The sequence below is a fragment of the Bombina bombina genome, chromosome 6, assembly GCF_027579735.1.
Source record: "Bombina bombina isolate aBomBom1 chromosome 6, aBomBom1.pri, whole genome shotgun sequence".
NCBI classification, from domain to species: Eukaryota; Metazoa; Chordata; class Amphibia; order Anura; family Bombinatoridae; genus Bombina; species Bombina bombina.
The window spans coordinates 742,870,484-742,942,572 of NC_069504.1; positions in this window are offsets into that span (position 1 = coordinate 742,870,484).

A 72,089-nucleotide genomic window follows, 5' to 3' on the forward strand; every position below is an offset into this window, starting at 1 on the left:
GTATATGGTGTGCTTTGATGCATTTGAAGTAACTGTTTTAGCTAAAAAAATTGGAGAAAGTGTATGGTGGCATTTTTTTCAATTTTCATTTTTACACACACATTGCTTTTTGACTATGATTTAGGAGAGACTGTTGTAAGTTAGTGCAAAAAAATACTTCAGGTTGTTTTCTGCTAGGCACCCTGAGTACACCTATGCCCCCCATGCATAGGTTTGCCAGGATTTTGGGAAGGTTATGTTACAATTTTATGACTTGTGATTTTAGTTATTAAGTGAGAGTATTTCTTCTGATAGGCCTATCTTTAGTTTGGGGCCTATTGTAAACCCCACTTTTATTTATTGCCATGAATGTGCATATTTTTGAAATGTTGACACCCCAAGGTATTGTATATGGTGTGCTTTGATGCATTTGAAGTAACTGTTTTAGCTAAAAAAATTGGAGAAAGTGTATGGTGGCATTTTTTCAATTTTCATTTTTACACACACATTGCTTTTTGACTATGATTTAGGAGAGACTGTTGTAAGTTAGTGCAAAAAAAATACTACAGGTTGTTTTCTGCTAGGCACCCTGAGTACACCTATGTCCCCATGCATAGGTTTGACAGGGGTTTTTGTAAAAAAAAAAAAAAAAAAAGAACAGCCCCATTTTAGAAAAAAATATATATTAGTGAAATGTAAAAATCTGGCACATTAAAGTAAAAAAATAACAAAAAATTTAACAGTAAACATAACAAAAAAAAAATAACAGCAAATTTATTTATTTTTTAAAAATTGACCATTGTATGGTACCGCTTGAAGCAGTCCCCAATGCAGAGTCCAGGCTGTCCAGGGCAATCAGGACAGTGATATACAGTGTCCCTTCTCTGCCCCCTCTTGGTACAGACTCTGCATTTTTTTTGTGGTCTCTGCTTTGCGGCAGTAGGGGGGATTTTAAAAATAAAATGAGTAGCCCCAACTCTGCTCTCTCCCATCACCGCCCGGGGAGCAGGTGCATCATGGTACAAAATCCCCGAAATGATCTGGAGCTGAAATTGTAAAAAAGTCAGTTTCATTCCGGGGTTTGCTTTTTTTGAACAACAAAAAAGCGTTGTGGGTTGCAATCTGCATTAGGTAAATTGCAACCTTTTTGTACCAGGCCCTTGTCTTCGCATAATTAGGTAGGGCTGCAGCAGCTGATCTGCCAGATCAACCCCACCCATATGTCTGTTATAAGACTTGATGCACACTGGCTTCCTTATGATCTCAGCTCTGCCACGTACAGAGACCGCCACCGTCCTCTCTGTGTGGATGGTGGTAAGAAGGTATACATCCTTCTTGTCTCTGTACTTCAGTGCCAACAGCTCCTCTTGGCGCAGAGCAGAGGTCTCCCCCCCTTCGTAGCCGGGTGCGTACAAGTTGTCCTGGGAAACCTTTGCGGTTCTTTTTAATAGTACCGCAAGCTACTGTATCAAAGCAATACAGTAGCTTGAACAAAAGGACACTTGTATAAAAATTGTCTAAGTACAAGTGATACCCTTTGTTCATTAGGGGTAATATCAGGTCCCAGACAATCTTGCCAGTGGTTCCCATATGTTCTGGGCAACCTGGAGGGTCAAGGTGGCTATCCTTTCCCTCATACACCCGGAAGGCCTGAGTATACCCAGTCTCGCTCTCACAGAGCTTATACACCTTTACCCCATACCTGGAGCGCTTGGAAGGAATATACTGCTTGAATCCCAGCCTTCCCTTATACTTCATCAGGGATTCATCAACGCATATATATTCCTTCCAGGTGTATAAGCCTCTGCAAACCTGGCAGAAAAGTGGGTAATCAGGGGGCGGATTTTATACAGCCTGTGAAATTGGGGATGCTCCCTAGGGGGGCACAGGCTGTTGTCGCTGAAGTGCATGAAATGAAGAATCATTTCATATCTCTGCCTCGACATACTCTGGGAGAAAATGGGGGTAGAGCAGATGGGGCTACTGCTCCAGTAGGAGCGAACGGAGGGTTTCTTTATGATGCCCATCAGCATAGTCAATGCCCAGAATTTTTTAAATTCTGGCACATTGATGGGGGCCCATTGCTGCTTTGCCAAATATGTTTCAGGCTTTGCAGCACGGTACTGATGGGCATATAAATTAGTTTGGGCGACAATGTTCCCCAATACATCATCACCCAGAAACACCTCCAGAAACTGTTGGGGGCTAAAACCTGCCACATCTATATTTATGCCAGCATTTGCTGTGAAGGGTGGGATATCTGGCCTCTGGAGATGAGGCGTTACCCACTCTTCAGCGGCAATGGCAGCAACACGCCTCCTTCTAGCAGGGGGGCTGGCAGGGGGGCTAGCAGGGGGGCTGGCAGGGGGGCTAGCAGCCACAGATACATCACTATCAGTTGAGACTGCATCTAATGATGTATCTGAGCATATGGCAGGGTCAAAATTGGGGGTCTGAGTCAGACATAGAGGCATCTGACTCTGACGCAAGGATGACATACGCCTCCTCAACACTATATCTTTTCTGTGACATTTTTGTATCTGTCACAGAAAACCAAAATTAATTAATTAACTAAATGGCCTTTGGTTTTTTTTTTTTAAAAAGTACAGCTATGCTAATGCCAGTGATTTATAGCGATCACTGGCAAGCTAGGGGTTAAATACTCTTTAAATTAAATTAACTAAATGGCCTTTGGGTTTTTTTTTAAAAAAAGTACAGCTATGCTAATGCCAGTGATTTATAGCGATCACTGGCAAGCTAGGGGGTTAAATACTCTTTAAATTAAATTAACTAAATGGCCTTTGGGTTTTTTAAAAAAAAAGTACAGCTATGCTAATGCCAGTGATTTATAGCGATCACTGGCAAGCTAGGGGTTAAATACTCTTTAAATTAAATTAACTAAATGGCCTTTGGGTTTTTTTAAAAAAAAGTACAGCTATGCTAATGCCAGTGATTTATAGCGATCACTGGCAAGCTAGGGGTTAAATACTCTTTAAATCAAATTAAATTAGCTAAATGGCTCTGAAAGGAGCCTTTGGGTTTTTAAAAAATGACAACAAAAATTAACCCCTAAAAAAATGCACAGACAGCAAAAATGTAGAGCTATGCTAATGCCAGTGATTTATAGCGATCACTGGCAAGCTAGGGGTTAAATACTCTTTAAATTAAATTAGCTAAATGGCTCTGAAAGGAGCCTTTGGTTTTTTAAAAATTACAACACCACAAATTAACCCCTAAAAAAATTCACAGACAGCAAAAAAGTACAGCTATGCTAATGCCAGTGATGTATAGCGATCACTGGCAAGCTAGGGGTTAAATAGTCTTTAAATTAAATTAAATTAGCTAAATGGCTCTGAAAGGAGCCTTTGAGTTTTTAAAAAAAAATACAACAACAAAAATTAACCCCTAAAAAAATGCACAGACAGCAAAAAAAAGTGCAGCTGTGCTACTGCCAGTGATTTATAGTGATCACTGGCAAGCTAGGGGTTAATGGCTCTGAAAAGAGCCTTTGGATTTTAAATTTTTTAACAAATAAAAGAAATAAATCTCTCTCTGCTAAAATACAGGTCTCTCTCTTTCTCCAACAAAATGGCAAGTGAGGAGAGGGAGGGAGATCCACACTGATCAGAGTCAATATTTACAAATATTGACATGATCAGACAAATGGGGTATTTTATTATTATTATTTTTTTTTTCTAAGAAGGCTCAGATTGGGTGACCCTAGCTTGCCCCTATGGTGAGACAGGCTAGGGACACCCCCAGATGCCCCATGATGCACCGGGCATCGCCATTTTGGAAGCCTCATGGGGGCGGGGGGGGGGCGCTATATGTGGGGCTTTTTTATTTTATATTTTATTTTTTTTTTGACATTTTTTATTTTATTAATACACTAACTAAGTGCCTCGACCCACCGAGGCACTTAGCACACTAGCAGAGCATCGGAAGCGTGTCCGATCGCTTCCGATGCTCTGCTGCACTGCCGGGCTCCACGTGGAGCAAAACCGGAAGTGATCACTCAAGGGGGAGTGATCGCTCCGGTCCCGGCACTCCGTAACAGCACTGCAGGGATGCCCAGACATCGAGGCATCCCTGCAGTACTGTAATAGTGCCTGGAAGCGATCTTGATCGCTTCCAGCACTCACTTTAGCCGAGGACGTGCAGGGTACGTCGTCAGGCGTTAACTGCCTTTTTTTTTCAGACGTACCCTGCACGTCCTCGGTCACTAAGGGGTTAAGTCCTATCTATTAGCTGCTACATTTTTAATTATGTGGTCTCCTACCCACCCAATATCTATCTTGATTATATTAATAGAGCCAGTCAATAAGTAGGGATATTCCTCTAAATTAGGATGATACATTATTATTACTTACAAGTCTAACATTAAAGGAACATTAAATACAGTACAATCGTACAATCAACCAATGCATTTTAAATGAGCCATAGATTTTTTTTTTCTAAAAAAAATTCAAAATTGACTTTAAATTTTCCAGCCCACTGTATCATGTGACACACATCGGCCAATTACAGAACTCTTCTATACACTGAACTCTTGCACATGCACAAGTAGGAACTGGAGCCTCAGAAAGTGCTCATATAAAAAGAATGTGCACAATTGGGTAATGGAAGTAAATTGGAAAGTTTAAAAGGACATGAAACACAACATTTTTCTTTCATGATTCAGATAGAGCATGTAATTTTAAACAACCTTCTAGTTTACTTCTATTATCAATCTTTCTTCGATCTCTTGGTGTCTTTTGTTGAATAGCAGGGAAATAATCTTAGGAGCTGGCCCATTTCTGGAGCACTTTATGGCAAGAGTTTTGAAGAATCTTATCCATTTGCAAAAGCACTAGATGGCAGCACTATTTCCTGCCATGTAGTGCTCCAGATGCCTACCTAGGCATTTTTATAAACACAGAATATCATGAGAATGAAGCAAATTTGATAATAGAAGTAAATTGGAAACTTTTTTTAAATGGTATATTCTGTCTAAATCACAAAACAACATTTTTAGGTTTCATATCCCTTTAATTTTGACTTTAGTGTCCCTTTAAATCCTCGGATCTCTTATAAAGACAGATACCCAAACATTTCATGTGATTAGAGACTGCTTTACAGGTTATGGTATAGGGGAAGTCTGCGTAAAAAGTCTTACAATAACACTAGGTTAGGATTAGCCCATTTCAATGCACAGGGCTGACAAATTTACAACAGGTCAATAGTTTATGGATAGCAAGAAATTAAGCTTCCGGCTGGTAAACGTACAGAAGTATTACATTTGAAAACATACAAACTTTAATTCCTTACATTGCATAATACTATGGAAAAGGGTACCATAAAAAGGCACAGGGTCTATATGAAAGCAATATATTTATTAACCTAATGAGCAGATAGGTCTACCAAACTTTTGTCTCACATGGATTTCATTACCCTAATGTTATTCACTTTAATGATCATTAAATAATAATAATAAATAACTGCATAATCAACAATTGCATGGTGAAAGGGTACTGCAATAGTAGGGGCGGAAGCTATAATTGGTGCAGCAGGTGCGGTTGCACTAGAGCCCTAGGGTCTGGGGGCCATAGCAGCCAATGTCTATACAATAAACTGTGTACAATCATAATACAGGGGAAGCCTATATTAGTGCAGGTTGCAGGTCCATCTTAACTGGTCTATCCTCAAAACCAATATACAGAGCACCAGGTATATTATTACTATTTTTGGGGAACACAAAATCATTTTGCACCAGGGCCCCTCTGTCGAGTAAGTTGTCTACTGTACAAAAGCACTTACTTAGAATTTCAAAGTAGATTTTTTTCTCTAATAAAATTAGAAATTTCTTCTATTTACTGGCTCCTTATCATGTGACATTTAATACAGAGGGTTGACAGACCTTTATTACAGTTTTGCATTTTTAGGAGACAGATATTTGTTTTTGCACAGAGATAAATATTAAATACGTAGGTGTCTATATTGATGTTTTTCCACCTCTGTATAAATAGAAACCAGAATTAAAATTCTAGGAACCATGTCCCTTTGGCTTTAGGAATTTTACATGCCCTGATTTACTACACTAAAGTTTGTAGGACTTAAATTTTGCTGAGGACTCAAACCGGCGCATACGCATGTAGACACACACACACACAAGCATGCACGCATACACAGACACACACATACAAGAATTCACAAGCTCGCACACACACAAGCATGCAGACATGCACAGACACACATACAAACATGCACGCACATGCACACACACAAGAATGCACAAGCTCACATACACACACAAGCATGCACGCATGAACAGACACACACACAAGCTCAAACACACAAGCATGCCTGCATGCACAGACACACACAAGCATGCATGCACAGAAACACACAAGCATGCACGCACAGAAACACACAAGCATGCATGTGTGTGCACACACAATCATACACGCATGCACAGCCACACACATACAAGAATTCACAAGCTCGCACAGACAAGCATGCAAACACACACACACCTGCACACACACAAGCATGCATATGTGTGCACACACACATGCATATATGTGCACACACACACACACATGTATGTGTGTGCCCACACACATGTATATGTGTGCACACACACAAGCACACACATACAAGAATGCACAAGCTAACATACACACACAAGCATGCACACATGGGCTCAAACAAACATGCACCTGCAGACACACAAGCATGCAGGCATGCACAGACACACACAGGCACGCACTTGCACACACACACAAGCATGCACAGACACATACAAGCATCGCAGGCACATGCACACACACAAGCATGCACCGACACACACAAGCACGCACCTGCCCACACACACACAATAATGCACAAGCTCACATACACACATGCAGACACACACAAAGAATGCACAAGCTCACACACAAGCATGCACACATGCAGACAAACAGACACAAGCATGCACGCACTTGCACACACACAAGCATGCATATGTGTGCGCACACACACATGCACAGAGAGACACAAGAATGCACAAACTCACATAAACAAACAAGCATGCAAAGATACACACAAACAAGAAATACACAAACTCACACACACAAGCATGCACAGACACAGAAGAACGCACACACTTGCACACACACAAGCAGACACACTCCCATGCAAAATAATCTATTAGCCCTCAAATTAATTATAATATAATCCAGAGGTAAAAAATAAATAAATTATGCTTCTCTAATGAATTTCTTTCTTTCCGGGCATAGAAAGTCCACGATTCATTCCAATTACTAGTGGGATATTTACTCCTGGCCACTTCCCTTACCCATAACCCACAGTCATTTGGCCGAAAGGAATGGAAAAATAAGTAACAGAAGGATATAGAGGTGCCTGAGGATTGTACAGAAAAAAACTGTCGTTTAAACTATAAACAAGGGTGGGTCGTGGGTCTCTATGCCCGGAAATAAATTTATCAGGTAAGCATAAATTTTGTTTTCTTTCCTATGGCATAGAAAGTCCACAATTCATTCCAATTACTAGTGGGAACCAATACCCAAGCCAGAGGACACAGAATGAAAGGGAGGGAGAAACAAGACAGTTGGACCTAGTCTGAAGGCACCACCGCTTGAAGAACCTTTCTCACATAAGAGCATCAGCCGAGGCAAAAGTATCAAATTTGGAAAAAGTATGAATAGAGGACCATGTGGCTGCCTTGCAAATCTGTTCCACAGATGCTTCATTCTTAAAAGCCCATGAAGATGAGACTGCTCTAGTTGAATGAGCCGTAATTTTCTCAGGAGGCCGCTGTCCAGCTGTCTCATAAGTTAAACGAATAACACTTCTCAACCAAAGAGAAGGAGTGGTAGAAGTGGCCTTCTGACCCTTACATTTACCAGAAAAAAACAATAAACAAAGCAGATTTCCAAAAATCTTTAGTTGCTTGAAGGTCAAATTTAAGAGCACGAACAACATCCAAATTATGCAAGAGACATTCCTTCTGGGAAGGAGGATTAGGACAAAAAGAGGGAACAACAATTTCCTAATTAATATTGCGATCCGACACACCTTAGGGAGAAACCCTAGCTTAGTACGAAGGACCGCCTTATCAGCATGAAAAATGAGGTAAGGGGAATCAATTTGCAGAGCCGAAAGATCAGAAACTCTGCGAGCAGAAGCAATAAGAAACAAAACCTTCCAAGATAACAACTTAATCCCAATAGAATGCATCGGCTCAAACGGAGCCTGCTGCAAAACCTTAAGAACAAGATTAAGGCTCCAAGGGGGAGCAACCAACATAAACACAGGATTAATTCTGACCAAAGCCTGAACAAAAGACTGAACATCTGGCAGAACAGCCAAACGTTTGTGCAAAAGAATGGACAATGCCAAATCTGACCCTTTAGAGTACTGACTGACAAACTTTTCTCCAGACCTTCCTGAAGAAAAGCCAAAATTCGAGGAACTTTAACTTTGTTCCAAGAAAACCCCTTTGAATCACACCAATAAAGGTATTTACGCCATACCCCTATGGTAAATCTTACGAGTAACAGGCTTACAAACCTGAAGTATAGTATCTATGACTTTCTCAGAAAAACCATGTGTAGCCAAAACTAGGCGTTCAATCTCCAAGCAGTCAGCTTTAGAGAGTCTAGATTTGGATGAAGACAGGGACTCTGAATAAGAAGGTCCTTCCTGAGAGGCAACTTCCATGGTGGAAGAGATGACATCCTTATCAGATCTGCGAACCAGATCCTGCGAGGCTATGCAGGAGCTATTATGATCACAGACGCTCTTTCCTGTTTGACATGAGCAATGACTCGTGGAAGAAGAGCAAATGGAGGAAATAGGTATGCTAGATTGAAGATCCAAGGAACCGCCAGAGCGTCTATCAAAACGGCTTCAGGATCCCTTGACCTTGAACCGTACCTTGGTAGTTTGGAATTTTGACAAGATGCCATCAGATACAACTCCGGAACTCCCCACCTGAGGGTTATCATTGTGAAAACCTCTGGATGGAGAGCCCACTCTCCGGGATGAAAAGTCTGCCTGCTTAGAAAATCTGCTTCCCAGTTGTCCACCCCAGGGATGTGGATGGCAGAGAGATGACAATCTAGAGATACTGCTCACTGAAGAATGCGAGTCACCTCCTTAATTGCTAAGGAACTCCGAGTTCCTCCCTGGTGATTGATGTAGGCCACTGAGGTGATATTGTCAGATTGAAATCTGATAAACTGGAGCAAAGCTAGTTAAAGTCAAACTGTCAAAGCATTGTAGATTGCTCTCAACTCCAAAATGTTTATAGGAAGAGAAGACTCTTCCTAAGTCCACAGACCCTGTGCCTTTAAAGGGACAGTCTACACCAGAAATTTTATTTGTTTTAAAAGATAGATAATCCCTTTATTACCCATTTCCCAGTTTTGCATAACAAACACAGTTATATTAATATACTTTTAACCTCTGTGATTATCTTGTATCTAAGCCTCTGCAAACTGCCCCTTTTTTCAGTTCTTTTGACAGACTTGCAGTCTAGCCAATCAGTGCCTGCTCCCAGATTACTTCTCGTGCACGAGCACAGTGTTATCTATATGAAATACGTGAACTAACACCCTCTAGTGGTGAAAAACTGTTAAAATGCAATCTGAAAGACGTGGGCTTCAAGGTCTAAGAAATTAGCATATGAACCTCCTAGGTTAAGCTTTCAACTAAGAATACCAAGAGAACAAAGCAAAATTGGTTATAAAAGTAAATTGGAAAATTGTTTAAAATTACATGCTCTATCTGAATCATGAAAGTTTATTTTGGCCTAGACTGTCCCTTTAAGGAACCCCAAACTGCTCCCCAGCCTAAAAAACTGGTGTCCGTGGTCACAATCACTCAGGTTGGTCTCTGGAAACACATGCCCCAAGACAGATGATCCTGAGACATCCACCACAAGAGAGAGACCCTTTTTAGAGGATCCAGAGCTATCCTCAGCATAAGATTTGAATGGCCTCCGTTCAATTGCCTGAGCATGCAAAGTTGCAGAGGTCTCAGATGTAACCAAGCATAAGGAATGTCGATAGAAGCGACCATCAGACCACCAATCACCTCCATGCATTGAGCTACTGATGGATGTAGCACAGACTGGAGAGAAAGGAATGAAGCAAGAAGTTTCGATTTTCTGACATCCGTCAGAAAAATCTTCATTGACAAAGAATCTATAATTGTCCCCAAAAACATACCCTTGTATCTGGAACAAGGGAACTCTTCCAAAGATTCACTTTCCACCTGTGGGAACGTAGAATAGATAGCAAAATCTCTTTATGAAATTTTGCTAGATGAAAAGATGGCGCTTGAACCAAGATGTCATCCAAATAAGGCTCTACAGCAATACCTTGAGACCTGACCACTGCCAAAAAGAGCCCCCAGAAGCTTTGGGAAAATTCTGGGAGCTGTAGCAAGGCCAAATGGAAGGGCAACAAACTGGAAATGTTTGTTTAGGAAAGCAAATATCAGATACTGGAAATTATCCCTGTGAATTGGAACATGAAGATACGCATCCTTCAGATCTATAGTTGTCATAAATTGACCCTCTCAAACCAAAGGAAGAATGGACCAGATGGTTTCCATTTTGAAGGACGGAACCTTGAGAAATTGGTTTAGACACTTTAGATCCAAAATGGGACGAAAAGTGCCATCTTTTTTGGGAACAACAAAAAGATTTGAATAGAATCCCAGACCCTGTTCCTATAGGGGAACTGGGACAATCACTCCCAGGGATGATAGGTCCTTTACAAAATTTAAGAAAGCTTCTCTCTTTATCTGATTTGCAGATAACCTTGACATGTGGAATCTGCCCCTGGGAGGACATGATTTGGAATCCTATTCTGTAACCGTAGCATACTATGTTTATGGCCCAAGGATCCAGGACATCTCATATCCAAGCCTGGCGAAAAAAAGAAAGTCTGCCCCTATTAGATCCATTACAGGATAGGGGGCGGCCCCTTCATGTTGATTCGGAATCAGTGGAAGGCTTCTTGGTTTGTTTACCCCTATTCCAGGGCTGACCGGACCTCCAAGAGGACTTGGATTGATCCGATTTGGAAGAGGAAGACTTTTGCCCCTTAAATTTACGAAAGGAACGAAAATTAGAACTCTGATGACCCTTAGGACTATTCTTCTTATCCTGAGGTAAGAAAGAACCCTTCCCACCTGTAAAGTCAAAAAAAATCTCAGCCAGACCTGGACCAAACAAAGTTTTGCACTTGTAAGGCAAAGATAACAACTTACACTTGGATGTAACATCTGCAGACCAAGATTTTAACCACAGAGCTCTGCGAGCTAGAACAGTAAAACCAGAAATCTTAGCACCTAATTCTAAGAACTTGCATATTGGCATCACAAATAAAGGTATTAGCTAACTTGAGAGCTTTGGTCCTATCTTGGATCTCCTATATAGTAGTCTCCTCTAGGATAAGATTTGATAAATCATCACATCAATAAGATGCAGCGCCTGTAACTGTAGCAATACTAGCAACAGGTTACCACTGCATACATACATAAAAAAGTCTCCAGCTTCTTATCCATAAGATCTTTAAAAGAACAACTATCTTCAATAGGAATAGTAGTTCTCTCAAAGTAGAGATAGCCCCCTCTACCTTGGGTACTGTGCGCCATAAGTCCCTAATAGCATCAGTAACAGGAAACATTTTCTTAAAAGCAAGAGAAGGAAAAAAACAGAATTTATGCTTACCTGATAAATTACTTTCTCTTGTGGTGTATCCAGTCCACAGATTCATCCTTTACTTGTGGGATATTCTCCTTCCCTACAGGAAGTGGCAAAGAGAGCACACAGCAGAGCTGTCCATATAGCTCCCCCTCTAGCTCCACCCCCCAGTCATTCGACCAAAGGTTAGGAAGAAAAAGGAGAAACTATAGGGTGCAGTAGTGACTGTAGTTTAAACAAAAAAATTTATACCTGACTCAATTGCCAGGGCAGGCCGTGGACTGGATACACCACAAGAGAAAGTAATTTATCAGGTAAGCATAAATTCTGTTTTCTCTTGTAAGGTGTATCCAGTCCACAGATTCATCCTTTACTTGTGGTATACCAATAGCAAAGCTTTAGGACACGGATGAAGGGAGGGAACAAGACAGATACCTTCAATGGAAGGCACCACAGCTTGCAAAACCTTTCTCCCAAAAATAGCCTCCGAAGAAGCAAAAAGTATCGAATTTGGAAAAATTTGGAAAAAGTATGCAGTGAAGACCAAGTCGCTGCCTTACAAATCTGTTCAACAGAAGACTCATTTTTAAAAGCCCATGTGGAAGCCACTGCTCTGGTAGAATGAGCAGTAACAGTTTCAGGAGGCTGCTGGCCAGCAGTCTCATAGGCCCAAATGGATTATGCTTTTCAGCCAAAAGGAAAGAGAGGTAGCAGTCGCTTTCTGACCTCTCTCTTACCAGAATAGATAACAAACAAGGAAGATGTTTGTCTGAAATCCTTAGTTGCTTGTAAATAGAACTACATCAAGATTGTGTAACAGACATTCCTTCTTCGAAGAAGGATTAGGACACAGAGAAGGAACAACTATTTCCTGGTTAATATTCTTGTTAGAAACAACTTTAGGAAGAAAACCAGGTTTGGTACGCAAAACTACCTTATCTGCGTGGAACACCAGGTAAGGTGAATCACACTGCAAGGCAGATAATTCTGAGACTCTTCGAGCAGAAGAAATAGCTACCAAAAACAAAACTTTCCAAGATAACAACTTAATATTTATGGAATGTAAAGGTTCAAACGGAACCCCTTGAAGAACTGAAAGAACTAGATTTAGACTCCATGGCGGAGCCACGGGTTTATAAACAGGCTTGATTCCTGACTAAAGCCTGAGTAAACGCTTGTACGTCTGGTACCTCTGCCAGACGCTTGTGTAAAAGGATAGACAGAGCAGATATCTGTCCTTTTAAGGAACTAGCTGACAATCCTTTCTCCAATCAGTCTTGGAGGAAAGACAATATCCTGGGAATCCTAATCTTACTCCATGAGTAACCCTTGGATTCACACCAACAAAGATATTTCCGCCATATCTTATGGTAGATTTTCCTGGTGACAGGGCTTTCTAGCCTGAATCAGAGTATCTATAACTGACCTCAGAGAAACCACGCTTTGATAGAATTAAAGCGTTCAATCTCCAAGCAGTCAGAAGCAGAGAAATTAGATTTGGATGCTTGAACGGACACTGTATTAGAAGATCCTGCCTCAATGGCAATGTCCATGGTGGGACAGATGACATGTCCACTAGGTCTGCATACCAAGTCCTGCGTGGCCACGCAGGCGCTTTTAAAAAACACCGAAGCCTTCTTCTGTTTGATTCTGGCGACCAGACGAGGGAGAAGAGGAAACGGTGGAAAAACATAAGCCAGATTGAAATACCAAGGGCGCTGCTAGAGCATCTATCAATACCGCCTTGGGATCCCGGGACCTGGACCCGTAGAGAGGAAGTTTGGTGTTCTGACGGGACGCCATCAGATCCAACTCTGGGGTGCCCCATAGCTGAGTCAGCTGGGCAAATACCTCCGGGTGGAGTTCCCACTCCCCCGGGTGAAAAGTCCAACGACTTAGAAAATCCGCCCTCCCAGCGGATTTCCTGCCATCTCTCAGCAACTCCTGGGATGTGAATTGCTGAGAGATGGCAGGAGTGATCCTCCGCCCCACCTGATTATTTTGGTTGCTTCCGTCATCGCTAGGGAAACTCTTTGTTCCCCCCCTGATGATTGACGTAAACTACAGTCGTGATGTTGTCCGACTGAAATCTGATGAAATTGGCCGCAGCTAGTTGAGGCCATGCCTGAAGAGCGTTGAATATTGCCCTCAGTTCCAGAATGTTTACTCGGGAGAAGAGTTTCTTCCTGAGGACCCATAAGCCCGAGCTTTCAGGGAGTCCCAGACCGCACCCCAGCCTAACAGACTGGCGTCGGTCGTTACAATGATCCACTCCGGCCAGTGGAAACATATTCCCTGAGACAGGTGATCCTGAGACAACCACCAGAGAAGAGACTCTCTGGTCTCCTGGTCCAACTGAATTTGAGGAGACAAATCTGTATAATCCCCATTCCACTGTTTGAGCATGCATAGTTGCAGTGGTCTGAGGTGTATCCGAGCAAAAGGAACTATGTCCATTGCTGCTACCATTAATCCGATTGTCTCCATGCACTGAGCTATGGATGGCCGGGGAATGGAATGAAGAGCTCGGCAAGTAGTTAAGAGTTTTAACTTTCTGAACTCCGTCAGAAATATTTTCATTGCTACCGAGTCTAGGAAGGGAACCCTTGTGAGAGGGGAAAGAGAACTCTTTTTGATGTTCACCTTCCACCCATGAGACCTCAGAAAGGCCAATACAATCTCCGTGTGAGACTTGGCTGTTTGGAAATACGGCGCCTGAATTAAGATGTCGTCTAGGTAAGGCGCCACTGCTATGCCCCGCGGCCTTAGGACCGCCAGGAGGGACCCTAGCACCTTAGTGAAAATTCTGGGAACAGTGGCTAAGCCGAAGGGAAGAGCCACAAACTGGTAATGCTTGTCCAGAAAAGCAAACCTGAGAAACTGGTGAAGATCTTTGTGGATAGGAATGTGTAGGTATGCATCCTTTAGAACCACGGTAGTCATATATTGACCTTCCTGGATCATTGGTAAGATTGTCCGAATGGTCTCCATCTTGAATGATGGGACTCTGAGGAATCTGTTTAGAATTTTTAGATCCAGGATGGGTCTGAAAGTTCCCTCTTTTTTGGGAACCACAAACAGGTTTGAGTAAAAACCCAACCCTTGTTCCGCAATTGGAACTGGGTGGATCACTCCCATTGTATGTAGCTCTTCTACACAGCGTAAAAACGCCTCTTTCTTTGTCTGATCTGTAGACAGACGAGAAATGTGGAACCTTCCCCTTGGAGGAGAGTCCTTGAATTCCAGAAGATATCCTTGGGATACAATCTCTAATGCCCAAGGATAGTGTACATCTCTTGCCCAGGCCTGAGCGAAGAAAGAGAGTCTGCCCCCTACTAGATCCGTTCCCGGATCGGGGGCTACCCCTTCATGCTGTCTTGGTGGCAGCTGCAGGCTTTTTGGCCTGTTTACCCTTATTCCAGCCCTGGTAAGGTTTCCAGGTTGCCTTGGGCTGTGAAGCGTTACCCTCTTGCTTTGCAGCCGGAGAGGATAAAGCGGGGCCGTTCCTGAAATTACGAAAGGAACAAAAATTAGCTTTGTTCTTTGTCTTAAAGGGCTTGTCCTGAGGGAGAGCATGGCCTTTTCCCCCGGTGATTTCTGAAATAATCTCTTTCAATTCAGGCCCGAAGAGGATCTTTCCTTTGAAAGGAATGTTCAAAAGCTTGGATTTAGACGACACATCGGCCGTCCAGGACTTTAGCCATAGCGCCCTGCGCGCCAAAATGGCGAAACCTGATTTTTTCGCCGCTAACTTAGCTATTTGGAAAGCGGCGTCAGTGATAAAAGAATTAGCTAGCTTTAGAGCCTTAATTCTATCCATAATTTCCTCATATGAGGTCTCCGTCTGGAGCGAGTCTTCCAGCGCCTCAAACCAGAAAGCAGCTGCAGTAGTTACAGGAATAATGCAGGCAATAGGTTGGAGAAGAAAACCTTGTTGAACAAAAATTTTCTTAAGTAAACCCTCTAATTTTTTATCCATAGGGTCTTTAAAAGCACAACTGTCTTCAATTGGTATGGTTGTGCGTTTAGCAAGTGAAGAAACAGCCCCCTCCACCTTAAGGACCGTCTGCCACGAGTCCCGCACGGGGTCAGATATGGGGAACATTTTCTTAAAAACAGGAGGGGGAACAAAGGGGACACCTGGTCTATCCCACTCCCTAGTAACGATATCCGCAATCCTATTAGGGACCGGAAACGCATCAGTGTAAACAGGGACCTCTAAGTACTTGTCCATTTTACACAATTTCTCTGGGACCACCAAAGGGTCGCAGTCATCCAGAGTAGCTAATACCTCCCTGAGCAAAACGCGGAGGTGCTCTAGTTTAAATTTAAAAGCCAATGTATCTGCATCTGTCTGAGGAGGAACCCTTCCTGAATCAGAGACTTCTCCCTCAGACATCAAATCCCTCGCTCCCACTTCAGAGTGTTGTGAGGGTATATCAGATACAGCTACCAAAGCGTCAGAATAACAATAAAAGAGAACGAAAATCTTTATACTTCTGCACAACTTCGAAATGTTTGAATCTATGCTGTAAAGGTGGTAGATATAGTCTTAAACCATATGTATTTCAGATAGATGAATATATGGTATATGCTCTTAGTTCTTGTGCAACACATCCAAATCAGAAAAGAATCAAGAAGAGAGTAAATCCAGACTTCTGGGACTTCTGGGAAAGACCCCGGGACGAAACCATATTGCCATGAGTTTTCCAAGCACAAGATTAAGGAAGTTCCAGACACAGGACTACCATACACAAGGCTGCACAGAAAGAACAGGCACCCACAGCGGCAGACTATAGATCCACATCTCTAACTACATGACTATACATTACCTCATATGATTGGGGTAATTTCCGGTAAGAGGACACCTATACTCTTTTCTGATTTGGATGTGTTGCACAAGAACTAAGAGCATATACCATATATTCATCTATCTGAAATACATATGGTTTAAGACTATATCTACCACCTTTACAGCATAGATTCAAACATTTCGAAGTTGCGCAGAAGTATAAAGATTTTCGTTCTCTTTTATTGTTATTTACCACAGTGTTAGGGGTACACTGATCATCTCCACTTCTTGCTGCACTCCCACATATTTGTACATTTATATTTGTTGTTGTTGTGATCAGTGTCATCTTAATTGATCTAAGTGATTATACACTTCTGTTGGGGTAGTATTCAGAGAGACACATACCCCTTGGAACTGGATTCAGCTTCCAGTTCCATATACTTTCTCTCTGTGTTCCATCTAGAGCGCTGGTGTTTCTTCTTGTTTTACCAAAGCGTCAGAATGCTCATAATCTGTTCTTAAAACGGAGCTATCACGCTTTGCAGGTAACACAGGCAGTTTAGATAAGAAAGCTGCAAGAGAATTATCCATGACTGCCGCTAAGTCTTGTAATGTAAAAGGGTTAGACGCACTAGAGGTACTAGGCGTCACTTGAGCGGGCGTAACTGGTTGTGACACTTGGGGAGAGGCAGACGGGCTACCCTCGTTACCTTCAGTCTGAGAATCATCTTGGGCCACATTCTTAAGTGCAACAATATGATCTTTAAAGTGTATAGACATATCAGTACAAGTGGGACACATTCTGAGAGGGGGTTCCACCATGGCTTCTAAACACATTTAACAAGGATTTTCCTTGGTGTCAGACATGTTTAACAGACTAGTAGTATACACAAACAGGCTTGAAAATCACTTTAATCAAATAAAAAACACAATTTGAAAAAACGTTACTGTGCCTTTAAGAGATAAAAAAGGCACACAATTTTGCAAAACAGTGAAAAATACAGTAATCCTTTTGAAATTTTCACAGTATGTACCTAGAGCCTTAGTAAGATTGCACCACAAGTAGCAAAACGATTAACCCCTTAATGCCCAAACCGGAGCAGCCTAAAGCCAACACCCGGTTAAAATTACTGCTGTGGCCCTACCTGCCCTTAGGGACCAGATTTGGGGGAATATAGCTTCCTTTAGCCCCTCAAACAGCAGCAGGACCCTCCATGTGAAGCAGCATGAACTTCTATGTAATTCTAACTGCGCATCTGAGGCGCAAAATTAGGCCCCTCCCACTCTACTCCGGAGCTATGAGGCCTAAGAAATCACTCCAAAGTGAATAAAAAATAGCCATGTGGGAAATAACCCCAGAAATAACCCAAAAGGACTTTCAAAGTGTCTTTTTTCCTAAGAAAATAATTGATTGCCCTGAATTAGTGTCAACCAGCATAATTAGCCCTGTTATGTAAGCATTCAATTCCTTACTAAGTCTCTGAACATAGCTTACCCTCCCCTCATGGGGATATTGTCAGTCTCTTCTAGCATTATCTCAGTCTTGTCTAGAAATAAATGACTGAACATACCTTATTGCAGTTCCCCTGCAAGCTGTTCCCCCAACTCAGGTTTTCTGGTACTCCTCAGTCCTGTGTGGGAACAGCAGTGGATTTTAGTTACAATATGCTAAAATCATTTTCCTCTCAGCAGAAATCTTCATCACTTTTCTGCTAGAGAGTAAATAGCACAAACCGGTACCATTTAAAATAACAAACTTTTGATTGAAGATAATAAAAACTACAATTCTAACACCACATTCACTTTACCCTCCCGAGAGAGACCCTAGTGCTTAGAGCCGGCAAAGAGAATGACTGGGGGGTGGAGCTAGAGGGGGAGCTATATGGACAGCTCTGCTGTGTGCTCTCTTTGCCACTTCCTGTAGGGAAGGAGAATATCCCACAAGTAAAGGATGAATCCGTGGACTGGATACACCTTATAAGAGAAACAAGGAATCCCTGGCTTGTCCCATTCCTGAGTAATAAATTCTGCCATATCATCTGGAACGGGAAATACTTCCACAGAAGCAGGGACATCATATACCCGAATAAGTTTACTAGACCTCTTTGAATTCTCTGCAACAGATAAATCAGCTTCGTCCAAAATAGCAAGAACCTGCTTCAACAGCACTTGGAGATGTTCTAACTTAAATCTGAAATTAATCTCCTCTGAATCTGTAGCATTGGGCATAGCAGTATCATTATCTGATAACTCACCCTTTAGAAGCCTCTGAGGACTTATCAGATAAATGTGACAGACTAACTAATGTAGCCTTAGCTGAGTCAGAACCCTTACCAAAATTAATACACTTGGACTTCCTCTTACGTTTACCAGAAACTGGAAAAGCTGATAAAGCTGCCGACACAGCAGATGATATTTGTGCAGCAAAATCCGTAGGTAAACACCTCCAGAAGGAGGTTGAGAGGAACTGCAGGGCACTTCATGTGAAATAGAATGAGGCGTCTGAGGAGGTAACTGAATCACGGCTTGGACAGCATTATCCTGAGAGACAAGCTCAGGAAACATTTTATCTTTAAAGTCTTCTCTAAACATGTGGAACACAATTGCATTGGAGGCATAACCTGAGCCTCTAAACAAAGTAAACATTTAACTAAAGAAGCTGCAACATCTAGTTCAGTGTCCATAATAGAAAAAGTATTTAAAAATTCTCACAGAATAAACAAACTAAATAGAAGTAAAATACCCCACTGCAGAAAGAGATCAGAAGTAAAAGGCTACCTCTATATCCTCAGACTGACTGAGGTAACTCACCACACCAGAACCAGGAGCTCCCACTAGCAACTAGAGCAAAAGGAATAAATGAACCCAGCAGCAGCTCCAAGCAGCACGCCACTCCGCAGCTCAAGATGCTATGAGAAAAAAAAGCAGAAGAGCGGAGAAACACGTGACCACATCCTCACCGGCCCGTAAGTGCGCGCGCGTGAAAAAAGCGCCAAATTTAAAAACAAAAAACTGCCAAATCAGGGAAAAAAATAACCCTTAAACCTCTAGGTTTACATAAACATACTTTGAGCAAGAAGAACAGATTTGAAATTAAAAGGGAGTGCTCTCGTCCTATTTGTGTTGACTAGTAATAGTTGCTGCTATGTCTTAAACTGAAAAGCAGGAAGCTTAAAACAGTGTTGGGCAGTGTTGGGCAGAGAGAGAGAGAGAAAATATATATATGTATAGTGTCTATTTTTTTTCCTTACACTATTTTAAGCTTCCTGCTTTTTAGTTTGTAGCATAGATAGCAATAGTTGCTCCTATTATTCAGCTAAATGGTACTCATTTTGCTGACCTCAAATCGCTGAGTGCTCCCAAGGCAGTTAAAACTGGTAACCGTGATGTATTGCAGCTGACGCATTAATGAACTGAGCCCTCTCAATGCATCACACAATATAACACAATAACTTGTGTGTCTGCTGGGTCACGCCATATTATTTTATTCGTGTAGCTTCAATCTACATTATTCTGCAACAAACTATATTTTACCAAAAAATAACATTTGTACCAGAAATAGCACATTGTCTTTTTTTTCTATTGTTTTGTCATCACTATAATTCTGTAATTAAAATCACACTAGCTACAAAGCCCTGATCACATTTTCCTGCACATTGTGGGCACATTATGGAATATCTGCATGAAGTCTGTGGAACAATAAAACTGTATTAGACAGTATCAGTAAAATATGGCTCTAAATAACTCAGTGCAATTGTAACATAATACTGTATTACTCAGTCTCTGCAGTTACACATTATAATATTTTTAGTTGTTGCTCTATCACACAGTATTACATATTATTACGCTATATTGCTTCTGATGGAGCCCGCATTCTTACATTTTATAAAGAAATATGCATGAAATCTGACCTAAATATATTGTTTACATCATTACAGTATAATAATTATAATATGCAGTATTTCTGGAGGGTAAAATTAAGTTACTGATACGAGTTGGCACATTAATATTTGTATTGTTCCAGTATAATATTTTAATGCTTCATATTAACACACTATTTATTCTATTGCCCATGTGCATTATTTAACTTCAAGTTACTGCAGTATTTACTGCTACATACTTGCAGTGCCCCATTGGTTTGCAAAAGATTGTTCTTTGGCACATAATTGTATATTTAAAAGGGACAGTAACGTCAAAATTAAACTTTAATGATTCTGATACAGCATGCAATTGTAAACAACTTTCAAATGTATATACATGATCAATTTTGCTTTGTTCTCATGGTATTCTGTGTTAAAGGGACATTAAACCTCACATTTTTCATTAATAATTCAGATAGAGAAAACAATTTTAAACAACATCCTAATTTATTTCTATCATCTAGTTTGCTTCATTCTTTAGGCATCCTTTGTTGAAGAAAAAGCAATACACATGGGTGAGCCAATCACAAGAGGCAGCATTTATGTGCAGCCACCAATCAACAGCTACTGAGCCTATCTAGATATGCTTTTCAGCAAAGGATATCAAGAGAATTAAGAAAATTAGATAATAGAAGTAAATTAGAAAGTTGTTTAAAATCACATGCTCTTTCTAAATCATGAAAGAAAAATTTTGGGTTTCATGTCTCTTTAACCCCTTAACGACAGGGTACGTCCTCAAAAAAAAGGCAGTTAACGCCTGAGGACGTACCCTGCACGTCCTCGGTGTGGAAAGCAGCTGGAAGCGATCCCGCTCGCTTCCAGCTGCTTTCCGGTTATTGCAGTGATGCCTCGATATGGAGGCATCCTGCAATAACCTTTTTAAGCCATCCGGTGCAGAGAGCGCCACTCTGTGGCCCTCTCTGCACCGGAGATCGGTGGCTCACTGCGTTGGTGGGTGGGAGCCAGACCGGGAGGCGGCCATCGATGGCCCTGGTGATGTGGAGCGGGATCGTGGGCGGGGATGGCTGGGGGCGCGCGCGTGCACGGGAGGGCGGGGGCGGGCGCGTGCACGGGGAGGGAGTGGTTGGGAACCGCTACGCTACAGAAAATGCATTAATAAAAAATGTTAACAAATGTTAAAAAATGGCTAAAAAGTTTAAAAAAAAAAAAAAGATTTAAAAAAAAAAAAAAAAAAAAAACCCTTTTATTTTAGTACTGGCAGACTTTCTGCCAGTACTTAAGATGGCGGGGACAATTGTGGGGTGGGGGAGGGAAGGGAGATGTTTGGGAGGGATCAGGGGGTGGGATGTGTCAGGTGGGAGGCTGATCTCTACACTAAAGCTAAAATTAACCCTGCAAGCTCCCTACAAACTCCCTAATTAACCCCTTCACTGCTAGCCATAATACACGTGTGAGGCGCAGCAGGATTTAGCGGCCTTCTAATTACCAGAAAGCAACGCCAAAGTCATATATGTCTGCTATTTCTGAACAAAGGGGATCCCAGACAAGTATTTACAACCATTTGTGCCATAATTGCACAAGCTGTTTGAAAATTATTTCAGTGAGAAACCTAAAATTGTGAAAAATTTAACTTTTTTTTTTCAATTTGATCGCATTTGGCGGTGAAATGGTGGCATGAAATATAACAAAATGTGCCTAGATCAATACTTGGGGTTGTCTACTACACTACACTAAAGCTAAAATTAACCCTACAAGCTCCCTAATTAACCCCTTAACTGCTGGGCATAATACACTTGTGGTGCGCAGTGGCATTTAGCGGCCTTCTAATTACCAAAAAGCAACGCCAAAGCCATATATGTCTGCTATTTCTGAACAAAGGGGATCCCAGAGAGGAATTTACAACCATTTATGCCATAATTGCACAAGTTGTTTGTAAATAATTTCAGTGAGAAACCGAAAGTTTGTGAAAAAATTTGTGAAAAAGTGAACGATTTTTTGTATTTGATCGCATTTGGCGGAGAAATGGTGGTATGAAATATACCAAAATTGGCTTAGATCAATACTTTGGGATGTCTACTAAAAAAAATATATACATGTCAAGGGATAATTAGGGATTCCTGAAAGATATTAGTGTTCCAATGTAACTAGCGCTAATTTTGGAAAAAAGTGGTTTGGAAATAGCAAAGTGCTACTTGTATTTATGGCCCTATAACTTGCAAAAAAAGCAAAGAACATGTAAACATTTGGTATTTCTAAACTCAGGACAAAATTTAGAAACTATTTAGCATGGGTGTTTTTTGGTGGTTGTAGATATGTAACAGATTTTGGGGGTCAAAGTTAGAAAAAGTGTGTTTTTTTCCATTTTTCCTCATATTTTATAATTTTTTTTATAGTAAATTATAAGATATGATGAAAATAATGGTATCTTTAGAAAGTCCATTTAGTGGCGAGAAAGTGGGGTATATCCCATACGTCACTAGCTCATGGACTCTTGCTAATTACATGAAAGAAATAGCCTTGGTCCCAAACGGACAGAAAATGGAAAGTGCTGTGGTCATTAAGGGGTTAAGAAGTAAACCTAGGGAGAATCATAAAGGCCCTTGTATTTCAATCTCTATGGCAGCAGTGTTTTGCAAAATTGTTTGTAGTAGTATTATATATAGTTGTAAACACTACTGCCATAAAGTACTAAAGACGTGCACACCCCTGAGCTCATAACAGCCTACCTAGATTAACCCTTCAACAAAAGATACAGAAAGAACAAAGGAAATTTGATAATACAAGTAAATTGGAAAGTTGTTTAAAACTGCATGCTCTATCTTTCAAAACCATGAAAGTTGAATTTTGACTTTACTGCCCCTTTAATAATGGGCAATACAAGTATTGCAATATGCGATAATTTTTGTATTCATTAAATATCTTAAATTAACCCCTTCAATGAGGACAAGGAGGAGACATTCTCTGCTTTCTCTCCTGCGCGCACATGAGGTGTCCTTATTGTCCTCATATGCCCCAGTTTGCTCAATGACTACAGACATAATAACAACGGGCTGGAGATCACATGACAATAAATGCATCACTGAACACCACTGGCACAAACTGATTCCATAAAGTCACCCTCAACAGGGACGTGCCAGAAGTCAGGTTGACTTCCTAAAGTCTCTTAACGCAACATTTTAAAGTCTTATCTTGGCCTTGCAACATTTTTGATGATATTTTTGATCCATATTTAAAATGCAGGTGACGGTGGTAAAAGCATTTTGTACTGAGAAGGGTCAATATTTCTTTTTTTCCCCTAGCTGTACACAATAAAAACTTTCGTCAAATGCTGTGGAGCTGTAGCCTGTATAACAAGAGGTCATGATCTCAAGCTAAAGGGTAGTAGGCTTAGGAGTAATTTACGTAAGCATTTCTTTAAAGAAAGGGTGATTGATTCATCATGGATGGACTTAACATAAAATCCATCAAAATCTATGTTTCTATTCTATGTTTCAATTCTATGTTTCTATAGGTAGAAACTGAACTGATGCTGACCCAGAAGGCCTTTGGGAGATTTGTACTCACTCCAAGGAAGTATGGAATAAAAATAATACTGAAACACAAGAAAGAGTGATAAAAAAAGGTATAAGACCAGAAAAGTGTAAGTAGGATGAAGGAAACATTTACAGAGCTACTGTCTACCCCTCATGACAGTTAATAGCCCTTGCAATTTTAATTTTAAACAACTTTCCAATTTACTTCTATTATCTAATTTGCTTCATTATCTTGATATCCTTTGTTGAAAAGCATTTCTAAATATGCCCAGTAGCTGCTGATTGGTGGCTGCACATAGATGCTTCGTGTGATTGGCTCATCTATGCGCATTGCTATTTTTTCAACGCTGCGGAAACTGTTGGCGCTCTACAAATAAACCGATAATAATAATAAGTATGAAGCAAATAGTACATTTGAATGTTGTCAACAGAATAAAGGTACCCTTACACGCAAATATAAATATATTTTCAAGTATCAACTTGGTTGTTTTGCCAAAATTTAAAATAAAAGGCTAATAGATAACGGCACTAGAAGTCATATCTATTGGCCTAATTTCAATAAATTGATTAATTGCTTTTGACTGTAGCTGAGGTGTTTGATTTTCCCCTTAATTTGAATTTCCTGTCTTTAAAAATGGAGAAATACAAACACTGAAATTAGGAAGTATATTTTTTAGTGTTTTTTATATATATATATATATATATATATATATATATATATATATATATATATATATATATATATATATATATATATATATATATATATATATAACAGCAGTTAAGAACAATTATTCAACAATGTTGACGTCTATTGACTAGATGTGTTCTAGATATTTCCAGTATTGTCTCATGCCTATGCAAAAGAACTGAGATCCCAATTCCTGTATTAGTTATTGAACAAGTATAAGAATACTATTGTGTGTACTCATCATGCTCTCTGTCTACTTTAATTAACTATTTAAGATCTTCACTTTCTCTTTTTTTTACATGACCTCTTGGACAACAGACCTATTATGCTTGCTTTAAAGGATACTTTTATTACATTTTCTCCTCTACTCTTCTGGGCAAAACTCACCCTGAACTGATCAATCTTCCTATAAATACAAGGATGTTCTACACAAGTCCCAGCCAGCAATTTTCTGTTCAGGGTGGATTTCTGCCTGGACCGGATTTCTCTTTTAGAACACAAAGATAATGGATTAAGTCCAAAATCTATTTTGCTACTAAATCAACTAAGCAGGTTTGAGTTGCCAACTTCTGTAAGTCCATATCCTTTTCTGTTATAAAGACAAATTATCTAGATCTTTACACGTTGCACTTTAGCCATCTCTATCATTGCGTTAGGAATTCCTATTTCTACATCTGCCTACATGAGGTATGAGAAATGGGTAAAAAAAAATAATGTCCATTAATATGGCTAAATCAATAAGGTAAATGAGGTGACAGTTGCGTATAGGAAGAGGCGAGAGCATAAAAAGAAGGTGAGCTTTTGGTAAGAATCCTTGATATGATGTATTTATAGCTCCACTAGCAAACAGGAAATGAGAATTTAATAGCTGTATCAATTCTTAAAGTCAAGAATGGAAGAATATAATAACAGAAGGAGAGAAAATGTGATCTAAGGACTGTTTGCAAAAATAATCAAATATATAGAAAAGGGATTCTCAACCAGGGTTTCTTTAGATAACTAGCTTTTGGGATGAGCTTAAAGGGAGACTAAACCCAATTTTTTTTTTTCATGATTCAGATAGAGCATGCAATTTTTTTTTTTTAATTCTTTATTTATAATCCAACAGAGTAAATATAATACAAACACATCATTGGCTTATCCATTCCAAGCCGTAAAAGAGGCCTTAAAAAACAAAAATAGTAATAATACCTGCATAATGTATATTCACATAGACAAACAAATAAAAGAAATGAAAAGACCAATCCAAATCTGGAAAAAACTAACCTCTATTAATTATGTAAATATACTCTGTTGGTGCTTTTTGTTTTATTCTCAAAAAAAACAACTAAAACCAACAAATAAACAACAGAACAAATCAACAAGCAAACCAACACAAGACAGAACAAAACAAAACAAAAAAAAAAAAGGGGGGAAAGGGAAACCCCCTTTACCCAGTCTCCCTCCACATCTCCCTTCAACCACCTACCAGTTTCCTAGCAGGACTGTTTCTGAGTGTCGAAATGGAAAAATTATATGATTTATTTCAGTAGTGGGAAATATCTTTAAAAATATTGCCCATTCGCTAAAATTTTTCCTAATATCTTGTTCATTGTCTATATTTGTATCTGTTTGCTCAAGTATGCATTGTTTTTTTCATGCAGTTCTTTACTTCAACAATACTTGGAAGTGCTCGACTTTTCCATTTTTTGCAAATTAGATACCTGTTAGCCAGAATAGAAGAAATTACTACTTTTTCATTAACTTGCTTACCAGGTCCCCCATTTACACAAAATACTATTTGAAAAAATGTTAAAGTCACAGGAGCTATCTTTAAAACAGTTTTTAGCCAGTATTCTAGCTTGAGCCAAAAGTTTCTTATTTTAGGACATGCCCAGAACATATGCGATAAGTCTGCTGCAGGATATGCACATTTGGGGCACTTATTAAATCCAAAATTGCCACATCTGAGGCCCCTCCCAGGTGTAAAGTAAGCTCTGTGAAGAAGTTTAACCTGTGATTCACGCCAGGTAGCGGAAAGTGTGGTCTGAGCAATTTTATTTAATGATAATTGAAGCAGCTTTGGTTCAACATTGCCCTGAGGGATTAATATGTTCCAATCCGCTGCCATTTTGGATAAAATTGGAAGACCTTTACTAGCATTAAGGTAATGATAACAAGGAGCTATGGACATATGTCCATTCCTGGCTAAAACAAGCCAGTCTTCCAGTTTTCCTAGTCCCCAGCTCCAGCCCCTTTCCTTAGTTATTTCCGAGACAAAATGCCTTGCCTGTAGATAAGCAAAGAAATCTTTGTTAGATAGATTAAATTCCGTTTTTAATTCCTGAAACGTTTTAATGCATCCCCTATTCCCATCTATTATTTGATAAACTTTACTCAGGCCAGCATTGTGCCATCCTTTAAAGACAGCCGAGTTAAGGCCTGCTTGAAATTTTGGATTTCCTCTTAAGGGCAGATAAGAGGAAGCCTTAGCATTAATTGATAGGAGGTTGGCGATTTTATGCCATGCCTTAAGTGGGTTAAAGATTGTTTTCAGTTTCTTAATTTCCGCAGGTACTTCTTTTGTTACAGAGTGTAATAATGCTATTGGGAGGTACGGGGTGCAAACGTCTGTTTCAAGTTCATTATTTAAGACATAATTATTGGATAAAATCCAGTCAATTGCTATCCGTGCCAAGAAGCAAAGATTATAAAGCCTTAGATCTGGTAGTGCAAGTCCACCATATTCCTTTGAAATTGACAATTTGATAAGGGAACTCTTTGATCTTTTCCCCTGCCACAAAAACTGTATAAGTGAACTGTTAAGTGTACGAATATCTTTTTCTAATAAAATTATCGGAGTGTTTTGAAGAATGTAAAGCAACTTTGGGAGAAGAACCATTTTAAATAGTGCGATTCTACCAGAAATTGATATAGGTAAGTTCTGCCATGACTTAAGTTTATCTCTAATAATTTTCAATATTGGTGGAATGTTAAAATTATATAAATCTGAAGAGTTAACCGGAATACAGATCCCCAGATACTTAAAAGAGTCCGTGACCTCCCGGAAAGGTATATTTAAAAGAGATGTAGCGTTCTTCCTAAGCCAGAATATTTCCGATTTTGTCAAGTTCACTTTATATCCAGAGAAGGATCCAAAGTGATCCATTATGTAAATCAGCTTGGGAATGTTCACTTTAGTGTTAGCCACATACAAAAGCAAGTCATCTGCATATAATCCAATTTTTATCTCGTAATTATGTATTTTTATACCCTCAAGAAATTGTCTTATCCAGATTGCTAGGGGTTCAATGGAAACATCAAAGAGAAGCGGGGAGAGGGGACACCCCTGACGCGTCCCCCTACCCAGTAATATATCAAGTGTGAGATTATTGTTTACTATGAGTCTTGTAGAGGGCTGGCTATATAAATTCTCTACAAATTTAGAGAACTTACCTCTAAAATTGCATTAATGAATTTATTATGTGTTTATGAATGATAGAATCAAAAGCCTTTTCAGCATCAATAGATAGAATAGCAAGGTCAGGGGTGCCCTCTCCCCGCTCCTCTGAGCCCGATAAATTCCCAAAATACTCCGCAACAACCAGTAACTCTCTAATTTTTGCAGAGGAATTGCGTTTGTTTAAAAACCCTGCTTGATCAGAGTGAATGATTTTACCTAGTGCCCCCTGAAGTCTAGATGCCAATATTGTAGTTAAAATTTTGTAATCTGAATTCAAAAGGGCTATTGGCCTATACGATTCCTTACATTTAGGATCTTTGCCAGGCTTAAGTATTAAAGTCGTGAAAGACGCAGCGATGGAAGATGGAACAGGTTTAGCATTTATGTAAAAATTATTGAAAAGATTACACAGCAAAGGGGCACTTTCCGCGGATAGTATTTTATAGAATTCACTAGGAAGCCCATCTGGACCAGCTGCTTTATTTGAAGATAATTTAGTAATCACTTTCTCAACTTCTTCTATAGTAATGGGAGAATTTAAGGTGTCGGCAGATTCTGCTGATAGTGTGGGAGAGCATGCAATTTTAAGCAACTTTCTAATTTACTCCTATTATCAATTTTTCTTCGTTCTCTTGATATCTTTATTTAAAAAGCAGGAATGTGATGCATAAGAGCCGGCCCATTTTTGGTTGAGAACCTGGGTTATGTTTGCCGATTGGTGGGTAAATGTAAGCCTCCAATAAGCAAGCTCTATCCATGGTGCTGAACCTAAAATGGGCTGGCTCCTAAGATTTACATTCCTGCTTTTAAAATAAAGATAGCAAGAGAATGAAGAAACATTGATAACAGGAGTATATTAGCAAGTTGCTTAAAATATCATGCTCTATCTGAATCATAAAAGAAAAAAAATGGGTTCAGTGTCCCTTTAAAGCTGTACAAGGTGATTTGCATAATGTTGTACCTTATTTATTGTGCATTCAAAAATATGGATATGTGCCGCATATTTCTTTTATTTGTGATCATTTGGGTCCTGTAGTCGGTAATTCACTACTAGGTAGCGTAGTCATTTACCCCCAGTTTGCACTGCATGTTGGCAAGCACTAAGTAGGGCATCTCCGAGCTCGTCCCCAGATTCTATCCCTCCCAACCCCTTCGCTCTGCTTATGACCTCCTCCTCTCGTTACCTCTTTACATTCCCGTCTACCAGAAGGGCCCCTCCCCTATCTTCTGGAACTCTCTGCCTTGCTCCACAATACTTGCTCCTAGTATTCATAGTTGCAAGCGCTCCCTAAAGACTTGTTAGGACTGCAGACAATATACACTAACATTTTCCTATCTTAGTTCCTCTCCTCCTTTTGTTGTTACCTTAGCATGTAACTCTACGAGCCTGGCTGCTTTGTAGATCACCTTCCTAAGAGCTGATTTACAACAGTGCAACTCCTGGCAGGGCCCTCTATCCATTTGTCTCCCATAATTGTTCTCTTGCACATTAGACTCATGTTTATAGCAGAATCTGTTGGTGCTCTACAAAGAACTGATAACAATAATAATAACAGTGGTCATGCATAGGTGGGTGGTTCTTCTCCGGGCTCATAAGCAACCCACATCAATGTAAGAATTTAATAAGGAAGAAGCGCTTTAGATTCTTATAAGTTAAATAATATCAATGATTTTTAATATATTTAGCTGGAATTTGTTTTAATACATTATAAGTCACACGGTCACTGATTGACTAATGGAATTTGCGCCTGCACTCCCCGCTCTAGGATTCATTGTACTTCGAACAGCTTCATTGTTTTGTTTGTTTATTTATTTATTATTTTTTTTAAAGTCTTCTATTACAAAAATATAAAAAATGTTTATGGCCATCCTAATATTTTGTGTATTAGTTTATAAGTTATAAATACTTTAGTCCACAAAGTTATATTTTGATCACTTACACAGTAAGTAAGATGGATAGAGATGGATAGATATAAAAGAAAACACATTTTACCATAGTCTCTCGTCCAAAATAATTACAGAAAAAAAATATGAAAATATAACAAAGAGAACTGTAAATCTTAACTTTCTGTAGCTGTGAGAATGGTCAGTGGACGAATTATCAAATGTGTTGTACAGATGAAAGCGAAATAAGGGGGCACCCGTTATGGTTTTCTCACAGGAAGCTATTTAGTCTACAGTCAGCCATTGTCACGGCACTCAGATAGGGATGTCAAACAAAATAAATAAACATATATAAACATATATAAACAGATAGCTCTTTTCCAATATCATTCCCAGGCGCCGCAACACTCTGTTTCAATATCGTTCCCGGGTGCAGCAACCACCGCTGGGAACCTATCCATGCCCCCCCACGGTGGGATGTGGTACCTTCTGAATTTGAGACATTAAACAACACCTTTACCAGAAAATGAATCATGGTTATCATCTAAATATTAATAAGTATTATAAGAAAAAATAAAGTTTGGCATCCCAAACTTTATTTTTTAGAGCAGTGAGCCCCAACATTCTAACGTGGGGGGCCGCGGATCAATATTTTAGAAACTTTATGGGACGCATATTAATCGATAGATATTGCACAAAAATAAAATATTTCCTAAAATATTTACTGCCTCTTTAATTGTATTTCCTGTCTTACCAAAAGGCATTATATGTTATCCCAAGTGTTTCTACCAAGTCATTATTTTACCAACATAGGCAGTAAATTGTATTTTATTTTACCAGTGTTTGGGTCAAAGCAGGTAATGTGTAAAAAAATATAAATCCTTGATATTCCAAGCACCAGATCGATGGAGTCCACTGAAAGGCATTACCAGATTCAGCATTTCTTATTAAAACAATGTATTTCTGTTCAAATTTGCTTTATTTGCCTTGTATCCTTTGTTGAAGAGCATACCTAGGTAGGCTCAGCAGCAGTAATGCAGTACTGGGATCTAGCTTTTTTTTTGTGACTGCACATATATGCCGTATTGTCATTAGCTCACCAGATGTGCCTCGCTATCTACCAGCTGTTCGTGCTGCTCCTGAGTCTACACTTCAACAAAGGATACCAAGAGAACAAAGCAAATTTGCTAAAAAGAAGTACACTGGGAAGACGTTTAAAACGGCATGCTCTGTCTGAATTATGAAAAGCTAAAGGGACAGCGAACTGTAGAATTGTTTTCCCTTAATGTATTTCCAATGACTTGTTATGCCAGCTGCAGAGTATAAAATTGCTTATTTGGGTTTATTTGTATATATGAAATAGCTTTTTTTTGTGCTTTTAACCCCTTAATGACCGCAACACTTTTCCATTTTTTCTAACTTTGACCCCCAAAATTTGTTACACATCTACAACCACCAAAAAACACCCATGCTAAATAGTTTCTAAATTTTGTCCTGAGTTTAGAAATACCCAATGTTTACATGTTCTTTGCTTTTTTTGCAAGTTATAGGGCCATAAATACAAGTAGCACTTTGCTATTTCCAAACCACTTTTTTTCAAAATTAGCGCTAGTTACATTGGAACACTAATATCTTTCAGGAATCCCTGAATATCCCTTGACATGTATATATTTTTTTTTAGAAGACATCCCAAAGTATTGATCTAGGCCCATTTTGGTATATTTCATGCCACCATTTCACCGCCAAATGCGATCAAATAAAAAAAATTGTTCACTTTTTCACAAATATTTTCATAAACTTTAGGTTTCTCACTGAAATTATTTACAAACAACTTATGCAATTATAGCATAAATGGTTGTAAATGCTTCTCTGGGATCCCCTTTGTTCAGAAATAGCAGACATATATGGCTTTGGCTTTGCTTTTTGGTAATTAGAAGGCTGCTAAATGCCCCTGCGCAAAATACGTGTATTATGCCCAGCAGTGAAGGGGTTAATTAGGGAGCATGTAGGGAGCTTCTAGGGTTAATTTTAGCTTTAGTGTAGTAGACAACCCCAAGTATTGATCTAGGGCCATTTTGGTATATTTCATGCCACCATTTCACTGCCAAATGCGATCAAATTAAAAAAAACGTTAATTTTTTCACAATTTTAGGTTTCTCACTGAAATTATTTACAAACAGCTTGTGCAATTATGGCACAAATGGTTGTAAATGCTTCTCTGGGATGCCCTTTGTTCAGAAATAGCAGACATATATGACTTTGGCGTTGCTTTTTGGTAATTAGAAAGTCGCTAAATGCTGCTGCGCATCACACGTGTATTATGGCTAGCAGTGAAGGGGTTAATTAGGTAGTGTGTAGGGAGCTTGCAGGGTTAATTTTAGCTTTAGTGTAGAGTTCAGCCTCCCACCTGACACATCCCACCCCCTGATCCCTCCCAAACAGCTCCCTTCCCTCCCCCACCCCACTATTGTCCCCGCCATCTTAAGTACTGGCAGAAAGTCTGCCAGTACTAAAATAAAAGAAATTTTTTTTTTTTTTTAAAAGAAAAAAAAAAAAAAGCATATTTACATATGCGGTGTTTAGGATCCCCCCTTAGCCCCCAACCTCCCTGATCCCCCCCAAAACAGCTCTCTAAGCCTCCCCCTCTGCCTTATTGGGGGCCATCTTGGGTACTGGCAGCTGTCTGCCAGTACCCAGTTTGCACAATTAAATGTTTTTATTTTTTTTATTTTTTCTGTAGTGTAGCTTTCCCCCCCCCCCCACGGACCAACCCCCACCACCTAAATAACGCCTAAGGGTTTTTTTTTTAAATTATTGGTCCCACTTTTATTTTGGGACACATTTTTTTCTGTAGTGCAGCGGTCCCCACCCGGTCCCTGCCCCGGCGCGCACCCCCTCGTGCATGTGCGCGCGCCCGGACTTCCACGCCCACGATCCCACCCCCCTCCACATGACCAGGGCCATCGATGGCCGCCACCCACCTCCCACACCGGCTCCCACCCACCAACGATACCGGCCATCGATGTCCGGTGCAGAGAGGGCCACAGAGTGGCTCTCTCTGCATCGGATGGCCATCTAAGGTTATTGCAGGATGCCTCCATATCGAGGCATCACTGCAATAACCGGAAAGCAGCTGGAAGCGAGCAGGATCGCTTCCAGCTGCTTTCCACACCGAGGACGTGCAGGGTGCAGGCGTTAACTGCCTTTTTTCTGAGGACGTACCCTGCACGTCCTCGGTCATTAAGGGGTTAAACCATATCCTATTAAAATGAATTGAGTTTGAAGGTAAAATCAGATCTCATTATTTTAGCACTTTCTGTACACACATGTGCTTCCTTATCTGATATCTGTCTGTATACCAAAGCCCACTACTTAGAGAGAACAATGAAAAATTAACATATTATGACCTCTCTCTCCTACACCCCACTGAGAGTGTAATGTCTTCTGCTGGCTATGTTTACATAGCCTATATGTAGGGATACCACAGGCTAAAACAGCTATTTCAAAAGCTAAAATAATGGAAAAGAGCTATTTGTAATCATTTAAAGGGACAGTCTAGTATAAATTAAACTTTCATTATTCAGAAAGGACTTTTAATTTTAATCAACTTTACTTGTATCATCAAATTTGCTTTTTTCTCTTGGTATTCTTAGTTTAAACTAAACATAGGTAGGCTCATATGCTAATTTCTAAGCCTTTGAGGGCTGCCACTTATCACATGCTTTTTAAATCTCTTTTCAACAAAAAGAGACAGAAAGTACAAGTGGGCCATATAGATAACACTGTGTTCAGGCACAGGGGGTTATTTAAGATTTAGCACAAAACAATGCTACATTTAAGACAATAGATAATAAACAGTCAGTCATGTGATCAAGGGGCTGGAAGAAGGTTCCTAGATACAAGGTAATCACAAAGGTAAAAAGTACATTAATATAACTGTATTGGCTATGCAAAACTGGGGAATGGGTAATAAAGGGATTATCTATCTTTTAAAACAATAACAATTCTATGGTAGACTGTCCCTTTAAATACGCTCAGGGCCAGATTACAAGTGGAGCTTTGTAATACTAGAGTACGATAATGTGCGCTGGTATTACTAGTTACTCGCAATGATTGCTAGGAAGCATTGCGCTCATAAGAGTGCACACGTCAATAGGCTCCTATGGGAGTCTCGTTCTAATGCCATTAGAACATCGCGCAGCGAAGGAGGTAAGTAGCGCAGCGATGGCAGCATTTTTAAATATATATGTATATGAATATATACATATATTTTACGTGTTAATATGTCTATATACACACAGTTCCCATAGATCGCAATGCAAAGGCACTTTTTTTTTTCTTCGAACACCCCACTCCCAACCACTTTAAAGCCCCAAAACTGCCCAGTGCAAATCTAATATCTGGTTATTTTTTGGAGTGCTAAGTGCTACTGCAACCTACCAGCCACTTGTCATGGCTGGTTAATAATTGCACTCCACTTCTAGCCTTCAGTCAGATAAAATGGATTATTGGGATCAAATTAAAGGGGAGAAAAAATTAGGGTAAACTGTCCCTTTAATTTTGGCTGTCTCTTCAATAGCTTTAGATTCTGACAGATGCTACATATTGAATTAGCAGCTTAGAATAGAGGGTATTTTTTTCAGTAAAAGTGCCAACCTTGGCAGGTTAGTTAATTATGCTAATTGCTAAAGAGAATATATAGTTTTATTCATCAAAGGTGACAAGTATATATTACACCAAATTACCTTTTATCAATCTAACCTTATGCTTTTTATTACACCAGGTTATACAGTATGGCTGTGTTGCGTCAACTATCTACATATAATTAAAACTGTAGTACAACATAATAATTAATGTCACTTAAACAGCTAAATTGTACACTGTGTAATTTTCTCAGCCTTACTAAGTGCATATACTGCATCACAATATTAATAGCATAATTAGAGTAAGTATGAACTTGTGCTTTTACAGGAGAGGCATATTGGGGCAAATGTCCCCCCAAGGATTCTGCACATATCTTTAGTATGATTTTAGGGATAGGCAAGAAAGAGCCCTGAATTCAACCCTTGTTCAACTTATAGTGCCATGTGACCAATCATATTGCCGCTTTAAGGGGAAAGACATAAAAAATACATATGTCAGGTTTTTTTTATAATGGAACATTATTCAAACATTTTTTTAAACAGCCCTGGACATATGTATTTTTCAAAAGTATTCTCCCTTAAAGTAGGTGTAACGTGACCCTCTAGATAGCAATAACAATGTTTCTTTTAATCCGTTATCTGCTGTAGTGTCTAAATCCACACTCTATATGATCATCATCTTTCCTTTCACTCTTGCAGAGGCAATATCACATCTCACAAGTCAGCCAGTCTGTCCCCCCCCCCCCCCCAGGTTTCCAGCCTATCATTTTAACAGCGGTTTCCTCCTTTTCATAATTTAGCTTCTAAGTGTGATCCAGATCTTGTGTCTTAGCATCAGCATGTCTAGGGGCTACTTAATTGTTTGCTATTAATTCACTGAACAGACTTAGGGCTCCATGTACTAAGCCGTCAATTCATCCGTCATTGTAGACGCGGATAAACTCGCCGTTACTCGCCGCGGGCGAAATGGTGTCCGCTGTCGCTATGTACTAATATTCCCCCAATAAATAGACAAGTCTAGCCCGCCGCGAGCAGTTGCGGATTGTTGATAAATTTGACGCCTCGCTCGCCGCGACTAAGCTGATGGTACTTAACTTTTAGTTGAATTGTCTGGCCAATTATTAACACGTGACATGCAAGGTGTCACGAACATCATAGTAGTCGCGGGAATAGAATTTTGCTCCTATAAAAGTTCAACTTATCTAAACAACTTTATTATTGTTCAAAATTTTTTGAAGAGTGATAACAGAGCGTTATTTTTGTAATATTTATTTACAATTTGGATATGGCTTCATCTGGATCTGATAATATATAAATATTAATATAAAAATAATTATAAAGATTGACAACTAACAATACAAATTTAAATAGATTACTCTTTAATTACAGTCGACAAATTGGGCGCAATTTATGTACATGGAAATGAGAGACAAATTAGACGCCAGTTATGCTGTAAGTACAATGCTGATATTACTGCCTTTTATATATGTCTAGACTGGCGTCTAGATTGACTTTCCTATTGTTTTGTACCTTGCCCGCCACCTAAAAGGTGGCGAGGCAAAAATAGCGAGGTGGGAGCGGAAATTGTAGCGAGCGGACAAATAGATTTTTTAGTACATTCGTTTTTTGGCGAGTTGGTGGTCAAATGTGTCTAATTACAGTGAAAAATGGAGCAGTAGCGAGGTTTGGCGGATAAGTACGCTCGCAATTTTAAAGATGCGAGTTTTAACACAATTGACGGCTTTGTACATATCAGTTTGCGAGTTTTGACGCGAGATTTGTTGCGGGTAGCTCGCTGACTGCTTAGTACATGGAGCCCTTAGTGTTAAATCTTAATAAGAAAACTAGAGGTAATTAGGTGACTCAATTTGAGCTTTTGGGGTTGCATAAAGGTACAAGAAGAGTTAATGTTAAAACAAAAATGTAAATCATACAATAATTGCCAAATAATGACAATATTGATTTACAGAATATGTGACTTTTCTGTGTTCAAATAACAGTATGTTCTTTTCATTCTGAACCATAAGAACATTGTTGAAATGTTAAAACTAGGTTCAGGAGCTTAGCACATACAGAAAATGACTCTGAATTCAGCAATCTTGATCTTAAAGGGATATGAAGCCCAAACGTTTTCTTTTGTGATTTAGACAGAGCATGCACGTTTCCAGTTTACTTCTATTATCAATTTTGCTTTGTATTTTGTTGTTGAAGAAATACCTAGTTAGGTGTCTGGAGCACTGAATTGCAGGAAATAATTCAGGAGTCTACGTAGTATAGCAGACCACCCATTTTAGGGTCAGATTATATCGGGTTATCACGGGTGTTTGCGTGCGTCGGGTGTAACGCTCATATTACAAGTTGAAAGTAAACGCAATTATTTGAGCGCAATTGAAGTTATCGTGCGTCCGGATAGAGCGTCCTCAGAGCTCTGATTAACTGCTTTGTGAAACAAAAAAGTGTCACAAAATACATTGAAAAGTACAGTTATTCATAACACTATTTAATGAAAAATATTTATAAAATATTGCACAAAAAAGGTACACAGGCTCAAAGATATAAGGTTTAAAGTGTTTTTAGAAAAAAAAAGGCAGGCAAAGGTCTTTAACATTGAGATATATATATATATATATATATATATATATATATATATATGTGTGTGTGCATTGGAGCCCTTTGCAGTCAAGTAGCTGAAAATCTGTAATTACATATATATGCAATATTCATATTTAACAAAGTGTTATTCTGTGTATTTACTGTAAATATTTCACATTCCAATGTTCTGCACATAGAAGAATATGTTCTATCTATTTTTAAATAGATATCCTATATATAATTATCTGTATATATATCTATACCTATGTATAATCATCTATGTATATAGGTATAGATATATATTGAACCAAAAAAAACATCAGATAATATGTAGAAATATGTATTTATGAATAAACAGAACATATTCTGCCACGTGAAGAACATTAGAATGTGAAATATTAATATTTCCATGCCAGGTTAGTGCACTTGAGATTATGCAATCGGGTTTGCGCATGAGTAGGGCGTTCTTTTTCCCATTTGTTTTGCTCCATTGACCTCTATGAGGGAATAGGTTGCAATGCATTAGCGATATTCTAACTTCCGCTTTTTGCGCTCATCAGCAACTTGTAATATAAGCGCTACCCAACCCCAGCATAACGCTTACTTCTAGCAGAGTTAGCGTGCGTTCGAGAGCATTAAATAGCAAACCACTTAATGTTAAAAAAGAGCATTAAATAGCAAACCACTTTTAATTTGGCCCTTACTGTTTTGACTTTAGGTCTAGCCTCTAAAAAGGAATTTACTGGCTACTCGATCATCTATTAGTAATCGAACTAGAAATGAAAGATTTTAAACTGCTTTGGGCACTGGTGTTTTGCATGTTGATGATGTAGCCATTGCGGTTGCAGTCTGTATGATGCAGATTTCCGAGTGAATGCTTTATTGGTAAATGGTAATATGGAGTACATTGATTTGATGGCTGCAGTGACTGATATAACATACTAATAGTGCTTCGGCAAACATATACCCCCTGTTGAGATAACCTGATCATCCGGCGAGACAACGTCCTTGTCCTCCCCTCTTTTCCTTTCTCTTCTCTTAGTTCTTTTTTCTCCTCTCTTTACTTTTATTAAATTTGTGTCGACATATATCACATTCTAGACATCGTCTACAATCATACAATTTATTTTTTATTACTTTGTATTATACTTGGAAATGACTTAAATGCTCTGTATACTATTCACCAGTTATTGTAAAATGACACACTTATTCATTTAAACATAACATACTAATAGTGATGATAAATATAGTAGGGAAGGTTTGTAGCGTTCTGAGGATACAGCATCGAAAATATAGTATGCAGTACAGTAATAGATGCATTGATGTAACATCAATCTGCAGCATCTGCATTCAGCAATCTTACAATGTGCACCCAGAATCATTAAGATGGGCATATTAAAGATGGCAACGAACTAAGGGGCAATGCAGACCCAGGTAATATGGTTGACATGGCACAAGGAAGACATACAAACATTTGCCAGAGAAGCTTTGTGATTTGTTATCAGCAGCCAGGGCCGGTGCTCCCGTTAGGCAAACTAGGCAGCTGCCTAGGGCGCAGCCTACACAGTCCTGTCAGCAGCAGCTAAGGATAGCTTAAAAGGCCCAATGACTATAGTAGCTGCAGAATATAAAATGTATGGGAAACTATCTTGTATTTTTATTTTTGTACATGAAATAGCTGTTTTTGCTGATTGAATCCTCAATCTTTTGTTCTCAGGAACATGCCCATATAAATGAGCTGTGCCTGCAGAAATAGGAGACTTTTTTATCCTATCTATCTCTATAAACATTAAGGTCTACTTATTTTAACTCTCTGCTGCCTCTTGTTCACATAGCTTTTCTATAGAGAATACTAAAGTATTTATATTTTCAGCAAAGGTGGTTGTTTCAACACGCTAAACAGCTATTTGAAATGCTATTTATAAACAAATTGATACACTCCAGTATGACACCTAGCAGCAGTAAATATATAGGGGCTGTCCTTGAGGGCTATATTTCTGTATTTCAAGGTCAATGGATTTCTGTATAAAGTAAAAGTGAACAAGGGGGTTACCTGGATTGAGTAATGAGTACCTTTAACAAAGTGGAGGTATAACGTTGGCATCTTTATTTGTTTCAATTGACCAAGATGCAGTGTCACAAACTGAGTTCCATAGTGCATTAAAGGGAATTGTACTGCCCTTTAATTTGTTTCCAATGAACCAGTTTACCTGCTGGAGTGTATTAAATTGTAGTAGGTCTTTTACCTTTATATCAGCAACTGAAATAGCTGGTTTTGCCTGTGGTATCCCTACCTATACTGAAAGTTTTTATACTTAAGTATAGGATATAAAAAAAACTTTGAAAACATAGACAGCCGAAGAAAGTACACTCCCAGTGGGACATAGGTGACGTGAGGTGAGGTGGGTGGCGAGATAAGTAATAAAATGTTAATTTCCAATTGTTCTTTCTAAGTATTGGGATTTGGTATACAGACCGAGATAATGTAAGGAGTATTATTTGAAGTTATGTGCATATACAGTGATGTGTTTGCCCTTTTTATATTGCACTATATACCGTACTAATATTGATTATCTTGCACCTTCAATCACTCTTTTGATGTTATCTTAAAAGGACCTAAAACCCACATTTTTTCTTTCATAATTCAGATAGGGCACATAATTTTAAACAACTTTCAAGTTTTCTTCTGTTATCAAATTGTCTTAGTTTTTTTTGTTATCCTTTGTTCAAAAGCAAGGATATAAACTCAGAAGTGTGCTTGTGTCTGCAGCACTATATGTCAGCAATTTTGCAACAATGTTATACATTAGTATGAGCACTAGATGGCAGCACTATTTCCTGTCATGTAGTGCTTCAGGCACGTGCACGCTACCTACCTAGGTATTTCTTCAGCAAAGAATAACATGAGAAGGAAGCAAATTTGATAATAGAAGTAAATTTGAAACTTTTTTTTAAATTTGTGTTCTCTATCTGTTTAATGTCCCTTTAAGAATAATGATAACCCATTTTTTTTGTAGATTATAGCAACCATTTTAAAGGGACCCCAAATTTTTGTTTCATGACTCAGAAAGAGCATACCATTTTAAACAATTTTCCATTTAATTTATATTATCAAATTTGCTTCAATCTCTTGGTATCCTTTGCTGAAAGAGCAGCAATGCACTACTGAGAGCTAGCTGAACACATCTAGTCAGCCAATCATAAGAGACAAATGTGTGCAGGCACCAATGACCAGCCATCACCCAGTAGTGTAGGATATGTACATATTATTTTTCAACAATGGATACCAAAAGAATAAAGTACATTTGAAAATAGAATTGAATTTAAACGAGTCTTAAAATGGCATGCTCTATCCAAATCATGCAAGTTTAAATTAGACTTTCCTTTCCATTTGAATACATATATTTGCCTTTCTGCACGCTCTTCCAGCAGTATTTTTTAGCACCCAAAGACGTTATGCTGTGCTATTTACTATTTGACTATTACAATATAAACCATTTCACCTTGTCACATTACTAAATACCTCTTTCAGTAATAAACATTATTCTTGTACTGGTTGATTTACTCACTGCTTGGATTTGTTACCGTGGGCACCAAAGTCATTATACAATAAAGCTATTAAAGGGAAATTACAACCGGTATAGCTTTTGTGTAAAGAAACGGTGCTTGCCCCACACTCCCCATAAAGACCAAATAAAGAATTCTGCAGGTTTTTAAAATGATGCAAATCAAATAGCTGGTTCAGGCAGTATTTTGAAAATCAAGGTTACAGAATTTGGAGTTTGACCTTTCTAGGGAACATGGGACAAAGTAAATTTTTTTCCACAAATGAAAAATTCATTAAAAGGGAAATGAAAGATAGATGTAAGTTAGCAATTCTCTGTATAAGATATGGCGGTACATGGCAAATAGCGTGTACGACCGTAAATTGTCCTTGCGTGTATTACTAATATGAGAGATTGCTCTCATTTCTTATTTTTGTTTACTTGTTCTTATACCTTGAAAGATCAATAAAACATTTGAAAATAAAATAAAAGGGAAATGAAAGCCACATATGTTAGAGCATACAATTTAAAAAAAAAACTTTACATATTAAGTCTATTTGCTTAGTTCTCTTGGTATGGTTAAAAAGTACACCTAAGTAGGTCATGAGCTGGAAGCCAGAAGCTGATTGGTGGCAACACATACATTCCTCTTGTCATTGGTTTACCAATGTGTTCAGCTAGCCTCTAGCAGCGCATTGCTACTTCTTCAACAAAGGATACCAAGAGAATGAAGCAAAATGGATAACAAATTTGAAAGTTATTTAAAAATCACATGCTCTATGTGAATCATGAAAGAAAAAACATTGGGTTTCATGTCCCTTTAAATGTCCTTTTAAATCTATATGTTGTGACTTGACTGCTTGTTCGTGGCAACCTTGTAATTAACATCAGCAAATCCAGTTCTGACAATCACTACTTTTTATTCCCAAGCAGAGCCATTCACAGTACTTGGTATAACATTATCCAATATTATGTAGTAATCTGTCATATTATTCACCATTAGACAATTCTATGCATTGCTCTGTAATACCACAAGCAAGCTCCCTCACCTTACTCACTATATACTCAGCATTTTACTCAGTGGTATTAGGAAAGTGTAGTCCCATTATTTAGTACTCAATAGCCCTTCACACATACATAACCCTATAAAGACCCATACATATTACTCAGTATCACTAGACATCCCCCTAAGATCTCACTGAATTACTTATTGGTGTTACGACCCCTCCCCCACAGTACCCTGATATTACTCACTTTTTTCTTGCGGTCCCGAGACCGACTCCTCCGCTTCCGATCTGACTCCTCTTTCTCTTTCTGCTCCTGTACAGCCTGTGCTTCAATATCCTTGATCTTTTTTAGTTGCTTGGCTGCCTGCGCCATCTTGAACCCCCCTCACTCCCTGGGGGTTTCTTTCTTGGGCTCCAAGAGTGTCATACACTGTTGTCCAAGCACAATGCAATGCCCTGAAAGAGGGGATTTCTCACAGGCTGCTCAGTTTAAAGGCTCCTTCACATGCACTTAAGTGTGGGACCACTCCTTACAGGATCTAAGTGTTAGCTCCCAAGGCCAGTCACACACTGTAACAGCAAGAAGCATTAGGTCAGTACATATAGAACTGCACACAGCACACATATCACATGCATTTACTGTAACAGCCAGATTTATAGCATTGTTACCCCCAATCAATATTTACGTATTCCCCCCTCCATTTCCTACCAGTGAAGTCACCACTAGCAAGCTCCTTACTAGCTGAGGCTATAAGTATTCCAAAATGACCTCTGATTGGCTGTAGTTAGCTTGCAAATTCTCAGCACACTAACCAATTAGGCAGGCACTCATAGGCAGCTGCATACATTGCCTCAAGATAAATCTGGTCCCTTGATGACACATAACTAAATACTATATTACAAAGAAGGACAGAAAAGTAATTCTATAGAGAATATTACAGTAATCAGTTTGAGGCCAACCAGTGTGAAAGGCTTGAAGCATGTTTTGCAATACATCTAACAGATTATATCACAAGCAATACATACAAACCAAGGTATCTGTACACATGGTACATATAGTGATCATTCACACAGTATTTTTTCTGACATCTACAAAAACATGCAGCATAATCTGTTAGATACACAATGCAAAGTAAAAAAAGATTTGCTTTCACACCAAATACAACACAAAATAATAGTATTTAAAAGTGTCTACAGTGCATCACATCTGCATATCCCAACCCCTTTATCCTTGAATACACAGACATATACTGTGAAATTTAAGCAACATACCAAATGCATTCTTTCATCTGGAACACAGACAAAACCAATTCTCTAGCATAAACATAAAAACAGTGGAACATACATCTAACTGCAAAACAATGACACAAGCAGGAGGTTGCGTAGAATACAAGCACAGTGGTGCATTAATCACAATGTGTCTCACACAAACATACACAAACCCATTAATAGCAGAATACAGTAGCTGTCATGCAAACACTGTGGCCTTTTACACATGCAAGAGTCCTGCAGACATCTCAACTGGGACAAGTATTTTCTCTCTGCCACCACACATCACTGCATTGCTATGTGTGTCTTCCCCTTGTATTCCCTCCCTCATCAATCCTCTCCTCATATACTCTTAAAATTCTGGCATCTATTTTTTTCTCACTACTCACCTGAATATTACTGACCCTTTCCTTTGCTTCTCTTTGCCTTATTTCCAGACTTTCTGCCTCTCCACTTGCATCACCCTCTGGATCCCTGTATCTCTCACTCCCCATCCCCTTATTCATCCTATCTCAGTCCCCTCTCCTCCTTCCCTGCAGAGAGCAGTTATCTTCAACACATACCTCTGTTCAATTCTCTTGATCCTTTCTACAACCTGCAGGGCATCATGGCCAATAAAACCTCTCTCCTCATTAATCTTTTTTTTTTCTTTTCTGCAGGATGTAGTTTCCCTCACAAACATATATTTCCCTCTCTCTGGAGGTTTCCCTCGATCTCCCCCCTCACTTCATTTTCTCCCCTGCAGCATGCAGTTTGCAGCACATCTCTCTTTTTTTCCCTCATCCCCTCTCTCACCCACATATCAGACACATTACATACCTTTTTTTTCCTTCCCTCTATTTGCCTTTGCTGTGGTATAACAGCATCCTGCAGCCTGCTTGCTTGTCCCCTCACACTGCAGTGTTGCTGATGCAGGCAAAACGCTTAGCTTCCTCCTGCATTCTGCTCACCTTCCTGCACTCTCTCCCTCCCGTCTCTCCCCTCCCTCTGAATGTCAGGATAGTAGAGGCACACAAAACTGCATCTATCCACTTACTCACTTTCAGTCTGTATCCGAACGAGCCTATATACCTGTGAGTGTATATATCTTATGAATACACGTGTATGGCACTTCTGATTTAGCAGGTTTATGTCTGTCTACATGTTTGTTTTTTTAAAATCCCTCTTTTTCTGTGATTACGTTTGTAGGATGTACTGTACTGTATGTGCATCTATGGATCTGTTTGTTTATATGTATATTTGATGAATTTTCTGAATATAGTAATATAGCCACTTCAAATCTATCAAAATAGCCATATGATATAGTATCTTGCATGGCTTCCCATGGGGTTTTTGAAATTGAAGCCATTACAAAGGAGTTATTGAATTATTTTCAAGTGGCTTTGCAAAGCATTAAAGGGATATATTAAACTGCTAGGCACAATTACAACTGCATAAGTGCTATTTGCCATGCTGGGTTTTTTTTTCTTTCCCTCCTGTGCCAGCAGTGCTCTTCAAAGCTGTTCTCTTATTCTATCCTGTTACTGGTGCCAGTTGATCAGACTCCACATCTTCATATTGGATGCCGCCATCTTGGAGCATAGGTATCCTTGCACCCAGAATCAGCTGTCATTTACAGATATGTTGTTTTGACTACTTTATTAATACTAATTTTTAGCATTTTTGCTATCACTCCATTTAAACAGAAATAGAGCCTTGATTTTTTTTTATTTACCTGTCAAAATTATATATATTAAGTAGACAACCCAAGGTATTGATCAAGACCCATTTTGGTATTATTTCATACCACCATTGCCACGATCGTTAGCTGTATAATCAGTGTTGTATAATCAAAATAAAAATTTGCGGGACAGGTTGATGCTGTGTGATCCCCAATACTGTTACACCAAACCCAGTTGGTTGGGCACTGATATGAAGGGTTGCTTCAGATGCCCTAGTTGCACGACATGCAATAGCATGTTGCCTGGTTCCACTTTTTGTCACCCACACACGAACCAAAAGTCCAAATTAACCATTATCTGACATGCACTACAACATTTGTGATATACCTACTTAATTGTAGCTGTGAGGTCTTCTATGTGATCAAAGCATCAGATGTTATAAGAGCAAGGATGGTCAACCATAGAGCAGCAATCAAGGAGGGTAAGCAACCAGTAGCAAGACATTTCTGCAAACAGGGCCAAACTATCCTGATCTGAGATTCATATTAATTGACCATGTCCCCCTCTTAAGAGAGGTGGTAACCCTAACACACGTCTACTACAGTTGGAAGCGCAATGGATTTAGAAGTTAAATACGCTACACTTGTATGGACAAAACAAGGTAATCGACTGGCACTGTTTTCTCTAATTAGCATGGCCATACCCCTCTTCTTATCCAAGGTGGTTGTTAGACAACAATGTTTCCTCTCATCCACTCTTTTGTATATGTAAGGGTTACATCAGTGATCACTGATTATAAGTCAGGATCTCCTGTTTCGTGGTTAAGGTGCCAAGGTATATATATCTACAACAGACTTTTGCAGGCTGGCCATAAATGTTAGTCTGCATATTCTCTACATGTAAGATTTATTTTACTTTAATTTGGATTTCTGGAAAATAAGGTAGATTCATTAAGTTCCTTATAAAATAACATAATTTATGCTTACCTGACTTCTTTCTTTCATGGTGGTGAGAGTCCACGATCCTTTACTCATGGAAATTTATTCTCTCCTGTTAGGAGGCAAAGATTCCCAAACCACAAGAGCTCTATAAAACTCCTCCCATATCACACATACCTCTGTCTAACGTATAGCCAAGTAAGTGAGGTAAAAAAGGAATAAGAGCTATAAAAGGAGATGTGGTCAAAACAAAAACAATAACAACAAAAGGGTGGGGCTCCTGGACTCTCACCACCATGAAAGAAAGTAATTTATCAGATAAGCATAAATTATGTTTTCTTTCATACAGGTGGTGAGAAACCACAGCCATTTACTTATGGGAGAAAATACCCAAGCTGTAGAAGTCCACAAGTAAATAAAGGGTCGGATTAATTAAAATCATCTTATTTTTCACAGAGAAAATAAATCCACAACCCCCTATTTGAAATGCACTTAAAAACAGATATAACTGCCTGCAGAACCTTTCTACCAAAGGCTGCTTCAGATGAAGCAAAAACAACAAAAAAGGTAAAATTTAATGAAGGCATGCAAAGAAGACTAAGTAGCCGATTTGCAAATCTAATCAACTGAAGCTTCATTCTTTAAAGCCCAAGAAGTGGCAACTGACCTAGTAGAATGAGCTGTAATCCACTGTGGCAGAGGATGACCTGCCTCCAAATAAGTCCTGTGAATCATAAGTTTCAACCAATAGGCTAAACAAACAGCAGAGGACTTCTTTTTTTCTGGGCCTAGGAAAGGTCAGAACAAACAGACTAGAAGTCTTTCTGAAATCTTTAGTAGAATAAACATATTTCTTTTTTCTTTATTATATTTTTATTTAGAATATACATTAAAAATACAATACAGACAAGTTTCATACACATCAACTTGTATACAGTATTATATGACATATTGAATAAATGCATCAATACATAAATACAAAAACAATCATAGTACAACGTAACCCTCAATAATAAGAAGTACCAACAAAAGTTATAGGTACTACATTAAACTTTACCATCTCTCTCTATCTATCTATCTATCTATCTATCTATCTATATATATATATATATATATATATATATGAACCTCCAGTGTACAAGAAAGGCCACTCTTGGACCTACAAATCAGCTTGAAAGATGAAAGATAGTGGAGGCTTTAAGACAGGTCTTAGAGCGACTCTTGGACCCTTGAATGCTATAAAATAAACATGATATAGTACCTGCATTATGATTCAAACAATACATGTATTAAAGAGACACTGAACCTAATTTTTTTTCTTTCGTGATTCAGATAGAGCATGAAATTTTAAGCAGCTTTCTAATTTACTTCTATTATCAAATTTTCTTCATTCTCTTGGTATCTTTATTTGAAATCCAAGAATGTAAGTTTAGATGCCAGCCCATTTTTGGTGATCAACCTGGGTTGTTCTTGCTGATTGGTGGATACATTCATCCACCAATAAAAAACGTGTTGTCCAGAGTACTGAACCAAAAAAAGAAAAGCTTAGAGGCCTTTTTCAAATAAAGATAGCAAGAGAACGAAGAAAATCTGACAATAGGAGTAAATTAGAAAGTTGCTTAAAATTGCATGCTCTATCTGAATCACAAAAGAAACAATTTGGGTTCAGTGTCCCTTTAAATATACTAGCATATATTCTGATAATAATAATAATACATTGTAATTACGTCATAGGTCCCACAAATGTAAAAGAGGTTTCTAGTGAACATCTTTGGACTAGTTATAGGTACAATTAAGGGGCAGTAAACTATGGTTATAGAAATTTGAGTAAATGTTGACAAGATGATACAATAGTCTTATGTAAGAACCACCTTATGTTAATAAAATGAGTTACCTCAAAGGCACGGCTGTGTACTTCAATCTGAAATATGCAAACTATCAGAAAATGATAAAATTACAATGTAAAGTAGGCATGAACTCTAAACTAGGAGACCTAGTAGGCAAATATGTATGTCTGTCCAATGAGAAGAAGAACTATTAGTATCTGAACCAGACCATGCTAACATCATCAGTGTGAAAGCCTAAAGATGTAACTGCAGTACGGCCAATATACATATATACAGTATACGATCTACCTTGTTTAGCAAAGCTATTTTACAGGGGTATGTGGTAGTTTAACTGGTAGTAGGTGTCTGATTTATGAGTCACAGTTTATAGCTTAGGCAAAAAATGCCATGGCTCCCCTGCCACTGGAAACATAGCAACAACTAGGACCTATATAACAATAGAGTGTCATACTAGCTCTAGTCATGTCCATAGAGAACATGAGCCCAAGTACAGCAAGATGGCACTCCATATTAGGACTAATATAAAGGCTAAGGGTAACTAATGACAATCATCCTTCTTACTTGAAAAATAATGCATATGGCCTGTAATATTACACACTTAATGTATAGTAACATAATACCAAGAAACTAATTCCTTAATTTTACCATAGTGTAGATATCAATGCTAAATCATGTTATCTGATGCAAAGTATAGGCAGCAGAGATAGTGAGAAGGTGAACGTAAACTCCAAAACAGCATATATTGCAAATAGTAGCTTTCTGGTCAGATAAATGAAGTCAGGCTTATGTCCTTTTGGCAGTTTTTGTCCTGTGCAACCTGAAGAATGTTAGGGGAACATATGCCTATTCAAAGAATTTATCCTATTCCAACCTTCATATGAGAATCAAAGTAAGAAGCCCAACTCCAAAAGCTGGTTAAACCTTGTAGTTCAAAGGATCTTACCAACGGGGATCCAAGCATGAAGGGGGGAAGCTGTAAAAAGTAGGAGAGTGGGGCTGTAACTAATGCCCCTCCATAGGCTGTCACATTGGTTAGGGATTGTTCCAAGGCCAGATCTCTAGATTGCACAAGGACAACATACTTAGCCGAGTAAAAAATCACGGTCATCTCCGATACATCTGCGGAACAATCTGCACATAGTTCAGGCAATATTGCGTTCTGGTAGGGATAATGAGAGCCCGGCAGAGCTGCGCCCTCTCCTAAAGACAACTTTTCCTAGCTATCTCTCGCAACCGCTGGGTAAGAGGCTGGAATCGTAGCCTCTTCCATCCAAAATGTACTCTCCCTTGGAGGTAGGATGTTTGTTTGTCCTAAAGTAGTGTTCAACAGCTCTGCTCCTCACTGCAGTCAACAGCAATATGCCCATCCATATAAAAGCAGTGGTTTATCAGCGAGTAGAGCTCCCTAAAGTGATCATCTAGCAAGTTAAAAAATGTAGTTTCTGTTTCTTTCAGAACAGATGCCATTATCTCAGAGCAGGTTGTTCTATTGCTTAAACTCAATATATATATAAGTAGCTCTATAGGCTTTACCCAATATTTGGTTAGGGAATTATGCGGCAGCCTAGGCTTTGAAGGTAGCAGATCTCATCGAGCAACAGTTACAGCGTGTCAGCCATATATCCTGCTAGCGTCCTTGTGGCCCCCCGAAGACCTTAGGTCAAAGTTCTTCAAAAATAACAGTTAGAAAGGCTTCTTGTTTGAATTTTAATTGCAATCTAGGATAATTATTTTATTTTTTAAAAGATCTGTGTGTGGATCAGGAGCTCCTTTAGTTCACATCCTGCCGCATTGGTGGTCGGCTCCTCCCCCATCTACATAATATTTTAATGCCCTAACAACATCCAGAAAATGCAAGGATCTCTCTGAAGCATTCTTAGGATTAGGACACAAAGAAGGAACAACAACCTCTCTGCTGATGTTATCAGAAGAAACAACTTATGCATAGGCTCAAAAAGAGGAGCTTGCAAAACTCTTAACACCAGGTTAAGATTCCATGGAGGAGAAATAGGCTTATTAATAGGTTTAATATGAACCAAAGACTGAACGAAACAATGTGCATCAGGAAGACTAGCAATCTTTCTGTGAAACAAAACTTAAAGAGCAGAAATCTGACCTTTCAAGGAACAGGAAGATAAACCCTTATCTAAACCATTCTGTAAAAACGGGAAGATCCTAGGAATTCTAAAAGAATGCTAGGAACAATCATGATCTTTACACCAGAAAATGTAGGTCTTCCAGTCCTTGTGATAAATCTTCCTAGATTTAAATGCTTGCATTAGAGTCCCAATAACAGAATCTGAGAAACCTCTATGCCTCAGAACTAAGTGTTCAATTTCCATGCCATCAAGATTAGAGACTTTAGATCTGGGTGGAAGAAAGGACCTTGAGACAGAAGGTCTGACCTAGAGGAAGAGGCCAAGAAGGGCAACTGGACATCTGGACTAGATCTGCATACCAAATCCTGCGAGGCCACACTGGAGCAATCAGGATTACAAATTACTTCTCTTGCTTTATCTTGGAAATTACTCCGGGAAGAAGAACCAGAGGAGGAAACATATAAGCAGTCTGAAATGACGAAGGAACTACTAGAGCTTCTACTGCCACTGCTTGAGGATCCCTGAACCTCTCAAAGTACCTAGGGAGTTTGTTGTTCAAATGACAGGCCATCAGGTCTATCTCTGGTAGACCACAAAGGTAAACAATCAGATTGAACCCATCCTGATGTGGAAACCATTCCCCTGGATGAAAAGACAGACGACTGAGAAAGTCTGCTTCCCAATTGTTCACTCCTGCCCAAGAGAGTATTTGAGATACTTCCCTCATAGCCAGGAAACTGTGAGTTCCCCCCTGATGATTGACATCAGCTACTGCTGTAACATTATCTGAATGGAAACAGAGAAAATAATCCCCTTTCAACAGAGGCCAAGCTTGAAGGGCCCTAAGAATAGGACAGAGTTCTAGAACATTGATTGGAAGCCTTGCCTCCTGAGGATAACAGACAAAAAGGCACCCAGATCCTTAGTAAATATTCTTGGAGCTGTAGCTAGACCAAATGGGAGCGCAACAAACTGAAAATGCTTTTCTAGAAAAGCAAACCTCAGAAACTGATGTTCCGGGTGGATAGGAATATGAAAGTGAATGTAAATGTTCTCGAATGAAAGCCCTGTTTTAAAAATACTATTAAAAACAGGGGCACTTTCATTCATGAAAGTTTACATTGCAGCTGTTTTTTTTAAAATACTTATCTTTCATTCCTTGCAAGCTTGGAACACCGGAGCAGCGATTCCCCCAGGTCCTCTCTTCTTACGAATCCGGCTTCCTCCAATAATGGCTTCCCCCAGAGCAAACATTGCCTGAGGCAACACCATGATTGGAGGAAGCCCGATTTGTCACGTAAGAAGAGATGACCTGGGGGAATGGGAATCGCTGCTCCGGTGTTCTAAGCATGCAAGGAATAAAAGGTAAGTATTTTAAAAAAACGGCTGCAATGTAAACTTTCATGAATGAAAGTGCCCTTGTATTTAATAGTATTTTAAAAACAGGGCTTTCATTCGTGGAAAATTTACATTCACTTTAATTTGTATTTTTTCATGATAACTGCTTCTTTGTAACAATTATTTATATAATCTGAAACAAACATTTTTTTGTATCTAAAATATTTTTTAATTCAAAGGAAAGTTCTAACACAAAAGAAATGTCTTTGTTGTTCTGACTACCTAGTCATAAAAACTAATTAAAAGTTAGTGCTCTCCTATAAGTAATCCATTCTGAAAGATGGGACCCTGACAAACTTGTTTAGAGTCTTTAGATCTAAAACTTTTCTGAAAATGCATACCTTCTGAGATTTGAATAAAAACAAAATTTATGCTTACCTGATAAATGTATTTCTCTTGTGGTGTATCCAGTCCACGGATTCATCCTTTACTTGTGAGATATTCTCCTTCCCAACAGGAAGCTGCAAGAGGATCACCCACAGCAGAGTTGTCTATATAGCTCCTCCCCTAACTGCCACCTCCCAGTCATTCGACCGAAGACAAGCAAGAGAAAGGAGAAACTATAGGGTGCAGTGGTGACTGTAGTTTAAAAATAAAAAAACACCTGCCTTAAAATGACAGGGCGGGCCGTGGACTGGATACACCACAAGAGAAATAAATTTATCAGGTAAGCATAAATTTTGTTTTCTCTTGTAAGGTGTATCCAGTCCACGGATTCATCCATTACTTGTGGGATAGCAATACCAAAGCTATAGGACACGGATGAAGGGAGGGACAAGGCAGGCGCTTAAACGGAAGGCACCACTGCCTGTAAGACCTTTCTCCCAAAAATAGCCTCAGAAGAAGCAAAAGTATCAAATTTGTAGAATTTAGAAAAAGTATGAAACGAAGACCAAGTCGCCGCCTTACAAATCTGTTCAACAGAAGCCTCATTTTTAAAAGCCCATGTGGAAGCCACCGCTCTAGTGGAATGAGCTGTAATTCTTTCAGGAGGCTGCTGGCCAGCAGTCTCATAAACTAAGCGGATTATACTTCTTAACCAAAAAGAAAGAGAAGTTGCTGAAGCCTTTTGGCCTTTCCTCTGTCCAGAGTAGACAACAAACAATGCAGATGTTTGACGAAAATTTTTAGTAGCTTGTAAATAAAACTTTAACGCACGAACCACGTCAAGATTGTGTAATAGACGTTTCTTCTTTGAAGAAGGATTAGGACACAGTGACGGAACAACAATCTCCTGATTGATATTCTTATTAGATACCACCTTAGGAAGAAACCCAGGTTTGGTACGCAATACTACCTTATCTGCATGGAAGATCAGATAAGGGGAATCACACTGCAAGGCAGATAACTCTGAAACTCTTCGAGCCGAAGAGATAGCTACCAAAAACAGAACTTTCCAAGATAAAAGCTTGATATCTATGGAATGCAGAGGTTCAAACGGAACCCCTTGAAGAACTTTAAGAACTAAATTTAAACTCCATGGCGGAGCACAGGTTTAAACACAGGCTTGATTCTAACTAAAGCCTGACAAAACGCCTGAACGTCTGGAACATCCGCCAGACGCTTGTGCAAAAGAATAGACAGAGCAGAAATCTGTCCCTTTAAGGAACTAGCTGACAATCCTTTCTCCAATCCTTTTTGGAGAAAAGATAATATCCTGGGAATCCTGACTTTACTCCATGAGTAACTCTTGGATTCACACCAATGAAGATATTTACACCATATCTTATGATAGATTTTCCTGGTGACAGGCTTTCGAGCCTGAATTAAGGTATCAATGACCGACTCGGAAAAACCACACTTTGATAAAATCAAGCGTTCAATCTCCAAGCAGTCAGACACAGAGAAATTAGATTTGGATGTTTGAAGGGACCTTGAAGTAGAAGGTCCTGCCTCAGCGGCAGAGTCCATGGTGGGAAGGATGACATGTTTACCAGATCTGCATACCAAGTCCTGCGTGGCCACGCAGGAGCTATCAAAATCACTGAAGCTCTCTCCTGCTTGATCTTGGCAATCAGATGAGGGAGCAGAGGAAATGGTGGAAACACATAAGCCAGACTGAAGGACCAGGGCGCTGCTAGAGCATCTATCAGCGCTGCTTGGGGATCCCTTAGAAAAAAAAAATCACAGAAACTGCAAAATAGTGAAAAAAAAGTACATTTTACGAAATTTTTACAGTGTTTATAATAGACTGAAATAGCATTGCACCCACTTGCAAATGGATGATTAACCCCTTAGTTTCAAAACCGGATCAAAAAAATGATATAAACGTTTTTAAACAGTCACACCAACTGCCACAGCTCTACTGTGGCTCCTACCTGCCCATACAAAGACTTTGGAAGGCACAAAAACCCTTTAGAGAGGTCCTATATGTTCAGGGGACTCCTTCAGGGAAGCTGGATGTCTCAAGCTGCAAAAACTACTGCGCAATTTAGGCGCGAAAATAGGCCCCTCCCACCCTGTACTCACAGTGAGAGGGCCTTAAAAAACTATCCCTAGGCAAAAGCTAGTCAGCCATGTGGAAAAACTGGGCCCCAGAATAAAGTTTTATCACCAGTTTGTAATAAACGTTTATATACCTCAATCCAACGTTATATCTATTCAGTAATAAGAGCAAATAATAAAAATATTACCCTTTACAGCAAGCATGATACCAGTCGTTATTAAATCACTGTAATCAGGCTTACCTTAAATAAATCCGGTATTGTCAGCATTTTCTAGCTTATCATCTCTCTAGAAAAATTTAAAACTGCACATACCTCAGAGCAGGAGACCCTGCACGCTATTCCCCCAGCTGAAGTTACCCATCTCTTCAGTTATGTGTGAGAACAGCACTGGACCTTAGTTACAAACCGCTAAGATCATCAAAAAACCACAGGCAGACTCTTCTACAACTTTCTGCCTGAGGCTAAAATAGTACAATCCGGTACCATTTGAAAATACCATTTGAAAATAATAAACTTTTGATTGAAGATAAACTACATTAATGCACCACATCTCTCTAGCTACTTCCCTTGTCGAGAGCTGCAAGAGAATGACTGGGAGGTGGCAGTTAGGGGAGGAGCTATATAGACAGCTCTGCTGTGGGTGATCCTCTTGCAGCTTCCTGTTGGGAAGGAGAATATCCCACAAGTAAAGGATGAATCCGTGGACTGGATACACCTTACAAGAGAAATCACATCACTAGTCCCTGTAAAGAAACTGGTACAATCACTCTAAACCTTTTTTTTTTTTTTTAATATTTATTTATTAGTTTTTCCAACAAAACATAAAAAGAGGAAAAAAAAATTTTAAAAAAATAATCTACACATATATGAGCATAGATTGTGGAGGCGCAGCTCCATATCATATTATAACTCTCATGGAGGCGCAGCTCCGAATCAAAAAGATAAAAAAATAATTAAAAAAGCCCACTCTACTACCGGGCCATTATGTTAGCTTTCCTCTACTCTAGCTTAATCTTGGCTTCTGTATACGAAAATGTTCTTATCTTGCTTTCTGAACAATGCGTTACCTTATTCTGCATTCTATCTTCAAGCTTTCCTTAATATAAACCTAAATTGTAGAGTCACAGCTCCACTCCATAATATTACTTTTCTTGGAGACGCAGCTCCACATCAAGTAGTACAAAGAACAGCCTTAATTAACTCTCCTGGAAGATTATTATCTTAGCTTAGGTTGCTTTTTCTATCAACTGACATTAACCCTCAAATTCACATTCTTATTGCACTTCACAGGGTGTCTTAGGATTGAATCGACATAGATGAAACATAACATCTACATAGCAATACATAGAAATAATATATATCAACCTGTCCTTCAATCACTCCCATTCTATCCAGATCTGAGACAGATTGAAGAAAAGCCTGAGCTTTTACAGGATTTTTTGGAACATTGGACAGAAAACACCTTCCTCTAGGAGGCCTTGTTCAGAATCCAATCTGATATCACTGAGAAACAATATTCTGAATCTATGGATCTGACAGATAGAAACCAAGCCTCGTGAAAAAGCTTTAATCTGCCTCCTACCAGAACACTTGCATTGGGGGCCGCACCTTCATGCAGATTTGGAGGCTGGAGCAGACTTTTTAACCGTTTGAACTTGTTCCAATTGGCATTAGGCCTCCGGACTGAACCAGTTACCTTGCATCTGAGAGGAGTCAGTTTTCTGTTCCTTGTTCTGCCGAAAGGAATGAAACCAGTTAAAAGCTTTGAATGTTCCCTTAGACTTCTTGTCCTGAGGAAGAAAAACATAATTTATGTAAGAACTTACCTGATAAATTCATTTCTTTCATATTGGCAAGAGTCCATGAGCTAGTGACGTATGGGATATACATTCCTACCAGGAGGGGCAAAGTTTCCCAAACCTCAAAATGCCTATAAATACACCCCTCACCACACCCACAATTCAGTTTAACGAATAGCCAAGAAGTGGGGTGATAAGAAAGGAGCAAAAGCATCAACAAGGAATTGGAATAATTGTGCTTTATACAAAAAAAATCATAACCACCATAAGAAGGGTGGGTCTCATGGACTCTTGCCAATATGAAAGAAATGAATTTATCAGGTAAGTTCTTACATAAATTATGTTTTCTTTCATGTAATTAGCAAGAGTCCATGAGCTAGTGACGTATGGGATAATGACTACCCAAGATGTGGATCTTCCACGCAAGAGTCACTAGAGAGGGAGGGATAAAATAAAGACAGCCAATTCCGCTGAAAATAATCCACACCCAAAATAAAGTTTAAATCTTATAATGAAAAAAACTGAAATTATAAGCAGAAGAATCAAACTGAAACAGCTGCCTGAAGTACTTTTCTACCAAAAACTGCTTCAGAAGAAGAAAACACATCAAAATGGTAGAATTTAGTAAAAGTATGCAAAGACGACCAAGTTGCTGCTTTGCAAATCTGATCAACCGAAGCTTCATTCCTAAACGCCCAGGAAGTAGAAACTGACCTAGTAGAATGAGCTGTAATCCTTTGAGGCAGAGTTTTACCCGACTCGACATAAGCATGATGAATTAAAGATTTCAACCAAGATGCCAAAGAAATGGCAGAGGCCTTCTGACCTTTCCTAGAACCGGAAAAGATAACAAATAGACTAGAAGTCTTTCGGAAATTCTTAGTAGCTTCAACATAATATTTCAAAGCTCTAACTACATCCAAAGAATGCAATGATTTCTCCTTAGAATTCTTAGGATTAGGACATAATGAAGGAACCACAATTTCTCTACTAATGTTGTTAGAATTCACAACCTTAGGTAAAAATTGAAAAGAAGTTCGCAACACCACCTTATCCTGATGAAAAATCAGAAAAGGAGACTCACAAGAAAGAGCAGATAATTCGGAAAAACTTCTAGCAGAAGAGATGGCCAAAAGAAACAAAACTTTCCAAGAAAGTAATTTAATATCCAATGAATGCATAGGTTCAAACAGAGGAGCTTGAAGAGCCCCCAGAACCAAATTCAAACTCCAAGGAGGAGAAATTGACTTAATGACAGGTTTTATACGAACCAAAGCTTGTACAAAACAATGAATATCAGGAAGATTAGCAATCTTTCTGTGAAAAAGAACAGAAAGAGCAGAGATTTGTCCTTTCAAGGAACTTGCAGACAAACCTTTATCCAAACCATCCTGAAGAAACTGTAAAATTCTTGGAATTCTAAAAGAATGCCAGGAAAAATGATGAGAAAGACACCAAGAAATGTAAGTCTTCCAGACTCTATAATATATCTTCCTAGATACAGATTTACGAGCCTGTAACATAGTATTAATCACAGAGTCAGAGAAACCTCTTTGACTAAGAATCAAGCGTTCAATCTCCATACCTTTAAATTTAAGGATTTGAGATCCTGATGGAAAAAAGGACCTTGCGACAGAAGGTCTGGTCTTAACGGAAGAGTCCACGGTTGGCAAGAGGCCATCCAGACAAGATCCGCATACCAAAACCTGTGAGGCCATGCTGGAGCCACCAGCAGAACAAACTAGCATTCCTTCAGAATCTTGGAGATTACTCTTGGAAGAAGAATTAGAGGCGGAAAGATATAGGCAGGATGATACTTCCAAGGAAGTGACAATGCATCCATTGCTTCCGCTTGAGGATCCCTGGATCTGGACAGATACCTGGGAAGTTTCTTGTTTAGATGAGAAGCCATCAGATCTATTTCTGGAAGTCCCCACATTTGAACAATCTGAAGAAATACCTCTGGGTGAAGAGACCATTCGCCCGGATGTAACGTTTGGCGACTGAGATAATCCGCTTCCCAATTGTCTATACCTGGGATATGAACCGCAGAAACTAGACAGGAGCTGGATTCCGCCCCCATACCAGTATTCAAGATACTTCTTTCATAGCCAGAGGACTGTGAGTCCCTCCTTGATGATTGATGTATGCCACAGTTGTGACATTGTCTGTCTGAAAACAAATGAACGATTCTCTCTTTAGAATAGGCCATGACTTAAGAGCTCTGAAAATTGCACGGACTTCCAAAATATTAATTGGTAATCTCACCTCCTGAGATTCCCAAACCCCTTGTGCTGTCAGAGACCCCCAAACAGCTCCCCAACCTGTCAGACTTGCATCTGTTGAAATTACAGTCCAGGTCGGAAGAACAAAAGAAGCCCCCTGAACTAAACGATGGTGATCTGTCCACCACGTCAGAGAGTGTCGTACAATCGGTTTTAAAGATATTAATTGAGATATCTTTGTGTAATCCCTGCACCACTGGTTCAGCATACAGAGCTGAAGAGGTCGCATGTGAAAACGAGCAAAGGGGATCGCGTCCGATGCTGCAGTCATAAGACCTAGAATTTCCATGCATAAGGCTACCGAAGGGAATGATTGTGATTGAAGGTTTCAACAAGCTGAGATCAATTTTAGACGTCTCTTGTCTGTCAGAGACAGAGTCATGGACACTGAATCTATCTGGAAACCTAAAAAGGTTACCCTTGTCTGAGGAATTAATGAACTTTTCGGTAAATTGATCCTCCAACCATGATCTTGAAGAAACAACACAAGTCGATTCGTATGAGATTCTGCTAAATGTGAAGACTGAGCAAGTACCAAGATATCGTCCAAATAAGGAAATACCACAATACCCTGTTCTCTGATTACAGACAGAAGGGCACCGAGAACCTTTGTAAAAATCCTTGGAGCTGTTGCTAGGCCAAACGGCAGAGCCACAAACTGGTAATGCTTGTCTAGGAACGAGAATCTCAGAAACTGATAGTGATCTGGATGAATCGGAATATGTAGATAAGCATCCTGTAAATCTATTGTAGACATATAATGCCCTTGCTGAACAAAAGGCAGGATAGTCCTTACAGTTACCATTTTGAATGTTGGTATCCTTACATAACGATTCAATATTTTTAGATCCAGAACTGGTCTGAAGGAATTCTCCTTCTTTGGTACAATGAAGAGATTTGAATAAAACCCCAGCCTCTGTTCCAGAACTGTAACTGGCATAATTACTCCAGCCAACTCTAGATCTGAAACACATTTCAGAAATGCTTGAGCCTTCGCTGGATTTACTGGGACACGGGAAAGAAAAAATCTCTTTGCAGGAGGCCTTATCTTGAAGCCAATTCTGTACCCTTCTGAAACAATATTCTGAATCCAAAGATTGTGAACGGAATTGATCCAAATTTCTTTGAAAAAACGTAATCTGCCCCCTACCAGCTGAGCTGGAATGAGGGCCGCACCTTCATGTGGACTTAGGAGCTGGCTTTGATTTTCTAAAAGGCTTGGATTTATTCCAGACTGGAGATGGTTTCCAAACTGATACCGCTCCTGAGGATGAAGGATCAGGCTTTTGTTCCTTGTTGTGACGAAAGGAACGAAAACGATTATTAGACCTAAATTTACCTTTTGATTTTTTATCCTGTGGTAAAAAAGTTCCTTTCCCTCCAGTAACAGTTGAGATAATAGAATCCAACTGAGAACCAAATAATTTATTACCCTGGAAAGAAAGGGAAAGCAGAGTAGACTTAGAAGACATATCAGCATTCCAAGTTTTAAGCCATAAAGCTCTTCTAGCTAAAATAGCTAGAGACATATACCTGACATCAACTCTAATGATATCAAAGATGGCATCACAAATAAAATTATTAGCATGTTGAAGAAGAATAATAATGCTATGAGAATTATGATCTGTTACTTGTTGCGTTAAAGCTTCCAACCAAAAAGTTGAAGCTGCAGCAACATCCGCCAAAGATATAGCAGGTCTAAGAAGATTACCTGAACACAAGTAAGCTTTTCTTAGAAAGGATTCAATTTTCCTATCTAAAGGATCCTTAAAGGAAGTACCATCTGCCGTAGGAATGGTAGTACGCTTAGCAAGAGTAGAGACAGCCCCATCAACCTTAGGGATTTTGTCCCAAAATTCTAATCTGTCAGATGGCACAGGATATAATTGCTTAAAACGTTTAGAAGGAGTAAATGAATTACCCAAATTATTCCATTCCCTGGAAATTACTTCAGAAATAGCACCAGGAACAGGAAAAACTTCTGGAATAACTACAGGAGATTTAAAAACCTTATCTAAACGTTTAGATTTAGCATCAAGATGACCAGAATCCTCAATTTCTAATGCAATTAGGACTTCTTTAAGTAAAGAATGAATAAATTCCATTTTAAATAAATATGAAGATTTATCAGCATCAACCTCTGAGACAGAATCCTCTGAAGCAGAAGAACCATTATCAGAATCAGAATGATGATGTTCATTTAAAAATTCATCTGAAAAATGAGAAGTTTTAAAAGACTTTTTACGTTTACTAGGAGGAGGAATAACAGACATAGCCTTCTTAATGGATTTAGAAACAAAATCTCTTATGTTATCAGGAACACTCTGAGTATTAGATGTTGATGGAACAGCAACAGGTAATGTAACTTTACTAAAGGAAATATTATCTGCATTAACAAGTTTGTCATGACATTCAATACAAACAACAGCTGGAGGAACAGCTACCAAAAGTTTACAGCAGATACACTTAGCTTTGGTAGCTCCAGCACCAACATGGGACATCTTGCAATATGTAATAGAAAAAAACAACATATAAAGCAAAATTGATCAAATTCCTTAAATGACAGTTTCAGGAATGGGAAAAAATGCCAGTGAACAAGCTTCTAGCAACCAGAAGCAATAAAAAATGAGACTTAAATAATGTGGAGACAAAAGTGACGCCCACATTTTTTTTTTTTTTTAGCGCCAAATAAGACGCCCACATTATTTGGCGCCTAAATGATGCTTTTGGCGCCAAAAATGACGCCACATCCGGAACGCCGACATTTTTGGCGCAAAAGAACGTCAAAAATGACGCAACTTCCGGCGACACGTATGACGCCGGAAACAGAAAAAAAAATTTGTGCCAAAAAAGTCAGCGCCAAGAATGACGCAATAAAATGAAGCATTTTCAGCCCCCGCGAGCCTAACAGCCCACAGGGAAAAGTCAAATTTTAAGGTAAGAAAAAAATTGTTTTATTCAAATGCATTATCCCAAATATGAAACTGACTGTCTGAAAATAAGGAATGTTGAGTCAAGGCAAATAAATGTTTGAATACATATATTTAGAACTTTATAAAAAAGTGCCCAACCATAGCTTGGAGTGTCACAGAAAATAAGACTTACTTACCCCAGGACCCTCATCTACATGTTGTAGAAAGCCAAACCAGTACTGAAACGAAAATCAGCAGAGGTAATGGTATATATAAGAGTATATCGTCGATCTGAAAAGGGAGGTAAGAGATGAATCTCTACGTCCGATAACAGAGAACCTATGAAATAGAAGGAGATCATTGAATTCAAATAGGCAATACTCTCTTCACATCCCTCTGACATTCACTGCACGCTGAGAGGAAAACCGGGCTCCAACCTGCTGCGGAGCGCATATCAACGTAGAATCTAGCACAAACTTACTTCACCACCTCCATAGGAGGCAAAGTTTGTAAAACTGATTTGTGGGTGTGGTGAGGGGTGTATTTATAGGCATTTTGAGGTTTGGGAAACTTTGCCCCTCCTGGTAGGAATGTATATCCCATACGTCACTAGCTCATGGACTCTTGCTAATTACGTGAAAGAAAGCAGAGATTTGTCCCTTCAAGGAACTTGCAGACATACCCTTATCCAAACCATCCTGAAGAAACTGTAAAATCCTAGGAATTCTGAAAGAATGCCAAGAGAATTTATGAGAAGAACACCATGAAATATAAGACTTCCAAACTCGATAATAAATCTTTCTAGAAACAGATTTACGAGCATGTAACATAGTATTAATCACTGAGTTAGAGAAACCTCTATGACTTGGCAACTGGACATCCGAACAAGATCCGCATACCAAAACATGTTAGGCCATGCTGGAGCCACCAGCAACACAAACGATTGCTCCATGATGATTTTGGAGATCACTCTTGGAAGAAGAACTAGAGGTGGGAAAATATAAGCAGGTTGATAACACCAAGGAAGTGTCAACGCATCCACTGCTTCTGCCTGAGGATCCCTGGACCTGGACAGGTACCTGGAAAGTTTCTTGTTTAGATGAGAAGCCATCAGATCTATTTCTGGAAGACCCCACATCTGAACAACCTGAGAAAACACATCTGGATGGAGGGACCACTCCCCCGGATGTGAAGTCTGACGGCTGAGATAATCTGCCTCCCAATTGCCTATACCTGGGATATGAACTGCAGAAATTAGACAGGAGCTGGATTCCGCCCAAGCAAGTATCCGAGATACAGCTGTCATAGCTTGGGGACTGAGAGTCCCACCCTGATGATTGACATTAGCCATAGTTGTGATATTGTCTGTTTGAAAACAAATGAATGGTTCTCTCTTCAACAGAGGCCAAATCTGAAGAGCCCTGAAAATCGCACGGAGTTCCAAAATATTGATTGGTAATCTCGCCTCTTGAGATTTCCAAACCACTTGTGCTGTCAGATATCCCCAAACAGCTCCCCAACCTTAAAGACTCGAATCTGTTGGGATCACAGTCCAGGTTGGACAAACAAAAGAGGCCCCTTGAACCATACAATGTTGATCTAACCACCAAGTCAGAGATAGTCGAACATTGGGATTTAAGGATATTAATTGTGATATCCTTGTATAATCCCTGCACCATTGGTTCAGCAAACAAAACTGAAGAGGTCTCATGTGAAAACGAGCAAAGGGGATTGCGTCCGATGCTGCAGTCATGAGACCTAAAACCTCCATGCACATAGCTACTGAAGGGAATGACTGAGACTGAAGGTTCCGACAGGCTGCAACCAATTTTAAACTTCTCTTGTCTGTTAGAGACAGAGTCATGGACACTAAATCTATCCGGAAACCTAAAAAGGTGACCCTTGTCTGAGGAATTAAATAACTTTTTGGTAAATTGATCCTCCAACCATGTCTTTGAAGAAACAACACTAGTTGATTCATGTGAGATTCTGCAGAACGTAAAGACTGAGCTAGTACCAAGATATCGTCCAAATAAGGAAACACCACATTACTCCTTACCCTTCTACAGAGAATAGGGCACCGAGAACCTTTGAAAAGATTCTTGGAGCCGTCGCTAGGCCAAAAGGAAGAGCGACAAATTGGTAATGCTTGTCTAGAAAAGAGAAAAACAGAAACGGATAATGATCTGGATGAATCGGAATATGAAGATATGCATCCTGTAAGTCTATTGTGGACATATGTCCTTCCTGAACAAAAGGCAGAATAGTCCTTATAGTCACCATCTTCAAAGTTGGTACTTTTACATAACGATTCAAAATTTTCAGATCCAGAACTGGTCTGAATGAATTTTCTTTCTTTAAGACAATAGAATAGAATAGATTTGAATAAAACCCGAGACCCTGTTCCTGAAACGGAACTGGCATGATTACCCTTGAAAACTCCAGGTCTGAAACACACTTCGGGAAAGCCTGAGCCTTTACTGGATTTGCTGGGATGCGTGAGAGAAAAAACCTTCTCACAGGAGGTCTTACTCTGAATCCTATCCGGTACCCCTGAGAAACAATACTCAGAATCCATTGATTTTAGACAGTATTTATCCAAACATCCTTGAAAAATATTAATCTGCCCCCTACCATCTGAGCTGGAATGAGGGCCGCACCTTCATGCGGACTTGGGGGCTGGCTTTGGTTTCTTAAATGGCTTGGATTTATTCCAATTTGAGGAAGGTTTCCAATTGGAAACAGATTCCTTGGGAGAAGGATTAGGTTTCTGTTCCTTGTTTTGTCGAAAGGAACGAAAACGGTTAGAAGCTTTAGATTTACCCTTAGGTCTTTAATCCTGAGGCAAAAAAACTCCCTTCCCTCCAGTGACAGTTGAAATAATCGAATCCAACTGAGAACCAAATAATTTATTACCTTGGAAAGAAAGAGATAGCAATCTGGATTTGGAAGTCATGTCAGCATTCCAAGGTATAAGCCACAAAGCTCTTCTAGCTAAAATAGCTAAAGACATAGATTTAACATCAATATTGATGATATCAAAAATGGCATCACAAATAAAATGATTAACGTGTTGAAGCATGCGAACAATGCTAGACAAATCAGAATCCAATTCTTGTTGCGCTAAATTTTCCAACCAAAAAGTTTATGCAGCTGCAACATCAGCCAAAGAAATTGCAGGCCTGAGAATATGACCCGAATACAAATAGGCTTTCCTTAGATAAGATTCAAGTTTCCTATCTAAAGGATCTTTAAAAGAAGTACTATCTTCCATAGGAATAGTAGTACTTTTAGCAAGAGTAGAGATAGCCCCATCAACTTTGGGGATCTTTTCCCAAAACTCCAATGTAACTGCTGGCAAAGGATACAATTTTTTAAACCTTGAAGAAGGAATAAAAGAAGTACCAGGCCAATTCCATTCCTTAGAAATCATATAAGAAATAGCATCAGGAACTGGAAAAACCTCTAGAGTAACCACAGGAGGTTTATAAACAGAATTTAAACGTTTACTAGTTTTAATATCAAGAGGACTAGTTTCCTCAATATCCAATGTAATCAACACTTCTTTTAACAAAGAACAAATATATTCCATTTTAAATAAATAAGTAGATTTGTCAGTGTCAATATCTGAGGAAGGATCTTCTGAATCAGATAGATCCTCATCAGAGGAGGATAATTAAGTATTTTGTCGGTCATTTGAAATTTCATCAACTTTATGAGAAGTTTTAAAAGACCTTTTACGTTTATTAGAAGGCGGGATTGGCAGACAAAGCCTTCTGAATAGAATCAGCAATAAATTCTTTTAAATTCACAGATATATCTTGTACATTAGATGTTGAAGGAACATCAACAGGCAATGTACTATTACTGAAGGACACATTATCTGCATGTAAAAGTTTATCATGACAACTATTACAAGCCACAGCTGGAGATATAACCTCCACAAGCTTACAACAAATGCACTTAGCTTTGGTAGAACTATTATCAGGCAGCAGGGTTCTAACAGTGATTTCTGAGACAGGATCAGATTGAGACATCTTGCAAATGTAAGAGAAAAAAACAACATATAAAGCAAAATTATCAATTTCCTTATATGGCAGTTTCAGGAATGGGAAAACAATGCAAACAGCATAGCCCTCTGATAGAGAAAAAAGGCAAGAGGCATATAGGAATGGGGTTTTAAATAATGAAAATATTTGGCGCCAAGTATGACGCACAACACAAACAGAATTTTTTTTTGGCGCTAACAACATCCGGAAATGACACACTCTCGTCATTGAAGACACAACCTTGTGAAAGGACTCGGCGTCAACTAAGACACCGGAAGAGACAAATTTGTGTCATCAAACGTAACTTCCCGCCAAAAAATCTTGCGCCAAGAATGACGCAATAAACTTTGACATTTTGCGCCCTCACAAGCCTAATTCTGCCCACAAATTTAAAATGACAGTCAATTGAAAAAAAGACTATACCTCAGGTAAGAAATACATTTTTCTAAAAAATGCATTTCCCAGATATGAAACCGACAGTCTGCAAAAGTAAATATGCTGAAAACCTGAATCATGGCAAATATAAGTACAATACATATATTTAGAACTTTATATAAATACATAAAGTGCTAAACCATAGCTGAGAGTGTCTTAAGTAATGAAAATACACCCATCCACATATAGCAGATAGCCAAACCAGTACTGAAACAGTTATCAGTAGAGGTAATGGAATATGAGAGTATATCGTCGATCTGAAAAGGTAGGTAGGAGATGAATCTCTACGACCGATAACAGAGAACCTATGAAATAGATCTCCCATGAGGAAAACCATTGCATTCAATAGGTGATACTCCCTTCACATCCCTCTGACATTCACTGTGAGAGGAATCGGGCTTCAAAATGCTGAGAAGCGCATATCAACGTAGAAATCTTAGCACAAACTTAGTTCACCATCTCCATAGGAGGCAAAGTTTGTAAAACTGAATTGTGGGTGTGGTGAGGGGTGTATTTATAGGCATTTTGAGGTTTGGGAAACTTTACCCCTCCTGGTAGGATTGTATATCCCATATGTCACTAGCTCATGGACTCTTGCCAATTACATGAAAGAAATATATATATGATGAAATAATTAGGCCTGTATAGGATACTTATGTATAGAATTTAAATGACCTTTTATGGATCACAATAAGAAACTGCTATCCTGTAATTATGTATATACTTAGATATGATCAGATTTTAAAAACATACAGCTTAGAAGACGGTATGTGAAGTAGTTCACATTATATAATATATTAATGTAGTGAGTTTAAAGATATAAGTATATTAGGATATGTGATAACTGTTGCAGTGTGTTGCGAGGGAAACCGCACATTAAGTCTCTGGATGCAATTTGCCGATACCAGAGTACTTATAAGGTATTGGGGGGGGGGGGGTGTGGTAAAAGAGTCAGCAGCTATAATAGGGAAAAGCTACCCGTATGGCATCAAGTAGGTAATTTAATCACTGCATATTAATGCAGGAAGCGGTCTGACTCCTGCTGTAAGTGGAGTTGAGTGCTCTGTCTTATTATGTATTACACCATACTGACAGGTTGCTAAGCTTCCAGTCCAAGTGTGTAAAATACGATTAACTCAGACATCCCCTAATTATTGCGCAGTAGTTAAAAACTGTTAAGTCAGATGTTGATTATGACTTACAGCCTCCTAGTGATTGTGGAGTGTAATTTTTCTCTAAGTGTTGTAATCATCCCAAGTTACTAAAAGAAAAAAAAATTGACAGTTATGCTGTTAGCTATGATACTATGGAGTTAGGAGGATTAGAGTAAAGGGTCTGCAGTCTTGTTGCAAATAGGATCTGTTAAAACCTGTATTGGTTAAGAACCAAAATGCAGGTATACCAATACCATTATAAAAAAAAATTTATGTAAGAACTTACCTGATAAATTCATTTCTTTCATATTAGCAAGAGTCCATGAGCTAGTGACGTTTGGGATATACATTCCTACCAGGAGAGGCAAAGTTTCCCAAACCTTAAAATGCCTATAAATACACCCCTCACCACACCCACAATTCAGTTTAAGGAATAGCCAAGAAGTGGGGTGATAAAAAAGGAGCGAAAGCATCAAAAATAAGGAATTGGAATAATTGTGCTTTATACAAAAAATCATAACCACCACAAAAAGGGTGGGCCTCATGGACTCTTGCTAATATGAAAGAAATTAATTTATCAGGTAAGTTCTTACATAAATTATGTTTTCTTTCATGTAATTAGCAAGAGTCCATGAGCTAGTGACGTACGGGATAGCAGATACAAAAAAGATGTGGAACTTCCACGCAAGAGTCACTAGAGAGGGAGGGATAAAATAAAGACAGCCAATTCCGCTGAAAAAATAATCCACAACCCAAATCAAAAAGTTTTAATCTTATAATGAAAAAAACTAAAATTATAAGCAGAAGAATCAAACTGAAACAGCTGCCTGAAGTACGTTTCTACCAAAAACAACTTCAGAAGAAGAAAAAACATCAAAATGGTAGAATTTAGTAAAAGTATGCAAAGAAGACCAAGTTGCTGCTTTGCAAATCTGATCAACAGAAGCTTCATTCCTAAAAGCCCAGGAAGTAGAAACTGACCTAGCCGTAATCCTTTGAGGCGGGGACTTACCCGACTCTACATAAGCATGATGAATCAAAGACTTTAACCAAGACGCCAAAGAAATGGCAGAAGCCTTCTGACCTTTCCTGGAACCAGAAAAGATAACAAATAGACTAGAAGTCTTTCTAAATCTTTAGTAGTTTCAACATAATATTTCAAAGCTCTTACTACATCCAAAGAATGTAAAGATCTCTCCAGAGAATTCTTAGGATTAGGACACAATGAAGGGACAACAATTTCTCTACTAATGTTGTTAGAATTCACAACCTTAGGTAAAAATTTAAATGAAGTCCGCAACACCGCCTTAACCTGATGAAAAATCAGAAAAGGAGATTCACAAGAAAGAGCAGATAACTCAGAAACTCTTCTAGCAGAAGAGATGGCCAAAAGGAACAACATTTTCCAAGAAAGTAATTTAATATCCAGAGCATGCATAGGTTCAAACGGAGGAGCCTGTAAAGCCCTCAGAACCAAATTAAGACTCCAAGGAGGAGAGATTGAATTAATGACAGGCTTGATACAAACCAAAGCCTGTACAAAACAATGAATATCAGGATGATTAGCAATCTTTCTGTGAAAAAGAACAGAAATAGCAGAGATTTGATCTTTCAAAGAGCGTGCAGACAAACCCTTATCCAAACCATCCTGAAGAAACTGTAAAATTCTAGGAATTCTAAAAGAATACCAAGAGAATTTATGAGAAGAACACCAAGAAATGTAAGTCTTCCAGACTCAGTAATAAATCTTTCTAGACACAGATTTACGAGCCTGTAACATAGTATTAATCACTGAGTCAGAGAAACCTCTATGACTAAGAATCAAGCGTTCAATCTCCATAACTTCAAATTTAATGATTTGAGATCCTGAAGGAAAAATGGGCCTTGAGAAAGAAGGTCTGGCCTTAACGGAAGTGTCCAAGGTTGGCAACTTGCCATCCGAACGAGATCTGCATACCAAAACCTGTGAGGCCATGCTGGAGCCACAAGCAATACAAACGACCGTTCCATTAGAATTTTGGAAATCACTTTTGGAAGAAGAACTAGAGGCGGAAAGATATAAGCAGGTTGATAATTCCAAAGAAGCGACAACGCGTCCACTGCTTCTGCCTGAGGATCCCTGGATCTTGACAGATACCTGGGAAGTTTCTTGTTTAGATGAGAGGCCATCAGATCTATTTCTGGAAGCCCCCAGATTTGAACAATCTGAAGAAATACTTCTGGGTGAAGAGACCATTCGCCCGGATGTAACGTCTGGCGACTGAGATAATCCACTTCCCAATTGTCTATACCTGGGATGTGAACCGCAGAAATTAGACAGGAGCTGGATTCCGCCCTTACAAGTATCCAAGATACTTCTTTCATAGCCTGAGGACTGTGAGTCCCACCTTGATGATTGACATACGCCACGGTTGTGACATTGTCTGTCTGAAAACAAATAAACGATTCTCTCTTCAGAAGAGGCCAGAACTGAAGAGCTCTGAAAATCACACGAGTTCCAAAATGTTGATTGGTAATCTCGCCTCCTGAGATTCCCAAACCCCCTGCGCTGTCAGAGATCCCCATACAGCTCCCCAACCTGAAAGACTCGCATCTGTTGAGATCACAGTCCAGGTTGGACGAACAAAAGAGGCCCCTTGAATTAGACGATGGTGATTCAACCACCAAGTCAGAGAAGATCGAACATTGGGATGTAAGGATATTAATTGTGATATATTTGTATAATCCCTGCACCACTGGTTCAGCATACAAAGCTGGAGAGGTCTCATGTGAAAACGAGCAAAAGGGATCGCGTCCGATGCAGCAGTCATGAGACATAGAATTTCCATGCACAAAGCTACCGAAGGGGACGATTGAGACTGAAGGTTTCGACAAGCTGAAACCAACTTCAGACGTCTCTTTTCTGTTAGAGACAAAGTCATGGACACTGAATCTATTTGAAAACCCAAAAAGGTTACCTTTGTCTGAGGAATCAAGGAACTCTTTGGTAAATTGATCCTCCAACCATGTCTTTGAAGAAACAACACAAGTTGATTCGTATGAGATTCTGCAGAATGTAAAGACGGAGCAAGTACCAAGATATCGTCCAAATAAGGAAATACCGCAATACCCTGTTCTCTGATTACAGAGAGAAGGGCACCGAGAACCTTTGAAAAGATCCTTGGAGCTGTTGCTAGGCCAAACGGAAGGGTAACAAACTGGTAATGCTTGTCTAGAAAAGAGAATCTCAGGAACTGATAGTGATCTGGATGAATTGGAATATGAAGATATGCATCCTGTAAGTCTATTGTAGACATATAATGCCCTTGCTGAACAAAAGGCAGAATAGTCCTTATAGTCACCATTTTGAATGTTGGTATTCTTACATAACGATTCAATATTTTTAGATCCAGAACTGGTCTGAAGGAATTCTCCTTCTTTGGTACAATGAATAGATTTGAATAAAACCCCAGACCCCGTTCCAGAACTGGAACTGGCACAATTACCCCAGCCAACTCTAGGTCTGAAACACATTTCAGAAACAACTGAGCCTTCACTGGGTTTACTGGAATGCGTGAGAGAAAAAATCTTCTCACAGACGGCCTTACCTTGAAACCTATTCTGTACCCTTGTGAAACAATGTTCTGAATCCAAAGACACTGAATCGAATTGATCCAAATATCTTTGAAAAAACGTAACCTGCCCCCTACCAGCTGTGCTGGAATGAGGGCCGCACCTTCATGCGGATATGGGAGCTGGTTTTGATTTTCTAAAAGGCTTGGATTTATTTCAGACTGGAGAAGGTTTCCAAACGGAAACCGTTCCTTTAGAGGAAGGTCAGGCTTCTGTTCCTTATTCTGATGAAAGGAACGAAAATGATTAGCAGCCCTATATTTACCTTTAGATTTTTTGTCCTGAGGCAAAAAGGTTCCCTTCCCCACAGTAACAGTTGAAATTATTGAATCCAACTGTGAACCAAATAATTTATTACCATGGAAAGAAAGAGAAAGTAATGTTGACTTAGAAGTCATATCTGCATTTCAAGATTTAAGCCATAAAGCTCTTCTAGCTAAAATAGCTAAAGACATATACCTGGCATAAATTCTAATGATATCAAATATGGTATCACAAACAAAGTTATTAGCATGTTGAAGAAGTTTAACATTGCTATAAGCATTATGGTCTGACCCTTGTTGCGCTGAAGCCTCCAATCAGAAAGTGGAAACTGCAGCAACATCAGCCAAAGAAAACATAATTTATGTAAGAACTTACCTGATAAATTCATTTCTTTCATATTAGCAAGAGTCCATGAGCTAGTGACGTATGGGATATACATTCCTACCAGGAGGGGCAAAGTTTCCCAAACCTCAAAATGCCTATAAATACACCCCTCACCACACCCACAATTCAGTTTAACGAATAGCCAAGAAGTGGGGTGATAAAAAAGTGTGAAAGCATATAAAATAAGGAATTGGAATAATTGTGCTTTATACAAAAATCATAACCACCACAAAAAAAGGGCGGGCCTCATGGACTCTTGCTAATATGAAAGAAATTAATTTATCAGGTAAGTTCTTACATAAATTATGTTTTCTTTCATGTAATTAGCAAGAGTCCATGAGCTAGTGACGTATGGGATAATGACTACCCAAGATGTGGATCTTTCCACACAAGAGTCGCTAGAGAGGGAGGGATAAAATAAAGGCAGCCAATTCCTGCTGAAAAAAATCCACACCCAAAATAAAGTTTAATGAAAAACATAAGCAGAAGATTCAAACTGAAACCGCTGCCTGAAGAACTTTTCTACCAAAAACTGCTTCAGAAGAAGAAAATACATCAAAATGGTAGAATTTAGTAAAAGTATGCAAAGAGGACCAAGTTGCTGCTTTGCAAATCTGATCAATCGAAGCTTCATTCCTAAACGCCCAGGAAGTAGAAACTGACCTAGTAGAATGAGCTGTGATCCTCTGAGGCGGAGTTTTACCCGACTCAACATAGGCAAGATGAATTAAAGATTTCAACCAAGATGCCAAAGAAATGGCAGAAGCTTTCTGGCCTTTTCTAGAACCGGAAAAGATAACAAATAAACTAGAAGTCTTTCGGAAAGACTTAGTAGCTTCAACATAATATTTCAAAGCTCTAACAACATCCAAAGAATGCAACGATTTCTCCTTAGAATTCTTAGGATTAGGACATAATGAAGGAACCACAATTTCTCTACTAATGTTGTTGGAACTCACAACTTTAGGTAAAAATTCAAAAGAAGTTCGCAACACCGCCTTATCCTGATGAAAAATCAGAAAAGGAGACTCACAAGAAAGAGCAGATAATTCAGAAACTCTTCTGGCAGAAGAGATTGCCAAAAGGAACAAAACTTTCCAAGAAAGTAATTTAATGTCCAATGAATGCATAGGTTCAAACGGAGGAGCTTGAAGAGCCCCCAGAACCAAATTCAAACTCCAAGGAGGAGAAATTGACTTAATGACAGGTTTTATACAAACCAAAGCTTGTACAAAACAATGAATATCAGGAAGAATAGCAATCTTTCTGTGAAAAAGAACAGAAAGAGCAGAGATTTGACCTTTCAAGGAACTTGCGGACAAACCCTTATCTAAATCATCCTGAAGAAACTGTAAAATTCTCGGTATTCTAAAAGAATGCCAAGAAAAATGATGAGAAAGACACCAAGAAATATAGGTCTTCCAGACTTTATAATAAATCTCTCTAGATACAGATTTACGCGCCTGTAACATAGTATTAATCACAGAGTCAGAGAAACCTCTTTGACCAAGAATCAAGCGTTCAATCTCCATACCTTTAAATTTAAGGATTTCAGATCCTGATGGAAAAAAGGACCTTGCGACAGAAGGTCTGGTCTTAACGGAAGAGTCCACGGTTGGCAAGTGGCCATCCGGACAAGATCCGCATACCAAAACCTGTGAGGCCATGCCGGAGCTACCAGCAGAACAAACGAGCATTCCTTCAGAATCTTGGAGATTACTCTTGGAAGAAGAACTAGAGGCGGAAATATATAGGCAGGATGATACTTCCAAGGAAGTGATAATGCATCCACTGCCTCCGCCTGAGGATCCCGGGATCTGGACAGATACCTGGGAAGTTTCTTGTTTAG